The sequence below is a fragment of the Lygodium microphyllum genome, chromosome 7 (assembly GCF_053477565.2).
Source record: "Lygodium microphyllum isolate KBCC chromosome 7, Lygodium_microphyllum_v1.1.10, whole genome shotgun sequence".
Classification (NCBI taxonomy): Eukaryota; Viridiplantae; Streptophyta; class Polypodiopsida; order Schizaeales; family Lygodiaceae; genus Lygodium; species Lygodium microphyllum.
In genome coordinates this window covers 70952272-71024360 of record NC_141141.1, presented here as the reverse complement: position 1 = coordinate 71024360, position 72089 = coordinate 70952272, and the positions used below count along the sequence as shown (strand labels likewise).

Below are 72089 nucleotides of genomic sequence, written 5' to 3'. Positions count from 1 at the left end.
GCAAAGAACCCCTCAATGGCAAGATTGAACTAGGTCCACACAATGAAGCTCTCTCTCCCTCTCTCTAGCTCTCCTGAAACCCTATAATGCAAAATGTGGTCTTCCTTGCTACTCTTGGCCCCTTATCACCTACCCATGCATGTACTCATCTTAGTCTTGCTCCCCTCACCAAGATTTAACCCCGAAATTTTATTTTTTACCCTTCTTTTCCCTGTTTTAACTTGTTATACAACAACAGAAAACCCTACTGTGTGCTCCAATGTTTTGCTCCTATCCTACCTAAATGCAATAAAAAATCACAAGGAAAATACCTACACTACTCCAACATGCTTTTTCAAGTTCAAAAACCAAAAACCTACTTGCTAAGGAGATCGAATACCTCTTCAAACTCCCTTGCTTCCTACCTATCTACCTCAAGCACCGGTTCGGGGAAAACCCTAGTTTGATGCTCGATTCAAAGCGCGCAAGCACTCAAGACTTGAATCCATTGACCTCATGAGCATATAGGCCGTGTAGCATCTGTATACATAGCATTCATATACATCAAGTACATCCAAATTGTAACTTTGGAAAGCTGAGAAATAGCCAAGGTAAGCTTTGAGCAATCAAATGCCAAGCCAAAGCAAGGCTCAGTATCATCCAACTCCAAACAATGTAACAGGCATGTAGTAGTGGCATAGGCCAAGCATATTAAGACCGATCAGACATAAGCAAAGTACATGCCATAATTACATCATAGATGAAGATCCAAATGCTATGTGAAGCAATCTCAAGCTCAACCAGTGGTTCGAGAGCAAATCCAAGCTTTATGTCGATCCCCGAGAGTCACTACATCAATATATACATCAAAGACATAGCCCAAATCCAATAGTCATATCCAAACATAAGCAAAAAAGCTTCAACCCTGAATATTCTAGCAGCAAATAAATGTCCAAAACTGGGCAAACAGTGGATGCATCAAAGCTCAAAACCATGGGCATACTTTCCCATATGTATAGGTATCAACCGAGCATAATCGAGCAGCAAATGACCATGTAGCATAAGCATAAAATGCAATGACAAGAGCTGCCCTATTTTGGGCTCCCTGTGGATTGTGTAAAACAATTAATGGCTGAGAAAATTCAGCCCCAAAAGCATCTCACATCATAGGCATACATTCCCCTAGCATTCGGGACCCATCGGGCAGCCAATGTCAATGCCAAAGTGGTTCAGATATAAAATGCTAATGTAGCACTATTGTGGGCTACATGTAAACTGTGTATAACAGTCCCAAACCTGAAGTAAATCACATCAATGCTCAATGCCAAGGCTCAGGATCAAATGTCATAAACCAAGTGTATAATGCCCAAATTAGGCTGCCAATGACTGGAATGAACCGGAGGAGATCAAACAACTGATCACGTGCTGTAAATGCACCTGGAAAAATGGTGCAAATCTGCCTAGGGTTGCTGCTCATATTTTTTGAGCTGGGCAGAGTGGTAGGAAGCTCAAGTGGGTGCTAAAGAAGGCATACAATAAGCTTGAGGTGCCCCTGTAAAGCCTATGTCGAGATATGGAGCACTATAGCTTTAATGGTGCTACCCCCTTTCTCTTCTCAGACCTATAGACCTGTAACCAGCATGAAACCCTGAAGAAAATGAATGAATACCTTTGTTGGAATGTGCTAAGGGTGCCCAAAGGGGTCGGGTAGGTGCTCGAGAAGCTGGGGAGTGACGGGAGCTCAGGAGAGTCGACTATGGCTACCAGGAAGGAGACCCAATGAGTGTAGGTAATCAATAGGAAGCTGAAGGAGTCACTAACCAAGTCAGAATGCTCAAGTAACCATGCTCTGATACTAGTTGAAAGGTGAGGAGGATCAAAATTTGCTTAGAAGAGCTATGGTAGGAGAGCAAGAGCAAGAAAGAGGGAGAGACAAAATGGGAACTCCAACATTCACATTATGTCACCGGGCCTTCCTTTATTCAAATTGTCACTAAAAGAATAAAGAATAACATGATGGTGATGGGCACCCACCACCTGCAATGTGTAATAGTGGGTACTGTGTCAGTGTAGTAATACATGGGCGGCTAGGCGAAGGTGCATTTACCCCAACAAAGGCCTTGTAAAGCTCTTCACTTCGGATTCCACTTCTGAACATAGTGGACGCTAGTTCGCTAAGTCTCTCTGCGGCGGCTGGGATTCTCTTGAAAAGACTCCACACATGGGTGACGTCGTCTAGGATATCCTCCTTGTCCTTTTGCTTGACATTCATCAATCTATCTATGTGGTTGTCAGAGTATCCCGCCTCAAAGAACCTCTTAATGAAGAGACTTTTGAGGGTGTTAAAGTCATTACATTCAACCCATCCTTTATCACCTAAGCATAGGTTGAAAGCTTGCGAGTATTGGGCAAGATCCATGAGGCCATCAGCCTCGTAGACCTACTCGAACTGCTCTACAAAACTATACGAGGATTGTTGCTTGCTAGTACTTGTCTAGTTGTTTCACAACCATAGGGATCCTCGATTGGCTCTTGGAGCCTTGGTTAACTCCTAATCCTACCAACAATGATGTTGCTAGCACTGCAATGCTTTGCTTTGCCGATGTATTGTCTATCAATCGCTTCATGAGAAGTTCAATCAATGTTAAGTCTGCCTCTAGTGCTCTCTCCCTTTCAGCATTTGGTCATGTTCGGTTTCTATTTGCTAGGGCTAGACTTCTCACATTTCTATGTCCTGCCGCAATCTCCTAGCCTGCCATTGTGTTGGTTGTATGTTGCTATACCTTGCACGACTTTCTGCGCTAGCTTTCATTCCTCTTCAAGGTCTACTATGATGTCTTCTAATAGTCTACCATGGTGGTCTACCCTGGTTTGTGCGCCGTATGCACTTACCATCCGCTAGATTTCAATTGGAAAATCTCATAGATCGAGCTCCTCATTTTCACGGTTTACACCGAGTTCTGCCATGTGTGCAGTTTCCTATTCCACCATGTTGTCGACGAGGTTGATCAAGTCGGGCAGCGTTGCGCTCCCAATGGTGTTGCTCCTTTGATGCATCTAGCCTTTCATGTTGTGTCTATCACTTGGCTCTACCAATCGAGGTTGCTTGATCCCCTCTCTAGGTTTGAGTGTCACCTCTCCTATTAGGTATGAGTGTGTTCCTTTTTATTGACAGCCAACCCTCAACTTTAGTTCACTCAATGCATGTGTGTTGCTCTTTTCCATGCACTATGTGTAATCAAGCTTTCAATTTTTCCAAGTGCACTCCAAGGATAAAAAACAATGTGGGTGCAAACACGGGATAATAAGTGCACTCCAAGGATCGAAAACAATGTGGGTGCAAACACAGGATAATAAGTGCAGCTTTCGCATTTCGGTCTAAGTTCTCAGTCGAATAGGGCTTTACACTCAATCATTTGCTACTCTCTCTAAGCTCTAGGGTCTGTGCTACGTTGTTCAGCTTGATCAGGGTCAAATGGGGGTTTGGGGTCCATCTCACAGCTCTAATAGGGACTAAAAGCTGACGTGACTAAGGTCGTGCCTAGTCGTTCGACACAATTTCACTGGGAATCGGACCCCTGTGGACCGTGTCCAATTCCGCTGGCACGCAAACAATGATAATAAAAATTCAAATCGTAGCAATGATTTTGGCCACGCCCACAAGCAAGGAGCTCTAGAATGCAAGAACGTATACATGAGGAGGGTTCTATGTACCTGATATGCACGGAAAACCCCTATGGTAGTCGAGTGATTTGCCCTAAGCTCCAACTCTCTCTCTCTCTCTCTCTCTCTCTCTCTCTCTCTCTCTCTCTCTCTCTACTGCAAAAACTGAAAATGAGCCTTCCACCCCCTTCCTTGGGTCTTAAGCCCTTGCCCTAATGTCCAAGTGATGTCCTATTAGTGCTTAAGCCTTGTCAATGGAGTGCAAACCTATTTTTTCCTTGATTTTTCCCTATTTTGGCCTGTTTTACAGTAGAAATCGTAAAGCTTTTTGCCTCAATTTCTTGCTCTTATCCTACTCTAAATGCAACAAGAATCAAAACACAAATACATAAATGAATCCTCCTACTTGTCTAGTCATCAAAAACCCAAAATACTTACTTGTTTTGAAGATTAAAAAGCTTAAATATCCTACCTATCTCAAGCATCAGTTCAGGGATACAATGCTACTTTGATGCTCGATTTGAGACGCGCAAGTGCTCAAGCTTGAATCCGTTGGTTCAAGCATTTGAATGCCCGATCTTTGCTTCAAGCATTTCAAATGAGTATAAATGGCTATCTCTCAACTAGCCGACGCACCTTCTTCGATCCTACAGGGGTGTGGTGAGCTTACCTTGATGCCCGAATGAGTAGTCTCCTCCCTCAAGCAAGCTAATAGCTCCACAATTCGAGATGAAAGCTCAAGCAACCTCAAGCCTCCACCTTCAAGCCCCATCCTCCATAGCCACGTGCAAGAGAAGAAGAAGAAGAAGAAGAAGAAGAAGAGAGGAGATGATGGAGAGCTTCTTCTCCACGATCCCTCACCCTCACACACTCACTTCTTCACTCCCTCACACTCCCTCTCTCAAGCACACACAAGCAAGCAAGAAGGAGAGAAGAAGAAGAGATCACTTTTTCCACACACCAAAGAATGAGCTTTTCCTTCACTTTTTGAGTTTATATACAAAACCCTAAATCCCTTAGGTACCCATCCCCTTTTTTACATGACCGGGCAGCTTGCCAAGGTCCTCTTTCTCCATTCCCTTCTAGTAGCCTTATCCCTTCACCCATGTTCGTTTAGACTTTACAACTTGCATAGGAGGGAGCCTAGCACTCTTATAAAATGAATTATATTATGCCCCGCACTTTCCTTGCGAGAGCCCTCGAAAATTCTCCCTCATCCTGGAGAGAGCATCCTTCATCTTTGAGAGGATCTCCTTCATCCTTGAGAGAGCCTTACTAGAATATTTGGTGCTTTTCCATGTTCTTTTTGAGCACCTTGCTGGATTATTCGATGCTCTCCTTTGTCCTTGAGAGCACCTTGCTAGAATCTTTGGTGCTTTCCTTCATCTTTGAGAGCACCTTGCTAGAATCTTTGGTGCTTTCCTTCATCTTTGAGAGCACCTTGCTAGAATATCCAGTGGTCTTCCACGTTTTTTTTGAGCTTGCCTTCTCCTCCACTTTTCTTGCTTGGGTAGATGAGCTTCTTCATTCATTTTTTGACTTGGGCTTCCTTGGTCTTTCCCTGCTTCCTTTTGGATGTGTGATCCTTGTCCATGATATGTCTTGTAACATTGTAACATCAGCCTTAATAACTTTAAGGTCATTATAAGACCAAGAAAAAACCCCAACATGCGCTTGCAATACTTCTTAAAAATTCATGATCATGGGGTTCCCATTGAGCTCCTAAGTTTAAGCATTTTCCTTTTGTCATTTCTATTTTAACCAATGTCACTTCAGGCTCTTCGTTAAGCAAAGATGTTATTCTTTTAGACTTGACCGTAGACACATCTTCTGATATTTCCATCGAAACTTTTTCAAGCAAACTATGCTTGGCACTCAGTTTTCTAACTCTTCTTCCTCCGCATTCACAGAATGTACCAAGGGTAAGGCTCTATAAGGTATACTAGCTAGATTATCATGAGTATCATCAACCATTTCTATCTTGTAAACACTCAATATATCGGGTAATATCTTCATAATATATCTCCCTTGCTTTTTACTCAAACAATACAAGGTAGGCTTCAAATTTCTATTATACTTTACTGTGAATGTAGTTCTTGTATAAATAATTATTTGGTAAATCTACTCCTGATCACTTGGGAATTGAGCATGTAATGCTCGATGATAATGATGCAAAATTCTATTATGCTCTTCCAAACATTCTTGGTCATTTGATTTTCAAGACCATTGATTTCATTTGACCTTAAGGATTAATAAGTGCAAATCCTCATCTTCTTCACCTTGGATCCAACCCCCATAGATAGTGACCCATTTTAGTGCTAAAAAGTTCTTAGGTGCCAAAGGTTCAAAGCATCTAAGCTGTGGTTCTTAACCCCATCCCCACATAGAATAACATCCATTACTCTTTCTTTCAAATGGGGTAACACTACCTCACATGTATTTCACATGTAAGCCTTGATTGATTTCAATTGGCTTCTATGATATCCCACTAACCACTCCTCAGAATAATGATATGTCTTTTGCTTAGTGTTTTACAATGCTTTAAAAAATGATATAACCAAGTAGTGGCAATAGGATTTTTCTCTTGCAATCCAGTTTTGAAAATAACTAGAGATTTTTCTTATTTTGAAAATTCATTCACTTGCTCACATTCACTTGAGCATTTTCTAGAAACAAGTGATATTTTTTTCCATTTGTTGAGCATCACTATTTAATTTAGAGTCTTTCTCTTCTAAATACATCTCTAGAAGTGAAAGTTTTTCTAGATATCATCTCTTCCTAAATTGGAATTCTAACTTCTCTTTTTGTATTTTAGTAATTTTCTTCATCCCTTCATTCACAACAATCACTATTGCCTCATGTTCTATTTCCAAAGCCCTATCATCATGTAATATCAGTTGTTGTAAATGTTTACAACTATCCATGTTTCTTCTCTCTCTTTTCTTATTTTCTAGCTAACAATAGTAAGACCTTTTAGCAACCACTAGAAGTTGTTCTAACCCAAAAGGCAGAATATCTACCTCAATAGGAAATGTTGTAACTAAACTCTTCTGAGGTTCGTCACGATCATTCTCAATAGTATGAATTCCCTCTCTAGTTATTGAGGAGGTTACTAAAATTTCACCTAGGTCTGATATACTTTTCTAATCCTTCTCCTCGTCTTCAAAGTCATCATTGGAAAGGTTTTCTGATCTATTATATGCAAAAATGCATCCCCAAGGTCACCTTCTTTCTCATCTTTACAAAATCCAGAACATGCTTCAAAGAATGAATCATTCAAATCATTACATTCATAAACTACATCATCAAGATGTTTATCTTGCCCAACTAAAATCATTAAGCAACCTAGGGTTGTATCTTCTGATGTGGATAACCAATGGGTAATATCACTATCAGAATCATTATCCGATGAGAAATTTAAAGCATATTCACCAATACCCACCTATTTTGCTTTACGAGGTTGATGTACTATATTCATCTCTACTTTTTCTGTTCTTGCTAGTCGTTGTGTCCTAAATAACCAAGTGTAAGGCCCTTCATTATCGATCCTCTCTAATTTCGAATCATGAAATTCACTATTTGACTTCTCTTCCATTTCACTAACCACTTCATCTCCTTAATCTCTCAAAAATCCATTTGAGATAACTTGTATTTTAGCCCTATCATTTGGAGGACCAATCACAATTGAAATGTTATAATAGTCTTGCGTGCATCTTGCCTGGTATAACCAAGGTCGTGACCAAGCAACACAGAATATGAAGAAATGTTTGCCGAAGGGGCCGATGGACGGACTACTAAATAATTCACATGAAATTCTAGTCCAATTATTACAAATTTCACATTCCGAAGTAACCCCAAAGGAACCACTTTCCTTTGATTAGCCACACGTAGAAGTATATGGGTGGGTTCTAGATGTTTCAACCTTCATTGATAACAATTTACCATCCTCTAGGTCTTTGTTGTCCACTTTGCCCCATTGGATTACAAAAATTACCATTATTTCTCCTAAAATGAGTATTTCTTCCTTGGTTTCCTTGACTATTGTAATTGTTTCATGGCATTGGAGGTTTGCCTTGGGTAGGCAATCCACAAGGCCTAAAAGGTTGATTTGGCAGTCCAATCTCATGAGTAGTATTATTGTGATCCATGTAGTTATAGTTGGTTTGCATTGCACGAGCCTGTTGTTGTTCTTGGCCTATTTTATACCAATAATTTGTGTCCACACGACTTGTTTTAAGACAAAGGTACAAAATGGAGGATGGTCATGCATTAGTCTCAAAGATGTTGAGCATTCAGTTGCACATGACCATACCCATGACACTTATCACACGAGATATTTAATTTAGGTGGGTTTGAAGTTGAACTACTAGAAGGTGGTTGTGCATTAGCAGCTTGTGGTGTTATTAAATAAATTTCTTTTAAGTGTGCTTGGACTGCAACCATTATTTCGTATTTCAATTTGCTCAAGGACTTTGAAATAATGTCCACTACTTTAGCTTTGTTGGGGGTAAAGGCACCTTTGCCTAGCCGCCCATGTATTACTACACTGACAATACCCGCCATTGCACACTGCTGGTGGCGGGCGCCCATCACCGCCACTTTATTCTTTTAGTGACAATTTGAATAAAGGAAGGCCCGGTCACACATTGTGACAGTTGGAGTTCCCATTTGTGTCTCTCTCTCTTCTTGATCTTGCTCTCCACCATAGCTCACTTCCAAGAAAGCTTCAATGCTTCTCACCTTTCAATTGGTATCAAAGCGAGGCTTCCCGACTTCCCGACTTCCACTCAAATACTTACAACATTGGGTCTGCTTCCCGACTTCTCGATTTCTCGATTTTTCGAGCTTGGTTCGTGGCATTCTTAGCTTTCATTCAAATACCTATAGCATTGGGTCACCTTTCTGGCTTCTCGAGCACCTTCCCGGCCTATTGAGGCACCCTCAGGGCATTGCTACAGAGGTATTGAAGTGTTCTTTCAGTGCTTTTATTTAGTTCTCAGGTTGTAGTTAATAAGGGCAGCCATAGCTCAAACCCTTGGAGCTTGTATCTTGCTCCCTCTTGCATTTGGGCACTTGAGGCTTGTTGTGTGCCTCCCTGGGCACCCCTGGAGCCTCTAACCACTACCATTGAGGCCATGTGGATGCACAATAGTAGAAGTAGACATCAGCACATTTGTGCCATTTTTTTGGTTGATCTAAACAGCATACTACAACAGGTCACCTATTCCTCAGTGATGGCTATGGCATGCTTCTTCGAGCTTGGCAATGCACTTGGCAATGATCTCTAACATGCATTGAAGACTCCTTGATCATTAGCATCAGATTTGGGTTTGATTTGTACATTCCCAAGACTGTTTACAGCAGTCCCACAGTCATGTTATGCAGAAGTAACATTGGCATCTAATGCTATGCTTGTTTGGGCACTTCTACTTAATCGGTTTGGTACCTATTAATGCCTGATTGTTTGGGGGATGCAAGGCACATGTTATGCCATCATTTTGGACTAATTTTCTTGCTGAAAATACTCAATTTTGAACAGTAAATCACTGCTATACAAAAGTGGACTGAAGCCTATTACTTCATGTTTGGTTATGCCTATTGGTTTCGGGCTATGTCTTTGGGATATGCAATGAAGTATTGACCTTCGGGGTACGACATCGAGCTTGTCTTTGATTCTAGATCTTCATTTGAGCTTGACCTCAGCTTTGGAATGCATTTTATGCTCTATCTTGGATGTACATGTGGCATGTATATTACCTATGTCTGATTGGTCTTGACATGCTTGGCCTATACCATTACTACATGCTAGTTACATTGTTTGGAGCCGATTGCTACTAGTGCCTTGTCTTGGCTTGCATAGCTTCCTAAAACTTACTAGCGATATTTCTTGGCTTGCCAGAGTTGTATTTGGGATACAGTTGACATCTATGGATGCTCTATTTGGAGGCTACATAGCCTATATGCTCATGATGTCTTATTGATGTCTGGTCTTGGATCTTTCGTCATTGGTGCTCTCATATGTCTTTCTTGAGCTCCTTGGCTTGATCCATATGCCTTTTGTGCCAGTGGGAGCGTCGTTGGATGTTTGACAGAGCACGTGGTTTATGCTATTGAGCTTTGAGTCTTCTGAGACTGGGATCTTCTTCACTTGTATGTTGCATGGTTGATATGCCATGGTCCGCATACATGTACTTGGGCTGATTTGGGCTTCGCACTCCTTGAGCATACACCTCTTTGTGTCAGGTCTTGCCAGTGTTGTGTACACTTTGCCCTATTACACAGGGGGAGTGCTGGCTTACTGACGGATTCATTTGACATGCTTGGGTGTTTGCTCGAAGTCCATATGATTCTCATATGTTGATTTGTGCCTGCTTGATACTGGTTATGCTTTGATAGTCAGTGGTTGACTTGGTGCATTGATTTTGCCTACAGTTTGCTCTCATTGTACCTAGCTGTAATTTATTATAGCAAGAAGTTATGTATGGATTGATGTGGAATTTTCATGCTAAATCATCCTAATTTTATGTACTTTTGATGGTACTTGGTGGGCAACATCATTAGCTATCAGTTCGTGGTCATTTTGCCTTGGTTTTGGTGGTATTTTGGCTGTTTACAACAGAAAATAGCAAGCAGTTTTGAACTGTCTGCACTGTTTTGGACTGCATTATGGGTTCTTCTTCCACTAACAGTGCTATCTTCAATATCATAAGCTTGATGGTACGAATTATGCTTATTAGAAGAGCCAAGTTTGGCAAATATTGGTGCTGAAATCGCAGATAAATCCACTAAGGATGCATGACGAATAGCCTGAAACTATGACTGATGACGAATGGGATGAGCTTGATGAGTTATGCAAGTCCACCCTCATCTTGTGTCTCATTGAACAGGTGCATTACAATGTGGTTGAGAAAGCATAGAGTGCTTGGCAACTTTGGGATAAAATTAAGAACCTCTATGATAAGAAAAATCTAGCAAGTCAGATGTATTGGGCTGAAGCAGCTTATGGACCTGCGCATGAAGGAGAATATGACAATGTCTGCTCATTTGAGCCAGTTCCATGCTATTCTCAAGAACTTAACTTCGCAGGGTATTACCTTTAATGATGAGGTTACTCCATTGTTTTTGCTTGGGACTCTACAAAATCCAATGTGAAAATCGAGGAGATAAATGTCACACAGACTTATGACTTCAATGGGGAGTACATACTTGTAGCTAGTTCTAACCCCTGAAGACTAATCTAAATTTGGGTTTCTTTTCTTTTGGGGGGGTTTTACTTGGATGCAAGCATGGTTGTGGATGGATGTGCTTTACCCTCGTCTTGATGTGGATAGTTTTGATCCTATTCGTGTCGAGCCTTATAGTATTCCATGTTTTCAGATGCATGACATTTCTTATATGCATCGAGTGGAGAGGCTTGTTGTGGTTCTTCTTTTGCGATTATTTTTTGTTTGCAGTATCATCCAACATTTTGTTGTAGACCTTGTTAGTGGCATCTGTATATTTAATGCAGCTCCTATGTTAGCAGTGTTGCACTTACTTTTTTCAATGTTATGGTACCACTTTCATGTTGGATGCTATTGGCTATACTTATTAGGGCCACATTATGATAGCGTATTCTCACATGAGCATGGTGTTGCCCAATAGAGTACTGCATAATGAGCAGCAATAGTTTTTCTAATATCATTTTTTGTGATGCACATGATAGTGGGTCTATGACCTTTGATGTATTTTCGTTAGTGGCTATTCACGAGCATCCTATATCTGATAGGTTAATTGATAGGTTTGACTTATATAGTGTAGATGATTTTGGGCTATGCTTATTGTTTGTGTTAGATGACTTTAGAGAGCATGATGATTGTTGTTTTCTTAGTTTCTTTCATGTTCCTTGTAATTTTATTGAAAAAAAACACAACCCAAAATAATAAATAAAAAAAAACACATCCATCAAGATTTATTTATGTCCTTTTATTTTTTAGTTTCTCACGTGCTGTAGCTCAAGTAGCTTAGTTTCACATAGTTAGGTAATTAGTTGCACACACAGTTAGGGTATTCCTTTTAGTGCTATGAGTTCGTGATACTTTAGCTTAGCTAGGTGTATGGTTATATTTAGGAGAATAGTTATAAAGTGGGGATATACCATGCTACAAACAAAAAGTACATGGTGGATGGATTATGATTGATTGATTGATTGCGATTGTGACATGGGCATATGAAAATTATTCTTATTTAGGAAAAGTTTCATTATTTATTTATCTAACCCGTTAATGGTGTAGTGGTTAGTGTATGATTTATGTGCAAATTTGGTTATCATTTTGATTTGAACACTTCCGCATGTTTACATTAACAATTCTTGAAGTTACAATATTCTCATACATATATAGGTTGTTTTGTACCTCATCTATGTATATATCTTCAATTAAAATAAAAAAATGAATAAAATATAAATTGATTAAAATACTTTAGAGTTTAAAAGCTCGAGACATTACCAAAGAAGAAATAATAACACTTTTAAAACTCAAACAAACCATAGAAACATAAACAATTCAATATATATGAAAGTCCACCCACATGGGATGGGATATTAGCACTAGGAAGTGATCTTAAGGGATGGTGTGTGTTTGCATGATTGGTGAATTTCATTGCATGTGGTCAAGGTTTTTTAAAAGGGTTGCAGCGCCCTTCTAGAGGTATTTTGACCTTCAAGAGAATGCAAATATTTTTAAAACCTTGTTATCGAAGGGTAAGTAAAAAAATTTGCCCTTCCTACAGAAGGGCACGATTTTACAAACCTTGATATAGAAGGGTAGTTATGTCATGCATGCTTGGTCATTATTGCAAATTGTGAGAGAGATTTCTCCAAAATGAATCATATCAAGTCCAATGATTGCAATAGATTGTCACTCGAGAGCTTGAATCAACTCATGTTCGTTTCATACAATGGTGCTAAGGACCCTACAGATGTTGATTGGGATGCCATCTATGCAATGTGGGATGGGTTAAAAGCTCATCGCAATGTTAACATTGTAGCAATAGAGTTGATATAAGAAAGTATAAGTAATGGTGTGCTTTGATTGTTTTGCTATTTCATTTGAGGCGATGGATGATTGTAGAGCTATCTTGTTACCTTTCTAGACTATCTTAATTGATTGAGCTTTAGTCTCAACTTGGCATTGCAAATTTATTTTTGGTGATAGCATTATAATTTTTTAAATGCTTAAATAATTACTCATATGTTGTACTAAGTTTTAAATATTCTATCATCATATCATGTCGGTATTAGTTTTTTCTAAATTAATGGACACAAGAAACCAACAAGATGGCTTAAATAAATGTCATAGTTTTTTTTTTCTCAAATACTATTCTATTAGTTAGAAATGCAAATTTTAGAATACATGTCTATCGAACGTCAAAATTTTGAAAAAGCCCTTCCATAAGAAAGGCACTTGTTCACAAGTCCTTCAATGGAAAAAACCTAGGGGACTTGCAAAAATAAACACTGTTGATGATGTGGTGATTGACTAGGAATCCACTAGAGTTTAGTCCTGTAACTTCGTCGCTTCTTAGCGATATAGGGTAGTTAAGTGACAAGGTTTTGTCCACAAAATTTTGACTAGGATTAGAGTGTATGTAAGAGGTTGATCTAGTGGCTATTTTTGCATTTTATTTACCTAGACAAGGTGAGTGATATTATGTGCTAGATTAGATTCTTTGAGTGTAGCTATTGAGGTAAGATGTTTGAAAGTTCGACTTTGCGAGTGAATTCCTAGCTTTCTAGTCATTTCCTCTCAAGAAAGAGTAAAAAAATGACTCAAATGAAAGAAGAAGACAAAACGAAAGAAATAGTTTGGGAGAGTATATCTATTTATTTTTCTTTTAAAAAAACCTCTAAAGACTAAAGGGAAATTAAAAAAAAAAACATTGCCTCTGAGATTGTGGTAGGCCATAAGGATTTCCTTGATGAGTGTCCTATGCCCGATGCCTTGTATCTCTTTGGAGTGGAACCTTTTGGGCAGAATAATAAATATATATACTCTTTTGATTCTAAATGACTTATCAATCAAAGAAAGAAGAAGAAAAAAAGACAACGGATTGGAATTAGGAACCATTGACTAGTTGTTCTGGTAGAACATGGACGGTTAGTAGTTTCACCATAGGAGTCCTATTTAGTAATATAGTATTAGCTTGCTTTGTATGGGTTTTGATAGGCATTATATTAGTTACACTATTTTTGAAGCAATATTTCTAGTAGAAAAGTAGTGTGGTATTTTGTTGCCTTGAGAGATTATTGTTGCTTAAAGGCTCTAGCACGTTTCCTCGTTGGTATGCTCCATGTCTTGGATGTTGCTATGTTATGCACTCTAGTGGGGAGAGGGAGTAGTAAGGGGAATGTTAGCTTGCACAAGTTTTTATCCACCTTCATTTAGACCTTTGTCTTGTTAATCTATAATAAGATACAAGTTAGTCTTTTTATACATTTTTAGTGTCTTCTAGTGTTTTATGCAATATTTGTAGTTGGTGTCTTTGGAGAATATCTCCGTAGTCCATCAAATAGGAAAAAGAAGCATGTTAAGTTGAGCATAGTGTTATAGGATTTGTAGTAGGGAAAAAAGGTCATTGCCAATCTCTATGTGGAAATGATAAGTTGTAAGACAAGTTAAAGGAAGAGGGAAGGATCGAAGCTTTTCTAGGAATGATAAGGTCAAGACATTCAGATGTTTTTTGCACATATGGCTAGGGACATAGCACACTTTGCAAAATGTGGATCTTGTGGAGCAGAAGAAGGACAAAGAAAAGGGAGATCCCTACTTACAACCGAAACATGAGATTTTTCCTCGAGTAGATTTAGTCCATAGGCTGTAAAACCTATAATCCCAACACGATAAACTAGCTGTACCTACGGACAGGACAAACAAGTGCGTCCAGCATATTAAGCAGGCCATTAACCTCCACCTTAGCTTCAACCTCGAAGGCTTTTGCTCGACCCTAAATAAGCCTCTCATGCTAAGAACCTCAGTGGCAAGGTCACTTACAGTTTTATACATTTTAGTTGCCAAGGTCCGGTAAGCAGTACGTAAGCAGGAGCATTTACATACACGCGCACAAAATCGCCGCGTAGTGTCATAAGCTCGCAAGAAAATAGTCTTCTGAGAAAACGTTAGGTCAATCCCCATGACGGGTTTGGCGGTGAAAATGGGGCGGTTATTGAACAGAGATCCACTTTAGTTGTGAAAGGAAAACATTCTCCACTTTTAGAGTCGTAGGCTGTAGCTGAAAGAATGGTCGATGTGATTTGTGAGCATTCTTGAATATCACTCTTCCAAGTTCCAGAAGTGACGTGCTGCTAGTATGGTTTTCATATGTGCTAGTCGGTAGGCATGTAGTAGTAGTGTATAGCGGGAATGTCATAAAGTACATCGAGTATTTTGTACGGCTAGGATTGAATGCTCCGGCACCAGCAAATTATTAGAAGAAAGGAGAGCTTTAGTCGAGCGAAAAACCATCAGAATCAGATAAGTCCTGGGGAAACAGCCGAGCAACACAAAAGTTTTACGATAGGAGTAAGTCGAACTGATCAGCGGGTGGCCCCAAGAGAGGTCGGGATATCGTCACGACTATACCTTCATCTTTATCTTTATGATAATCATGAAGGCAGCAGCGGATGGCTGGCCCACACGAGAAGAAGGAAGCCAGTCTTGCGACACGTGTTCAAGAAAAGCAGCCCAGTCACCGGTGCCCACGCCGAGAGAGGGTCTGGGAAGAGAGAGAAGGGGGGGTGTAGGCTACTGTGCGCGCGTACCTAGCTAGCTAGCGGAAAGAAAAACCCCTGCCGGCTGCCCCTCTCTCTTCTGCAAAGAAGGACTCAGGACAGCCGACTCCCGAGGGCTTTTCCGCGTCTGTGGTTGGTTGCAATTTAAATGTACACAGTGCTTTTGGAAATCAAGAATTTTCAACGCAGAGAATTTCAACAATATCCCTATATTTTGATTTCGATGTACATTACTAAGTGTTTTCGGAAATCAGGAATTTTCAAAGCAGAGAGAATTTCCACTGTAGTCCAGCCCTCTCACTGTTTCCAGTCGAAGGAGGGCAGCCAGCTCGTGTTTCCTGCGATAGGGGAGGACGGACGGACGCAACGAAAAAGGTGGGGAGGTGATGACCGTGAGGATAACTGTTCACACTGCGTTTTACCCATGGAGCGCAAAACGTCAAATGTAAAGTCTGTAGATCTACTCGGAGAGAGAGAGAGAGAGAGAGAGAGAGAGAGAGAGAGAGAGAGAGAGTCCACCTCTCGCGAGTCACAACACCACTCCAAATATGATAATGGGTGCTTTTTGAAAAAAGAGAGAGCATTTTCACCCAAAAAGAAAATTGCCTTGGTTTTTATAGGCACAAAGAAAACTTCGTCGTTGGGGTTGAGGAAACACGCTCTCATACAAAGCACAGCACGAGTGAGACAGGGAGAGAGAGGAGCAGCAAATTCCAGGCTCCAGAGTGAGGACTCGGAGGACCAGCGAGAGGAGGCCCCAAGAGAGGAAGAGAAGGGACCACTGCTGCAATTTGTCCCTTGGAAGAAGAGGTCCCTGGACGCCCCCCCTCCCCCTCCCCCTCCCCCTCCCCCCCTTCCGTCTCTTGTGTCTCTTCGTCGCCTTCCGCGTTTCTCCTTTCCGTGGTCTGAGGTTCCATTCCTGTAAGCCTTTCTCGTAATCCTTGGATTTTGCCTTTTTTCACCTCTCTCGAGTCTGCATCTTGTCTGTCTGGCTCCTCTCTCTCTCTCTCTCTCTCTGCCGACCCCTCATCACAGCAGGACGCCGGCTCAACGGCATTGTATCGTATACTGCATTTGTCACTCTCCCCCCCTCTGCCGTCATCTCAATCAGCGAGCGGCGAGGGCCCTCGACGAAAGCTCTCCTTCAACGCCCGCGGTCTATTCTACCTTCCAGCTTAAATGCTCAGGAATCAACGTGCTCACCATGCTTTTTCCCTAAATCTCCTGCAGGGAGAGAGATTGCAGTAACGCAGAAGGAAGAGTGAGGAAGAAGAAAAGACAGCAGCACAAGGAATCGAAGAAGGAAAGGGGAAGAAGAAGAAAGAGAGAGGAAGAAGGGCGTTCAACGAATTTCCGCTGAAATCTGTTGGCGCCCTGAAACCGATTTTCGTTTTGTTCGTTGGCGTCCCTGCACACGAAGTTTACTAGACATCCATCGGCCTGCCCTCGCACGCGCGGCGGAGTAAAGAAGCGCCTTCAAAGGCTTGGCCAGAACAGCCAAAGGGAGAGGCAGGAGTCGAGCGAGAGAGACGGAAGAAGAAGCAGCGGCGAAAAGGAATAGAGCGACGCTTTCATTTCTTTGCGCGCCGATTCGTCTCATCGAAATACGATGAAGATGAAAATGGCGTTGCAATAATGCAGTGCACAGGGCAAGCCTTGGACAGGTCTAGGGCAGTGGACCGAGAGTGAGAGAGACGAAGAACCGGCGTCCACCATAGCCGTATTATACATCATCACCATCATCTTCGTATCTCTCAGTGTCTGTGCTTTCTTCTCTTCCGTATTTTACTAGCATTCCTGTATTCTTATAGATTTACCTGTATGCCTCTCTCCTCCAACACATCTATCAGCAGCCCGGTCCTCATTCCTCTCGTCTAGCACATTTTTATATGTTATTTTCCTCCAGATTTACCTACATGCCTTTCTCTTTCCGCCTGCCGTCTCTTTTCTTCAACGGCATGCTGCAGGCCGGCAAGCAAGGTCCTTCGCCTCACGGAGGGAAATCCAGCTCGACATCGCCCTGGGAGTGGCTGCAGGAGGTGGATTTGCACGCCTTGGAAGGCCAACTTAATGCGTCGGCCGTCCGAGCAGCGGGGAGGGTGCCTCGCTCTCGTATTCACGTGTGGCTCATTCGCCTCAGCACCAGCGTCCTCCTGTGGACATGCCTCGTACAGCTCATGGCGTTGGCGCAGCTATGGCAGCCGCACCTGCTCAAAGCATGGCCTCCATGCTTCGATCGCCGAGATTTCTCATCCCCTTCCTCCTCTTCCCTCCAAACTCCGGCCATGGCCATTGATGCCTCCCCGTCGTCATCTTCTTCGTCCCTGTCGGGTTCTTCCTTTGCATCATCGTCGTCCCTCGTCATGCCGAGGGACTCTGCTGCCTCTATCCTCTCTGCTGATCACAGATTTGTTTATTCCCCTAGTAAGTGGACAAATTCCTCGTTATTGTTGCCGACCCGCATTGGCTTTTTTTCACACGCATGCTGACGTCAATGGCTTCCGCTATGCTGCTGTTAACGTTATTCTCGCCTGCAGGAAGCTTCAGGAACAATGGCTACTTGTTAGTCTCGTGTAACGGGGGGCTCAACCAGATGCGTGCTGCGGTAAGCCAAAACGTGCATCTATTTTTCTTCAAACCTGTACATTTGTTGTTGATCTTTTATTTGTGAGCATGTAGCTTGTCTGGATTTTTCCGTAGATTTGCGACATGGTCGCGATCGCCCAGCTTCTCAATTTGACGCTGGTGGTGCCAGAGCTCGACAAAACATCATTCTGGGCGGATCCCAGGTCGGTTAAACAGCATGCTGTAGTTAGGACAAATCTCCGTTTCTGATAGCAACTTTTTACATAATTCTACAGAACGTCTTTTCCACTCACACTAGGAGTTGAGGTGATTGTTGCACGATCAAGTGATCTTGCAGATCTTGTCTGAAACCATGCCACCAAATTTTACTTTGTAAAAGGGCTTTTCCACAGCGAGTGTGGGAGTCCAAAAGTGGCAATTCTAATCCTTTTGTGAAACTGATAACTAATAGGAAATTTAAGCAACAAGGATAGTTTCGCCTACACTACCCTACAAGGATGAAAGTTTCACCCACATTACCTACAGCAGAAGGTCATGGACTCTGTTTAGCTCTTCCTTCCACTACTAGCACACACTTATTACCGATCCCATTGGTCATCCCAATATCCCTTTGACATTGCGGGAAGGTGCTTCCATGTTAAGCAGGTGGGGAATGTGCAGCTTCCCATGGATGGAAAGAACTCGGTGCGAAATGCCAAGAAGGGGTGATAAAGCAACTATCGAATCTACGCCTAGTCTTTAAAACCAGCCAAAGATGAAAAAGAGTTAGTTAATGAGGTGTGCAGAGCTACTTCATGCTGTGTGTTTCAAACATTCGTGCCGTTTTCATGTCCTTTTTCAAACTCAACTACGGGGAACCCATCTAATCGTTTAGCCTTCTCTCATAGCTGTATCTACCTAGGCCGCTAGAAGTGGGAAAAGCCATACTACTTCCTCCACCGTGATCAAATTGCAAAACGTACTAGGTGATTTATAGATTGTTTTTATGTGCAAAGACGAGTCTTTCCTCGCCTTATTAACACAACGCTGGACAAATCAAGGTTAAAAATTTATCTTAATGTTGGGCGATTGACTCTTAGTTGTTTGTAGTGTTTGAATTCCCATGTAAGATATACATGTGAAAATAAGGAGAGATAGAGCTTGAAGGAGAATCCTCTCATGGACAACTTGTCCTACTCATGGACAACTTCAGTGACCATCCACTTTTTGACACGTGTGCATGCACTATTATGAATGTCCGTACATATATAATAGCAAGTTTTCTCGTCAAAAGGTCATCCAACTATGGTGGGGTGGGTGATAACAAAATTTAGAGCCTTGTCTAAAAATAGTTGGTTTGTGAGCAATTCTATTATTCAAAAGTCACATCCTCTTTACTAGGGACACTTTACATCAATTGAGTCCTAACTAGGCAGGCTAAGTGCGGTTTATAATTATGCACTTTTTAGTTCCATGAATGTGAACCCAAGAGTTTATAGACATTGAACATAGGTAGAAACAAAAGGAAGAAAAGCGATAACGTTGATTTTTGTTGCTAGAAGTCCAACAAAAAATAAGGGGAGTGAAGCACCAACATTTCTTTTTCTTGCTAGAAGTTCATGCTACATTGCATGATTCTCATAAATAGACTATCTAGTATCTACATTTAATCCTTTGTCTTCATCATGGTGGGATATTTTGGCATTATATATATATATATATATATATATATATATATATATATATATATATATATATATATAGTGGACTTTTAGAGAAGGAAATTACTACTCATTTAGACTTCTCAATGTAAGTATCTTTGTTGATGGAGGATCCATCCAAATCCAATGAAGAGAGTGGAATACATGAATCCTTTGTTGAGGAGCCTCAAACATTAGGCAATGCATTTGATGATGCACTTAGCCTTTGCACTTTGATTTAAGAATGCTTGAGCTATTTAAACATAGTTGACCTTTATGATTGCATGGGCCTTCCAATTTCCACCATCCATAGTCTTCTAAAAAACAAATTATAGTCGATTGTGATGTCCAACACACATCATTATGGCAATTAGAAGAGAAGTTACACAAAGATAGTGGATAATTGCCATATACAAAAGAAATTATAGAACAAGTTAGACAAGCTTGAGCAAAATCTTACCTTCATTTGTAAATGTTTGCACATAACAAACATCCTTTACAAGTAAATGTGAAGCACACATGCCTAAGTCAATGAATAACTCATCTTGAAAAAGATTATGGCTCAACGTGCATAGGATGACCTACACATACTTCGATGATGGGTAACTTAATACTTGAAGCCCTTGCTATCGTATATATCAAGGAAAAAGAAACTAGCAAAAGGCAATACTCACATGGACTTGTGCACAGTTGTCCAAGGTATCTTCAATATAGGCTCTAATGTCATTGGCTACAGTTGAATGCAAGTAGATGATGAATGGCTACAAAAACAAGTCACTTTCATCACTTGCTACAAGTGTTTAGATCGGTATCAATAATAGTAGATGGTTTACATGAGGCAAGAAGACAAGCTTAGGGAACAAAATAAAGTAGCACTATTAGTAAGTAGAGTGGAAGTAGAAGTGCTAGTATATTCAAAGCATATCGAAAATACAAAGGGTGTATGACATGCATCAGAGCATTGCCTTGTTGCATTTTTCCTTGAATGAAGTTTTTTCTTAGAGGTTGTATGTTGTGAAGCTTCAACAACACTTTTTGTAAAGGATAAATGAAAAGTTATATTTTTGACAGTGGGGCTAGAACCAATTGAAATGATTGATAAGTAGAGGCTCAAATCAACTAAGACCATCTAGTCTTTTCCAAACATTAGTGATAAAGAGAAGTGATAATAAACGCTTCTTCAAATGCTTGACAATTGATGGACCATCTAATTATTATTATATTAATATATTGCAATTGCATATATTAGTGAGATGTTATGAAAAAGGCAAAAGGTTTAAAAGATTGTTTATGCCATCATCTTCTTCTTAACATGGTCCAATTCCATAAATTGAAGTTTTAGAAAAACCATTTGTCATTAAATGTGTAGCTTCAACCTTCAATTTGTTGACACATATTGACCATACAATAGTGTTTAAGATTGTAATTTTATTGAGAAGTGAAAACATGCAATGGGACAAGACAACATGCATGCCTAGATATGGAATAAAATCTCAAGCTAGTAAAGCAAGCTGTGTAAGATATGAAAGAGGTATATTGGTCAAGCAAACACCTTGGAGACCTCCCAATGATATTACAATAGGTGGACAACCTTGGAGACCCCGAGTAAAATCACAATAGGTGGGCAACACAATTATGAAGAAGATCTAGGGAAAAGCAGAAAAGGGTTTATATATATACATGCATACATGTATGTGTGCTCGTATGTATTTATGCACTTTGTAGTCATCATCATTTCAAAGTCTCATAATATAATGTTCAAGGTTGCTACCATTATTATCCTTTTGATGATATTCTAGAATTAATATTGATACAGAGTTATTACAATTCACTAGCTAATCCATGGCTTCACGAAAGAGCATTTAACTACAAAGATTGAGAGACCATAAGATTAAGAACATTGTTCAAAATGAAATTAGTGACATTTGTGTTTATAGTTTTTATACAAAAAAATCAAGCTCTATTAGGATGAGCAGATATTGAGTGTACTCTCTCTCTCTTTCTCTCTCAACAAATTAGACAGAGGAGATATGATATATCTAATCATATAGTGTGGTGAGCTCCATAGCCAATGAGATGAAACAATTGCTTTTCTTTCTCTCTTTTTCTCACACACACACACATACAAAAACTCAATTGACAAATTAGATTGGGAGAACATATGTTGCATTTGCCAAAACAAAAGCCAACCTTTCCTTCTTTTGTTCCTCTTGACCTAGCACCATTCCAGTTGTGTAGAAAATTTTTTAAGAGCTATAATAAATCATATCATTTTAAGACCTACAATCAATGTCTTTGGTGTTTTGTATACTTAAGAAGCACAAAGGACAGAAGTGCCTCAGTTGCATGCAAAATATTTTTGGCATTTAAATCATTGGCAATTTTTCCCCTAATGGAAAACCAAAAGTTAAATATTGTGGACAAAGTTCTCTAGAAGCGCAATATAGCCCCCCTAAAGGCCACATGTTTTGAACTAATAGAAAATGGCAGCTTGCATGTTTTAATAATAGTGGGTGGTTCTATTTCATGATATAGGTCCATGTAGATGATTTGGTTTTGATGCCAAGGAATGAGCGGAATGTTGGAGCGCTAATTCAACCATCTCAATTTTTTGGAATGGCTACAGGGCTACAAATTAACTCACATATCAACGTCCGTGCACCTAGTGAAGCATCAATGGCACTCTATGTTGTGGTCAACTTAGGACTCAAGCCCCTAACAAATAGTCAACATATACCTTGAAGCAAATGTCAACATCAGTCACGAACATTGATTGTTAAGACTCAGATGGGACTATTAGAAGCTTTACGCGTCACCTTGACATGTTCGTCTGAAGACACTTAGGAAATGTTATTGCAATGAAGCCATCCTGTTATAAAGCTACAAACGAACAATAGCGAGGAGTTGCATAAGTAAGCTCTATGCAAATCGAAGGTAGGAGCTGTGCAAAGCATGCCTGCTTGCCAAGAAAGGGCTTGTACGTGAGCCAAGAAAGGCATCTGCACTATGCTCGATGGCCATGGGTTTTCGCATTTGATGCAGATGGGGACATCAAATCTATTTGGATCTTTATACGTCCTTCTAAGAATCTCTATTGCTTCTGTTTGGGAAAACTGACCAGGCATAGTTGTGTTTTACTCAATCTTGACCTTGTTTAAAATCTAAATCAGCCTTGTCTGGGCCACATTGCAAGTTTGTGATTGTAGAGCAACAATTTCCCCGTTTACGCTAATCTGTAGGAAGCGGGATGAGGGCGACTGCATGCCTGTCATGAGTGTGCAACAGGGAAGATGTAGCGGCCATCATTCACCGCAAAACCACGAGTCGTGGATAAAAGGACCGATGAGGACCATTCCTTTTGGAGGAGCAAGTTATATGCTGTTCGGAACTGATGATTTCAGAGTTAAGTAGAAAGTCCTTTGGGTTTAGATTGTGCAGATTTGAAGAAAATCATTACATTGCAGCAACACAGGAATCCTGAATTGGGCTTCGTGTAGGCAGGATCAGCAATAAGGAGGAGTACATCCCGTTTCTAGGAACTGGAAAGAATTTTGGGAGGATTGAGGTATCATTCACGAGCTGACACCACCATACATACACTCTACGATTGAAGGGAGAGGCAGAAAGGAAGAACCCATCCATTGCGCAAATGGTTTGTTGCATGATGCTGAGCAGTTGAATGCTTGATGCCCCATTGGGACACGCTGCATGTGGTGCGAAATGTCTTTGACCAAAGCGAATCAAAGACCTCAGGCTCAATACCAGAAGAGCATCGATAGCCAAGACCTCTTCAGTCAAGCATTTGCAAATTTGCAGCTTTTTGAATGCAAAGTCTTTCCCGCATAGCCAAGCAGCTACACCACAAGCTGCAATCTTTTTCTTTTGAAGGAAGGATGGTTCGTTGTGCTAAAAATTGAGTAGGCTACTGGTTTTGGAGAAGGGGACCAAACAAGTCTTCATTTCACAGTGTGTAAGGCTCCGTGAAGGAGTCTTTCCATGCAAAGACAGCACTGCACCTGAAAATATAGAAACAAGATTAGAGGGTTAGATCACGCCACCAGTACAATGGTCGGGGCACAGATGTTGATTGGTCTTGTTCCTTGTATTGCTACACAATGACACATATCCATGCACCAATTTCCAGCACATTGAGCACATTAACACTGCATTAATATCATCTTGGCCTTAGTAGGTTGCACATACTACTCATGGGTTCCAATGCAGACTTAGATAATAGAGCACTGCTGAACTGCCGAAATTGTCTAGTTCCTTGTTTCCAATTCTGGGGAAGCCAAGTTTTGGTCCGTATGGAGAGTGTTTCCTTGCTCCAAGAGCAGTAGTTGTGCTGCTAATTTAATTTCATGATTGCTGCTTTCTAGAGATTGGAAGTCCCACCAGCTATTTGTTCCTTTTGGCCAACGCTCGAGTCTCACAACACTTGACCCAATTGACAATGCTGACACACTGAAGTGCTTAAATCATATGAGGAACTGCAAAGAGTATTTCGATCTGCTTCTTAAACACTTTCCTTCTAAAGAATAGTCAAACTTCGTATCGAACTGCATTGTGACAGTAGTTTTGCCAATTTTCAAAGCGTTCAATTTCTCTCTTTTTGTGTAATTCCTAAGCTAAATCTGGCTTTCTTTTGTCAGTCATCGTTGTCTGTCTTTCATTTCAGTGATTTTGGAGACATTTTTGATGTGGACCACTTTATCTCTTCATTACGCGATGAATTGAAAATCGTCAGGCATGTCCCTTCCAAATATCATGAAAAGGTTATGAATGGCGAAGTGATGTCAATGCCGCCAGTCAGCTGGTCCAATGAATCATACTACTTGAATCAGGTGAGCTGGCCGTTTTTTTGCTCTGTATCAGGCTAGCTGGTCTGTGCTGTGCTTTCCTCTATTTCTATTGAACTTTGTTTTGATCGTTTTGCAGATACTCCCCCTTGTCAAAAAGCACAAAATAATTCGCTTTAGCAAGACTGATACTCGCTTGGCGAACAGTGGTTTACCAATAGCAATGCAGAAGCTACGGTGCCATGTAAATTATAGAGCACTTAGGTTCACTCCAGTGATTGAAGAATTGGGTAAAAAATTAGTGAGGTTCTTGAAGTCGAAAGGGCCGTTTCTGGTGCTTCACTTGAGATATGAAATGGACATGCTGGCTTTTTCTGGGTGCACCCATGGTTGCACTGATGATGAAGCAGATGAGCTGACCAAAATGAGGTACTAATGTGTGGTTAATCCCTATAATCCCTATATGTTACTTTCCCAATTAGTATCTTAAAACTAATTGTTTAGAGTGTTTGATCTTTGAAATGAGTGGCATGTTTATGTTAGATATGCATATCCATGGTGGAAAGAGAAAGTTATTGATTCAGAGCAGAAAAGACTGGATGGTCTTTGTCCTCTCACTCCAGAGGAAACGGCCCTCTTTCTACAAGCATCTGGATTTGATAAAGACACACAAATATACATTGCAGCAGGCGAGATTTATGGTAGTGAGAGAAGGATGGCTCCGTTATATGCAGCTTTTCCTAGTGTTGTGAGTTCTCCCTGTCTCTCTCTGTGTATGTTTTAACTGCTGAGTGCACATAGCTTAATAGATAGTTGACTGGTGGGCATAGGAGAAGCACATTGTATCTGCAGTGAAGTCTGCTATTTTTGAATATGAGGCAGCTTCCGGTTGGATAAAAGCATTGAAGTACTTCTTGCATCTGGTGAGTTCCCTATGCGTAGAATGTTGATCCTCTAGAGTCGTATGCTGGCTATTGCAGAAGGTTTAGTGTCCTTAATGCCACTAGCTACAGCCTGTGACGACCTTGTTAGTTTATAGTATAGACTTTATCTTGATCTTACCATATGAGGAACATTGTAGCGTAGCCTTTTAAGCAATAGTCATTGAGATGATAAATATTGTTATGTAAATTTCTTAAACTCTGCGATCAAGATCAAGAGTGATTCTGTAGCAAGTCATTGCGACTCTGTAGTAAGTAATTGTTTGGAAGACCTGTTTTTAAGGTAGGAGTTTCTACTCAGGTTTATATTGAAATTACTCTAATGGAGCTGTTGAATTGCTCACAGGTTCGTAAGGAAATGCTTTTAAGTCCAGATGAACTGAGGCCTTTCCAAAATCATTCATCTCAAATGGCTGCTCTTGATTATCTAGTAGCTATAGAAAGCGATGTATTTGTTCCGACCTATGATGGAAACATGGCCAAGGTGGTGGAGGGTCATCGAAGGCAAGCAGTACATCCAGCTATTTACATATTTTCAGTTCTCTTTCTTAAGTTTGTATACTCGTGTTTTTCTCACTCTAAATGGAAGTTACCAGTTTGAAATACTAGCTTATTTAGAGCTAAATCATACTATTTGTTGCAGATTTTTGGGATACAGAAAGACGATTGCTTTGAATCGGAAAAAGCTTGTCGAACTGTTTGACCAATACCATAACAATACCTTGAGCTGGGATGAATTCTCTACAGCCGTGAGGCAAGTACATGACGACCACATGGGTGCTCCCGGGAGGAGGAAGGTGATCCCAGACAGGCCAAAAGAAGAGGACTATTTTTATGCCAACCCTGAAGAATGCCTGGCATAGCTATGTGTTCATGAAGCATCTGCATGGGAGAGAGTGCTCAAGGACTGCCATCCTTTCTTAAGAACAGCCTGAGGGGGCTCAAGGCAGGTGGAGTCCGTTCTTTGATGAAAGCTATATATACTATGCACGGCTATCATTGGTGAGTAGTTGTGGTTGGTATATACTCGTTCTTGTCAAAATGGGAAACTTGATGGCACTTTAAGTAAGCCATCCTCTGGTGAGATTCTTCTCGTTTACGGAAGCCTTGTCCAAATTATGACTGATGGTCATCATGACCATCGGTTCTTCTCAGTTTTGTACATGGAACTGTTGCCTTGTTACACAGCTGTTGGCCATTCTCTATTCATAGTCATACAAATCCCTCTGCCGAACGGCCATGATATGGGGCTCAACATCTGTGTAGCTATGCAGCAATACCTGGCCTCGATTTGTAGATTCATTTGCTCAAATACACAATAATAAGGGGGGCCGTTGTGATTTTATTGGTTGCCATCTTACAAAAAGAACTGTGCAAATCGTTTTTGAGAGAGCAACAGCATCAGGGTCATCATTTACACTTACACTAGCTGATGGAAGATAAAAATTCCAAGCTGGATCTACTCCAGATAAAAATGTGCGCGTCTTGGTGGTCATGTTAAAGACTACTGTACTAGAAAAAAAGGACCTTCACTGAGCTCGAAGTATCTGTTGTGGTTTTGGTGCAGGGGGGCAATTCGGTATCTCCTTAGAGCATGCTGGAGAGATCTATCTGAGCTTTCTTCCAACTCTCCGTTTCAAATATCATTGCATCCTGCCCAAGAAGACCAATCCCTAACCCCAATCCTTGATTAATCTTGCGTTTTGCATGCAAGGATATGTCATTAATCGTAATGGGTCAATCTTTTAACACCCGATGGGGGGTGGACTTTGAATCAAGTTCTTTGAAGGTTGGATAAGCCAAGTGCACTCTTGGCTCTCATTATCTCCTAATCTTGTAGCCTAGCTTGTGCTTTCTTGACCCAATGCTTAGCTTCAGCAATCACTTCTTGTTGGTGGCCTGTGTTAGGATTCTCATCTATATGCTGATGGTAGTGGCCTTTTTTGATGTTGGGTATAATAGTTGCACTCTTTGCGTTAGAAGTGTTTGTATGCTTTGGGACATTTGTTAACTAGATGTGAAGACTGATGGAAGAAATATTGAGATGGGTGATTCTTTAGGAGCTTCAAGATCAGGTGTGGGTGATGTATTGTAGCAAGTGGCTTAACATTTGACTATGTTGTACCAAACACAACAACATTATCAGCAATAACATCAGTGGTAACAACAACAAAGAAGAGAGGATTCTGAGAAACTTGAGGCTGTAGCTGTGAATGCTTTGCTGGCAGTTGAACAAGAGATGAAGCAATTTAATGGGCAAAATGTATTGACTTAAGTACGGGTATATGCATCTAAAATGGATTAATGCATGGAGCCAATATTTAGCTCGTCTTGCCATGTAGACATTGAAAGAGCAATCTATAGATTTGTATAGAAAGGATTTGATTTGGATTGTCTTTCCAAAAGCTCGCAGAGAAGAGTTTTTCCTCGAGGACATTAGTTTGTAAAACTCGACTTTCATGGATTGGGCAAATAGACCCAGTAAAGGGCTTGTAGCTACAACCTTGCTATGTGAATTTGAAAGCCAATATGCACAATTGGATGTTGATGACCAATAGTCATTATAGTTAGAAAATTTAATTCTTCTTGAAAGTTGTAGATTTAGTCTTGCAAGAGAAAGTGATTTACCATTTAGAAGATGAGACATTGGAGACATGATTGAAAACTAATTGGGTATATGTAATGGAAGCTATAAATGTGGTTGGAAAGAGAGAGAATGAAATTGTGGTTAAATTCAGCACAACAATGCCTATTATCTCTACGAAAGCAGTGAAAATTGTAGCAAAGCTAATTATTTTTGTGGTTGATTCACCAATTATATTGATTGATCCATCTGTAAAAGATCTATTGCACAACGTAACAAAGGGATTGTGTGATTTGGATCTTAGTCCAAGGGTTACAAAATTGGATGAAAAAGTGAAGGAAAGGGGACATGCAACAGCCCAAAGGCCTATTTGAGAAGGATTGAAGTGCATGTGTAAATGGTGTTATAGTCTTCATCATGAAAAGCATGATTATGTGGCTTATCCTAATGCAGAGACAAAAATTTTGGTTTTTTGAATAGACAAATATTCATGTAATAGATGGGATTGCCTCTTGAACCAAAATTTGGTAAAGGGGGTATGTAGAAGGGGCTTGAGGAGTTGGCAATAAGAAATGTACTTGTAACCATAGAGGTGACATATGGTTTGCAAACTGAAGAATCTCTTGATTCTTTAGGATGCCATGAAATTTGAAGTTTGGTCTGGTGCTTGAATTTTGCGAAGAAGGGAAAGACATCTAAGGTTGAGTTGTGATGTGCTAGTAAGAATATATAGAGTATGATAGGATGGGATGCTCTAGTGGATTCATCAACATCCTATGTATAATTGGCAAAACTGCAAAATATGGATGTGATTGTGTAGAGGAAAAGAGAACATGTGATGAGGTTTTAGGTACTTCGAATCATATGACATGGAGTAAACAGAGTAGCAAAAGGCTATTGAAAAAGCCACTCTTGAACACATAATGGAAAATGTAGTGTAGGATGAAAAGCTAGATGGAAAGAAGAAAGACAAGGAACCTGGGTATAATAGTCGAACGTTGAGTCTGCTATAGACATTAAAAAGCTACTTGAGGAAATACAATTTGATTCCTAGAAGTCATTACTTGTGCACACATTGGGAAAAAGCTGCAACTGAAATAGTTGTGAATATAGGTAAATAGAAAACTTTACATATTGCATTATTAGATTATGGTTCTAAAATCAATGCTATGACATTCAATTTGTATGAGTGGCAGTTGCCCAGTGGATGTAGACTATGGTGGGAGAATGGGGGCTGCAAATAACTCACATGTTAACTTTATGTTGCATGTCTCAATATACGAGTGACTATAGGAGATGCATATCATGACTGACATTTCTTCACATAGGATACTTGTAATTATCCAATTATCTTGGAACAACCATACATTGGCAACAAGGATGGAGACAAAAGTGATTGATGATGGGTCTTCATATGTTCGTGTTAGAAGTAAAGATGGTAAAAGAGTAATACTTTTTGATTGTGTGTGTTAATTATCCACGTATTAGAGAGACTCTTAGGGATTATCTAGTGCTCTCAAATACTAATGAATTTAAGGGTTTTTAGATGGTAGTACTATGAAAGGGGCTATGGTAATATAATTTGGAGGATGTTTGTGTCTCTTTATAAAGGGAAAAATATTTTTATTACTAGTTTTCATGTATGGATGGCAAATGGTTTGAGAAGATTCAAGAGAGTTGAAGCTATTTGAAAGTTGAAAGGATATATGTGCATAAAGCTGAAAAAGAGCTTAAGAAATATGAAATTATGGATGTAGATGACTGCATTTCAGGGATGTTTGATGGGTTGATTTTTGTTGATACCATCATAAAAAAATTATTGAATAGGAATCTAAAGGGTTGCAAAATTGGGCTAAAGCACTTATAGAGATGTAATATACAACTATTGACAAAAAGGTTAAGCCAATTGCTTTTGCCTTTACCCCCTGACAATAACGGCATGCATGAGATAGTCTCCAAGTATCCAAGTTTAAGGGATTCAAAAGGAGTTGGGCATAAATTCACTGCTCATACACTGAAGGAGTTGAAAGTTGGGAGTGATGGGCTTCTTCTACCTATAGAGAAATAATGTTTCATGAAAATGTTGGCAAAGCATGGAAAGGATTTTGCATTTCAACCTGCTCAAATAGGTTGTGTTGATTCGATTGTTGTGGCTTCCATGGTCATTTTTAGAATCTCGCATGTCATTATGGGAGTTTTGAGGTCTCAAAAATGCCCTATAAGAGATCCTAGAGAAAGAAAATAATTTAAGAAATAAAATCATTTTATAGAATTTTTAAAAGGTTTATATTTTGATAAGTTAAAATATCAAAATTCGTTAATAAGTCATTGTCGTAATATTCTCGTGGTCACATCAAATCTAGAAATCTAGGTCGCCATAAAGTTGGCAAAGGTTGTCATAATGAAGATCTTACCTCTCCTCATTAAAGTGAAAACTAATATTCAATTTGAATTTTGGTGGATACTCAATTGTCTCTCTCCATCGTTTCTCTCTTATTTTTTTCTCCTCCTTAGTAGTCTCTTCTTTGTTTTTGTTCTTGCTTCTAATCATATCCTTAGCTATGGATCAATCACCCAACGATCTCTGTAACTCAGCTATGGATCAATCATCCAATGATCTCAGTAGCTCTCATAAAAGACCTCTCTATCATCTTTATATTGAGTTGGATAGTGAGTACGAACCAATAAGAAAGAGAACAAAATCTATCACGGTTACCGAGTCTATGAAACATATACTGAGGTTTGAAGGAAAGAAGAATATTGATCTTTGGTTAGATGGAAAGCTATATCCCAAAGATCCTAGCAGAAATAGCACTCCTCCTTTCTATAATAGCTCATCAATAATGAGGTTTATTCGTGATGGCTACAATGGATTTTTAGGTTATACACTTAGTTGCAGATAAGGATATCCTTGGACTAGAGAATTATCTTTTGATGAAACACAATATAGAGTTGTTGCAGAAGCTAGAGGATCGTCAACAAAAAATTCATTCATTGGAAAAGTGTATCAACGAAAGCAAACTTTATTAGGCCTTCGAAATCAACAAAGAGCTCTTAAAAATATTGAGAATCTTAAACGAGGAGGAGGAGGAGGATGTGGTAAAAGAATCCAAGCAGCAAGGTATATTTTTTTCACTTTGAAATCTTAAATATGGCTTTATTTAAATTACTTGTATGTGATGTTAATTTTGCTTAGATATTTTCTACAACCAAATGCAAGTGAAAGAGATCCTTTAAAAGCAGCTCAATTTTATTATCATATTCTTTCTTCAGTAGTTTCAAATGATATTTTGGAGAATAAGAAATTTAAAAAGGCAAAGAAACAATGCTTGGAGTCATTTGTAAAGGATCATTCTTTGGATTCTGAGTTAGTACAGAAGACACTGGATAGTATTGGTATCAGTCGAGATGCTTATATGCAACTTTTCCAGCTTTTACAATCAAATATGAAGCAAGGACAGGTATACAATTGCATACTTCCGAAGTCATTTGTGGTTAGGACTATCAGACAGAGAGTTAATAATAAAGTGATGAGGATTCTAGGTGAGCCTTTTCATATCAAGGCTACCTTCAAGGACAAGAAAAAGGAGGTTATATTTAATGAATTTAACAATATTTTCCTTGACTTGCCCACCCTACAATGCTTAATGATAAAATTTTATGACTTGCCAGTCGCAGAGGCACGAGGAGTGGCTAGATTTATGATTAAACTTGATGAAAGTGAGATTTTAAAATGTAAAAAATTGGAGAGAATCTCTATCACCTTGATGAATAGACCACTTTCGTCAGGTCATTGCAATCACTCAACATCATTTAGTGTTCAATCTGAATATAACATCTGGTGGCTAGGAGCATTTGAGGTAGATACTGAGAATTTTGATATATTATATTGGGTTTTTCATCAAACATCAATACCTAATGTTATTCAAAGGCAACAAGCAGGAGAAGAGCTATTTGTTGAAGGATTTGGGAACTACAGGATTGAGTGGCACATAGCTGGTGACCTAAAGACACTCAAATGTATGTATAATGTATCAAAGGGAGCCAACTCAAGATCTCCTTGCTTATACTGCATGTCACCAGATGCAGAGTTAAACTCAAGCAATTGGAATAGAGCTCCCTCTAGGCACAATAACGATCCACAATTTAAACCAGTCTTGGACATTCCTTTAGCGAATGCCCGTATTTGTACACTTCATGCACTTTGCAAGATAATTGAAAAGCTTGCTCATCTCTATATAGGATTTGCATGGAGGCTGAAGCCATTATCAACTAGAACAGATGCTACAACAAAGGTTGAAAAGGTTCTCTTTGCAATTGGTTTGCATAGTGGCAATGTTGTTATTGAACCAAATCTTCAGAAGTCTAAGGATGGTAATTGTGTTCCAAAAAAACCATCTATTGGTGGAGTGAAGGCTAGGAGGTTTCTAGGCTTTCGTGGGAGACTTGGCAAGATAAACTCGAGAAATAGTGGCTCAACTATTAAATTTAATCAGTGGAAATCCCTACATAATGCAGTTAAGGATCACACTGATAATGAACAAGCTCGGAATAGAAAAGCTAAAGTTTGGGAAACACTAGACAAAGTGTTTTTTTATTGTGATAAGACTGAATGGAATGATGATGATCTCAAAGACTTTAAAAACCAATTGAAACTTTTCAAAAAGGCGATGACAGAAGCTTGGGGTGATCAATCCTTTACTCACTATATGGTAAGAAGTTTGTATATGTCTATTTTTTCATTGTCGAACTCATATAATGTTTTTTAATAACTTTCTTTATTTGTTGACTATGTAGCATATTTTATACAACCATGCTCCATACTTTATTAAACAATATGGATGTCTATCTATTTGGTCAACCCAAGGTATGAAAAAATCACATTATTAAGCAAGAACAAAATATTTCAGACACACAAGACATGGAGGTGGAAGACACAAAGCCAACAGTTTATTAGAGGTCTTTCAATGGTTCTATCGACAAATCTGGCATAAATTCAAGCTTAAAGATACAACCACATTAAGCAATACATCATCTTTAGCAAGGACTATACAAATTGTTACCCAAAGAAAAAAAGATAGATATTTAAATTCTTGCGCAAAGTAAATATTTACAGAATGGTTACAAACCAAATAAAGAGTTGGGAAAAGATGGGTTTCAAGAAACCCTTGATCTTTGGCATCTTTTAGTTTGATTGTGTTGCAAAAGAGTTCTTAGTTTCAAGCACCTCGAGAGGGCCTCCATAGGAGTCCTTAGTTTCAGGCACCTCAACAGGACCTTCAGAGGAGTCCTTGGTTTTAGGTAGCTCGACAGGGCATCTAGAGGAATCTTTTGTTTCATCCCACTCAATAAGACCTCTGTATTTCAAAAACTCCTGTTTTCGATAGCTTGGAAGAAGCTTCAAATTCCTACTATCTCCTACATAAGAGAGCAAATAGGAGCCAAGAACTCCAAAATATCCAGCTCTAGATCCACTGTATCCAGGCATGAAGCCAAAAACTCTTATGGCTTCTTCCTTCTCTACTAAAATGATCTTGTCCAAACCTCTGCTGAAAACTTGAGATCCAATTACCTTTGAGATAGCTCTCAAAGCCATCATTGGTAGACTTGGAAAGCTTGACAATCTACTATGATATATTACAATTGTTTGATTGTTTAAGTTTTCAATATAATGGCCAAGGCTTTGATTTTTTCCAAGCTTCATTGGCCTAAAGCCCTTGGCCCTTCCAAGAAAGTTGTCTAAATTTTCAATCTCAATCTACACAACAAACCACAACAGTATAAGATATAAGATATTTATCTATAATGCATAATAAAGTCTAACATAAGCTCAATGGGCAACTTTGAATTATATTTCATACCTTAGGGCGTTCGTATTCTTCGAGAAGACTATCATCATAAAGATTTATTGAACTCTTGGGTTTCTCATCTGATGGAGACTTCAAATTCTCTTCATACCCTATATTATCAATACGAAGTCTCTTCTGGACCTGCAAGAATTCTTCTTCTGTAGGTAGCCCCCCCTTTTCGTATTCTACGATCTGATTAATACATGTATGTAAGGCTATAGAGCTGTCTTGGAAATTCTCTCCCTCAACATCAAGACTTGCTAGTGGTTCTTGTTCATAACCTATAAAATTCATGTCATTTTGGCCCCAACCTGCAATCTAAGCAATAATCTTCTCTAAGATCAAAAAGATGTTGAATATCATTTAGCAACACATATCTCTTCTTGTTGATAAGATAAGTGAAAAATGTTGGAACACATGCAAGAGGACCTTCTTCATCAACCTGTGCACTTGGCTCGATCTCCTTTACTTCCACCATTGTGATATTGTCCCTCTTAAACAAACTTACATCAAAACCTTGGACAAGTTGATTCTCAATATCTTCTTGGAACATCTCCTCCTTCTCTTCGACCTCCTTATCCATACTTGCAATATCCTCTAGCTTTCTCTGTTGGGCTACATTTGGAGAAGAATTTTCCATGTACTGAAGATACACAATAAATCCAACATCCTTGTGGATCAGAAGGCATTGGTGTTGATACCTGTGGAAAGGGTAACATGTTTCTCTCTTCCTGAATTCCTCATCAATGAGGTTGAACTTGCCTAGCAAAGTTGATCTGGCTGTACTGGTGGCTCCCATGGCATCACTATAATGAACAAATCCATTGATTTCTAAACCTTGCACATGTCTATCATAAAAATATATGTACTTAAGTTTATCTTCAAGATCCTCCAATAACTCTTTCAAATCAAAGGGAACATTGAAAATTTCCCTGATATAGCTAAACTTGGAAGAATTTCCAGTTGTGTGTAAGAAATCAAAGAGCCTATCATCAGAAGTCTCCATTAGCTCCTCCTCATCCATTCCTTCCAAAGATAGCTTTCTCTTTGTCATCTTAACCAACAAAAGATTTATCCCTACAAACAAAGCAGAATGGCAACAATGTCCAATCAAACGCGATAGAACCATGGAAAGAGGCCCCAAAATCGCGTTTCACAAGACAAAAGATCGAAAAAGGAGAAAATTTTTTATGTGACTGATGAAACGCGAAAAAAGGTGTCCAGAGGCCAAAGCTGGTGAAAAACTCGCGTTTCACCGAACACTACTTGAAAACAAGCGTTATTTCAACATTTGACTGGTGGTGAAACACGACAGTTAGCAAGACATCACTACATTATTTCGCATTTCATCGGTCAATAGATGCAGAACAAGAAGAGAAACATGAACTATAAATTAATTCTATTAAAATATAGAAATTTATGATAAAATCATTTCTATAACACACCGCATGAAATATCTCAGAAGACATGTGCACTTCCTTTTTTCAAGAATAATAGTCTCAGAATACCTCGCACGTGTTCCACTTAACACACCGCCAAGTAATGCATATACCATTAATTTTTAGAAAAGTCCCCCAATAAAGGGAAACAACGGCCAAATTTGTTTCACATTTTTGTGGTCATGGAGCACATTTTCGTGGTCTTGCAACAGGGTCTTCGAGCTGTGGTTATGAAGAACGTATTCGCGTTTCACCAGAGTTATTCACAAAATTGGTTTTAAACGGACTTTTTTCAGCAAAGCGAGACAAGGTATGGTTTTTTGTACTTTTCCTTTGACTCGTGTTTGAAAAGTTCATGTCTATGATATAATCTAGTGGTACTATAAAGAATTATTTTTTCCTAATGTTTTATAACATTGCTTCTATGGCTTTAATGGTGTAGAGATTGTAGGTAATTGTTATGGCATTCCTTATGTTAATGTTTTGTTTTCCTTAGTTTTGTTGATTGTTTTGCTATTTATGTGTTGTCTGGTGAAACACGAAAATAACATGCTGCAAGGAGGTCTCTCTTCTGAAATTCGTGTTTCACTGGACAAGAAGTAACATGTCTTTTTTTGGCAGATGGCTAGGACTAAAGTAACAGTAAGGAAGGAGAAGATTGATCCTAGGGGTTTAGCATCAAAGATTCATCAATCTTCAAAGCCTTAGAAGCTCTCTAGAAAGTCAAAGCCAAAGAGAAAGTTTTCTCAAAATGTCAGGTGCCTAAGGGAGATTAGGAAGGCAATAAAGGCTCTTAACAATGCAATTCCAAAGCTGTCTTTTCAAAGGCTTGTCAGGGAGATTTGTGACAAAAATAGTTTGGATAGTTTCAGATGGACAAGAACAGTCCTTAATTGTATACATGAAGCCATAGAGGATTTTTTAGTTGAGTTTTTTCAAGATGCCTATATTTGTGCTACTCATGCTCATAGGCTCACACTCATGGACAAGGACATGGTAATTCTTAGGAGGCTAAGATATAGATTTTCAAAGGTCATTGAGCCAGTTTCCCTCATTGATGAGAAGACATTTAATATCCTTAATGTGCCCCCAGCTAGGAGAAAGAAAGATGATTCTGGTCCCAAGGTTAAGGATGTCACCCATGAGAGCGATACAAGGCAACATGAAAAAGAGAAGAAAGCTAAAGAGGAACATGTAGATAAATGGAGAGAGTATAGGAGGCAAAGGGCTGAAGAAAGGGAAGTAGAGCAACTAAAGCCCTTTGAAAATGAGCTGGCCACCCTTCTTGAAGTAGCTAATCCAAAATGATTCAATGTGTTTTGTTTCTTACCTGGTGACTTAGGCAAAAGAGTTAAGATTATCTCCTTTAATACTGCCTGTGTTTAGATTCTTAAGGATAAAATAAGAGAAATAAATGACAGTATTATTCTTGCTAGCCTAAGGTATATCCACCCATAATTACTTTTACTTTTTGATATTTTTTTAACAATAAGATTTTTCTTGTTTATACTTACTATTTCTATGCCTTTTCAAGGTGTGTAATGCATGAGTTTCCTTTGAATATGCAATAAAAAATTGAGGTTCTTGATCTGTCTATCTCGTACTTTATGAGGAACGAGCTTGATACAAGTTTTGTTGAGCAGTGGTTCAATCTGATTGACTTCAATACTTTGGAGCTCCTTATAATTCCATATAATGAAAAGTAAGTGATTCAATATTCTATTAGAGTTCTTGAGATTTTATCCTACTAATTTGTTGAGATATGATTGCTTTCAGTTCTCATTGGACTTGATTGCAATAGACTGTGTGGATAAGCAATGTTTTATAATCAACTCTATGAAAGGAAGCCATGGAAATGCTAAATTGTAAGTTATATTATCCAAGGGCTCCTTGATATTTCAATTCTTTTTTTTGTAAGTACTCTAAATTTCAATATATTTTATATATAGAGGTGCAAAAAGATTAATTGAAGAGCTAGAGAAAATGCCCTCTATGTCGTCTGATTTGCTTGCAACAATGCAATATAGACAAGTTGCGGTAAGTTATTGATTAAAATAATTGAAACATAAGTTTATTCTATGAACTACCATCCGTAAATTTCATAGTTTTACTTTGTGTTGGTGGTTGCAGTGTCCTCATCAGGATGATAGCCATTCTTGTGACTGGAGGGTGATTGCAAATGCTAGAAGAATGGTTAACTTTGTTTATCTTAATGATGATAAACATGTAAAGGTAATATGAAAGATGCTAAACTTTAAGATAGATATTCATTGCAGATATTCCATTGATGATAAAAATATAGTCTATTGTAAGAATAATAATGAACTAAAACTCTTTTTCCTATAAATGTGTGACAGTTTTTGAAGGATTGCTATGTATCTGAGCATGTTTGGTACATCAGAGCAAAGCTCTTGAAGTATATAATGGTCAATTGTATACGACCAACAACAGAGATTGGTGGGGATTTACACAATGAAGGAGATGCGGTGCCTATAACCACGGAAGGTGAAGCCATAGCTTCAACACCTTTACCCACACCTTCTATACCCAAGGCATCAAAGAAAGGCAAAAGGACTCCTAGAAAGGATAGTTCTCGAAAAAAGAAATAGCTTTGCCATATCGCCTTGTAAGCCTTCATATATAGAAATTTGCCCTTCAGCCCTTGTATATCTCATAGAGATGGCAGATAGACATTTGCTACAAAATTTGTACATATATTTTATATTGACAGTAAAGATATCTTTTCTTGAATGTCCTTGCAGTGTATATTCTTTTCTCTCCTTTTCGATATCTGCAAAAAATAAATTACAAATGTTTATTAGTTAGGAGGTGAGATCTTGATATACATCTAAGTAGATATAATATGATGTGAAAACTTACTCGTTTCTTGTTAAGTTGGAATACAAAGGAGCATGGTAGTTCAATGTCTTCATTTTCTAAATCCATCCTCACTTGATGTAGCGTACATGATTTTTTGATATTTAAAATTGCAATAATATCCTCGTTGAACCAAATATCAAGATCCACTATAGGATCTTTGCTGAAATCATCAAGACTCTGGTCTAAAGCAACTAGACTACTACCAACAAAATGCCATCGACTATAGTAAAAGCTAAGGATAAAGTTTTGAGTAGCAATTATATATTTACAAGCTATAGAGTCTTGATCTATCTTACATATAAATTTTCCTTCTGTCCTTGTATCCAATCCTTCATCAACAAATTGTATGACACGATCATATGTTAGTCTCTTCATTGAAAGCATGGTTTTTGTTATTCTTATCTCCATATTAGAGAAGAAATCAATAAATATATTAATAGGCATAAACAATTAATTTTTCTTAGTCTACTTGAGATATTAGATTTTAATGCTTTTTGGATCTTAGAAAATATCTTACATCTATAGCCCTCACTAGTAGCTGGACTTGGCAAAGGCCACTCAAAGCTTGAAAAATCTGGCAAAGGAAGGAGGTTTATGGATCCCCATTGGCAATGCCGCATAGGAATAACATAAGAATGGTCATAAAAGAATATTCCATTCTCTGCAAGCTCTATCTTCTTTCTGCCTCTATACATTTCTTCTCCAATTGAACCATGTATAACATCAATAACATCAACAATAGACTCCACTGGTTGCCATTCCTCAAGATTAGAGGGATAGACATCTACAAGACAAACAAATATTATAATGGAAAAACCTAAACCATGTTTAAGAAAGGAAAAAATTTAAGAATCAAATTCTTACAATTTGGTCTATGCATTGTAAGCTTTGAAGATCCAGGTTCCAAACACAGCTCTCTATGCATGACCACATGTTGCACTAGTATCTCTTTGATACTATTCTTATTTGCTTCAAGCTTAAAATCTCGGATTCTACCCTTCCAAGCAGAGATAAACGAGCTCTCATGTCTTTGCCTTTCTCCACGTTTTGCTTGTTGCATGGTGATCCAACTACCTTTGCTAATGATAGTAGGAATCCATCTTCCATCAGTTTGGAATGAGTTAAACACTGATATGGATGTGATTTGGGAGCTTGGACGTCTTGTTGAAGGTCGATTTCTGTATCCATGGTAGGAGAGAGAGAGAGAGAGAGAGAGAGAGAGAGAGAGAGAGAGAGAGAGAGAGAGAGAGAGAGAGAGAGAGAGAGAGAGAGAGGACTAGGCTACCACAACGGAGGGAAAAACAATAGAGGAATAAAAGAAAGGAGGGAAAAAACTGAGTGCCATGCTTTTCACTAATTTGAATTTAGATTACATAAGTCATTATCATTAATCTAGATATATCATTAAATAAAAGTAGCCGAGACTCTATGCCATTAATGCAAAAGATGTCATAATCACGAATATAAGAGACTAAAAATAGATAATAAAAATACAAATTCGTAATATTATTATATTTATATAATTTTGTAAAATAATTTTTTATTTTTTTTAAAAATAGTTCCGTTACAGAGGCTTTGCTCCTATTGGTCTAGAGTACTCTCTCTCCACATCCTAAAAGGCATTTTCGAGACCTCAAAACTCCCCTAATGACTATGGAATTTAAGGCTAGTTACTCTACCTCAGGTTTACTTGCCTAAGGTGATGGAGTTGTTAAATGAGAAGATTAGGGTTAAAATTTTTGAGACATCCTCAGCTCCATATTCAAATTGTTGGTTTAGTATACCAAATAAAAATGGGGCATTGTGGTTTATTCAAGAAATATATCCGGTCAACAAAGTCACGATAATGAATGTTGGTGCAGGGCCTTATAAACAGAAAGCCCTCACTAGCAAAGATTGATGGAATTGGTAGGTTGCATGAGACTTATTTTTGTGTGTTAGAAGTCAGAAGGTTTTTGGGTGTATGTATTTTCTATCTCATATGGATTCCTCACTTTGCACATGTGACTGATGATTTCTATCGACTATTGAGGAAGGGGCAAAGGTTCTATTGGGAAAAAAAGCATACTAAAGCAATGATGAAATTGCAAATGTTGTTAAAGATAGCTTCTTTGTTGAGAAAGGCAGATTACTAAAATGGAATGCCTATTATTCTTACAGTGATATGAGCTTGATTGAAATTAGGTAGGCAATTGGACAGAATGATAATGAGGAAAATAGACATGCCATCTAATTTGGTGCAAAGGTGCTTAATGAGAGGCAAATATGATATTTGCAAATTAAGTGGGAGCTTTGGGGTGTTGTGACAACCCTTAAATGTAATAAGGAATATTTTGTCGATGCTCATATGATTATTGAGATAGATTGCTTGAACTGTTGGGGATAATTGCCAGTTACATTACACCAAACATTGCTATGTTGTGGTGGATAGCATATATTAAGTCATTAAATCTTGAATTGTAGCATATTACGGAAAGGGATAACTCAGTTGGATGGCATGCTATCAAGGGCATGATTTGATGATGAAGTGGATGATGAATTAGCTGCTAAAAATTCTTATGTTACTATAGGGGCTAATTGGACAGCTGTTGTAAATGCAACTACAGGTGCCATAAACGATGGTATAGTTGTCATAAATGCAAGAAGTACAATAGGTAGATTGAGCATGTGTGTTACTATAATAGTAAATTTAGCTTATTGTCTACTAGTCAAACGAAGTCTTCAATTGAGAAGTTGGTGGAATCCACTATCGAAACAAAGGCTTCCATTGATAAGTTAGTAGAATCTAATGAACAAATAATGACTCAATTCTCTCAATGGATGCAAATGCAAATGGGAACCAAATAAACTAAGGAGAAAGCTCATTCAAACAGTGAATCCTTAGTCCCATTTCAGCCACCTAACCCAAATGGTCAAGGTCATGGTATCATTAGATGAAGGGGTATTCCAAATAGCCAATATGAAGTAAGTAAGACTTTACAAAGGCATGACGACTATTTGGGTAGTTTGAATGGTACTAATTTCCAAGCTTTTGGGCTAAATACCCAACTTCATGGAGGTCAAGGGGAAGGTTTCTTACTAGTTCTCAGCCACCTATTGGGAGAGTTCCATCTTATTTATAGGGTTTCATGCCTAATATTCATGATCAGACTATTTTGGAACAGCAATCCTTTCATGAAAGAGAGCTAAAAGATAAGATCATTTTGGCAAGGTACAATGGTCAATCATCTTCACCATCAATCTAGAGGAATGGATTTCCAAATCGGAATCTTACTTTGATATATTCCCTAGAAATATGATATGAAGATTCATTTTGTATCCTTGCATTTGGAGGATTTACGCATACTAAGTGGAGATACATTAAGAAGGAGAACATACTTGTAGAGAATTGGGATCCATTCAAGACACTTATGGTTGAGAACTTAGTCTCTCCTCTTGAAAAAGAGAAATTGACATGGAGATGCAAAGAGACCTAAGTGTATGAGAGTGTACCAACTAAATCCTTAATCTTACCATGTATGCATAGAGCATTAGTGAATAAAGCTAAACTCCACAAGTACATGCATGGTTTAGAGCCATCTTTATCAGCTAATGTTATGGTGCAAAACCCTACCACTCTTTTCACGGCTATTGAGCTTGCGGAGCGCTATGTAAGAAAATATAGAAGGGAGTCTCCATTCCAGCCTAGTTATGGACATCCAAGGACTGTTTTAAAATGCGAACAAGTTGGCAATGTTTATGGTTGCAATCATGTGCCAAGTAGGAGCTTAAGAGTGCCGACTTGTCCATCATTCAATGCTTCAAGACCTCAAAGCAATTTCACGATAGCAAATAGTCCAAGAGTAGATTTCAAACAAGGGGGCATCAAGCCTAAATCTATTATAGCCAATATGAATCCAAAGTCTATTCCTATGGACCTCTACAAAGAAAGAAAGGAAAAAGGCTTAAGCTTCAAATGTTGGGAAAAGTATACAGTTGATCATGCCGTGTGTATACAAAAATGCAAAAGCCAAGGTTCATAGTATGTTAGTCTTTGAGGATTCTGAAGATGACATTGATGAGGCTAATGCCTTTGTACCTATTGCTGAAAATGATGATCTTTAGAAAGAAGTTGGGCAAGAATATTTTTATGATCATGCCAACTCTTTTCCTTTTGATCCAGGTAGGAGTGTTCCTTTCGATCCATGAGGGATTTATGATGAGCCACTTGCTACCACTAGTTGTTCCATTTATGATGTTCCTTTTGATCTAGGTAAGAGTGTTCCTTTTGACCCATGAGGGATTTATGATGAGCCACTTGCTGCCACTAGTTGTTCGATTTCCATGGATACTTTGGATGACAGGTTCTAAGAGACCTAATACACTTCGTATAAAAGGTAATATTCATGGAAAGGATGTGTTCATCCTGATAGATAGTGGCAGTACACACAGTTTTGTGAATAAGTCCATTAAGGACAAGCTGAATTGTTTTTCCCCTGACTTACAATTCATGTGGCCAATGGTGAAGAAAAAATCAGCACTCAAATATATGCCTACAAGTTTATTTACAATTGCTTGAAAATTATGAAGCAAAAGTAAACTTGATAACCCTAGAAATGGGACCTAAAGATATTGTACTCGGTTGTGATTGGTTGATGAGATTGGGAAAAATTACTATCAATTTCTCATAGCTGTATATGGAGTTTATCTTTGATTGACAGCTCATCCATTTATAGGGAATTCCTAGTAAATCAAATTTTTACCTTATCACCATTCAACAACTTAAAAAGGAGTACAAGAGGTGCTCACAGATATTTGTTTTACACCTAAATAAAGAGGTTGAAGATCAGGCCGCAAATTCAGCAAGTCACTTAGCTTTGAAAGCTTTTCTTTTGAGGAGTACAGGGATTTGTTTGAAGTGCCTACTTCAGTGTCTCCCAAAAGAGTAGTAGATCATCCCATTGATTTGGAGCCCAACTCAAAGCCAATTAATAAGTCACCTTAAAGATTATCCAAGTGTGAGCGTGAATAAGTAGCCAAGCAAATCAAGGAGCTTCTTGAAATGGGAGTCATTGAACCTAGTTCTTTACCCTATGTATCTCTAGTCTTGTTAGTTAAAAAGAAAGATGGATCTTTTATGATGTGTACTGATAACAGGGATCTTAATAAGGCTATAGTGAAGAAGAGGTACCCAATACCCAACATTGATGATTTGCTTAATGAGCTTAAGGGGGCTCTTCTTTGATGACATTTTTATTTATGGTAAGACCCTTAAGGACCATTTATCACACATGAGTAAGGTTTTTGATATATTGAGACATCACAGACTCTTTGCTAAGGAGGAGAAATGCTCTTTCATGCAGATTGAAGTGGAATACTTGGGACATATTGTCAGTGAAAAAGGGATCTACATTGACCTCAAGAAGGTGCACCATGTTAAAGATAGGCCAACACCTACTATCACTACTTTACTTAGAGGATTTCTGATGCCATGAGGCATATTTCATGATGGATTCTGTGAGGTTTTTTAGTGGATTCTATAAAACTATTTATTTGTCAGGGCTCGAGGTGGATTCCTTGTGCAAGAAGTTGATGGGGACGCATGTCTTTTTGAGGTGTCAGATTAATTTAATGTGCATGTGGGTGATTCCATAACGTAGGTGATTCCATAAAATACATATTAAATTAATGGATATTTATGAGTTTAGAGTGTGCACTTGAATTAAATTAAGGTTAGGACAGAGTTTCAACCTATTTAATTATTTTGTAGCTGAAAATTATTAGGTATTCAATTTTTAAAGATATTTTCTAACAATTGTAAATGCTTCAGTTTATGTGTAGAGCAAGCGGTAGTGGCGTTGGGTAGCATTGGGGAATGGCATGAATCCAAATGCCTTGAAGAATTACTATTTTTAATGGGTGCACGCCTTATCACTAAAGGTGTGGCACCAATATTTATTTAAGCGCGCTTATTTATTAAAGTACTTGATAAAATATTTATTATTTTGTGTGCCCATGTGCTCGGTTAAATATTTCATTATTTGATATTTGTATTTGGGCATAGCTTGACTTTTGGACGCCCAAACGCTTTACTTTATATTTGGGCAAACACAAACACAAATGCAAAAGCATGCTATTTGTAAAGTGGACTATTTTTGAGCTTGAAGATAAATAAATCTATAAATACATGTCTTGTGAAATGCTCACAAAAGGCATGGGGGGAGATTGTACCCAATTTGTCTCTTTTGTCTCATGTTGTACAAATTTCCTTTTGCTTTGTACTTGAAATTATGAAGGTTTGTAGAGTTCTTTGTTCTTGGGGACCTTTGGGCATTCAGTATATACACGTCCAGCATTCGATCTGTGCACCGGTGGTATCAGAGCGAGAGTGAGATCCAGAGCTTCCAATCGCCTGTCATCTCACGCAAAGGTAAAGCTCTTGGAACAAACAAGCTCTATAGGTCGTCTTGTGACGAATTGACAACATATGTGTATTTCTAGCGGTGAAGAACCACCATCCGTGTGCTCAGATCACAAAGGACCTCTCGCAACAAGCAGAGGACCACTCATGAAGTCTCTTTTACAAGTCATTTTTCACAGAGGAGACATAGAACTAGAAAAAAAACAATTTATGTTAATGGTAATGCTAAGATTTATTTTTTTGAAGCTTAGAGAGCTTAAGCTCTAACTCATCACACCAGTAATTTGGCACGTACTCGCTAACGGTGACTCCATCAAACACATACCATCGACTTGCGTGGATTCAATCGAATTACTTAAGCTTTTTAAAGCTTAAGCTATTAGTTATTTAAGCCTAACTTAAGCTTTCACTTAAGCTTAAAGCTTAATTACCAATGCTTGACATAGAAGGTGTTCACATTGCAGTACTCTCGAACTTGTTCTAAAGCTTCAGTAATTCCATGTTTTTCACTTATTACAACTTGGATGAACCAGTTTATTACAAGTAGGCTGTCACGTGTAATGTATGCTGAAGACTATTTTACTTGGAAGAAGACCGTTTTCAATTGCCGTACTCGAGAAAAGCAAGATCCTAAAAGCAAAAGCATATTGTGAGCTCGCCAAAGAACTTCTTAGAGCAATATCTTCAATGATCTCCTCACACCCGGATTACAAGAAGAATCAGTTTGTTTATAAGAGACTATTCACACACTGTAGAATAAACAAAGCAAGTTTGTGGTGGTCTTATTCACACGTGACTAGAGGATGAGCGATAGATCCTCAATCAAATCCAAGATGTCGGATCATAACATGGATGATTTTATGGGCGAAGGCGATTTGCCAGAGCCGACTATGGAACAGAAAGTGGATCTAATCATGATGCAACTTCAAGAAGAGCGACGGCGAGAATGTCAAAACTTGCAAGCACAATTGGCTGCACTTCAACAATCCGCTGTCGAGCAAGACGGAGCACAGCCTGAAGATTCATTCGACGTACTATTGATGTGACACTCGATGCACAGGCTCTTCGGAAAGAAACCAAGATAAGTAAAATAAATTGTAAATTTTGCACTTTTAATGGACAACATGATGGTAAAATTGTTCTTGCTTTCATTAGTCAATTTGACGATTATTTTCACGAAGAGCAATATACTAAAAAAGATAAACTTAAATTCATCACTAACCATTTAGAAGACACAGCATCATTATGGTGGACCGTTGTCCGCAAGAGTGTTAATTGTCACTCTACTTGGGAAGCCTTTTAAAAGAATTTTTTGTAGAATTTCCTTCCACCTCAATTCCATGAGAAAGCCATCAAATAGTGGGATCTCCTACAACAAAGAGATTGAAAATCCATCCCGCAATACACCGAGCATTTTTGGAGTGCCTTACTTCAACTTCGAATGCTTGAAGATGTATCTGAGGCGAGCCACAAGCACAAGTATATGTCCGGTTTGCTTGGTCACTTTTATGCAGAAGTGAATATGTTCAAGCTAGAGACTTTGGAGGATGCGATTTCTTTAACGCATGATGTGGAGGATAAAATTCGTGGACGAGAAAAGCGACTGCAATAATTTTTGATTAATGGTAACTTTGGTACAGAGCAATTCAATTCTAATTTTTAAAAATTCAATAAAAATCACTTTGTTCCTTCTTCTTTCCGTAAACCCTGGACTCAACCTCTTGTCTTACCCATCAATTGCTAATTCAAACGCTAAGCCTTTCCTCTAGCCAAATCCAATATACCCAAACTTCCAGCCCTTACCAACAATGTTTCCAAAGCAAAGCTTATGGTTTGCTACAAGTATCATCAGCTTGGACACTTAGCAGGGTACTGTCCAGTAGTCCAAGAAGCAAGCTGTACAAATCAATTACTTGGAAGCAACTGATGATGATTAGGACCACGAAGATATGCCAGACTTAATTGAAGATGACGATGATATCGACGATGCTTTAGATACTTTACTAGGTATGCCAAATCCTCATTCGTTATTAACAATGAAATGTTTTGTGCATGGTTAAAAAAATATTGTTTTGCATGATGATGGAATCACACATGATTTTATTTTCACAAAGTTAGTAAAAGAATTGAATTTATCTATTGTTCCAACTCATTATTGGATACAGGTTACATTCTTATTCCACTAGATACAATGGTACACAAGAAGTGCATGATTTAGAGATTAAAATTGGTGATTATGTTGAGCGCATAAATTTCTTGGTTGTGCCTTTATAAGCTAGTGATATTATTTTAAGAATGCCTTGGCATCACAAATGTAACCCTGACATAGATTATTCCACACATTCCATAAAAATTTATTTTAATGGAAACCAAATCAAATTATGTGGATTGCATACCTTTGATAATTTTCCACTGCTTAGTCACACAGCTTAGTTACAAAAAGGCTAAATGTGCATTGAGAAAAGGTAGTAAATCATATTTAGTATGGGTGAATGAAATTGAAGCTAAGAAAAATAAGGTGCATCCTAGGCATGCACAATTTCTTTCACAGTTTAAAGATTGTTTTGCTGCTAGTTTACCACCTGGTTTACCGCTTACACATCATGAAGACTATAAAATAGATTTAATCCTAGGTTCTCAATCACCATGTAAAGTACCTTATAGACACAATCAAGCTGAACAAAAAGAAATTCAAACACAAGTTGAGGAACTGTTGAACCGAGGACTCATTAGGTCGAGTAGTTCTGCTTTTGGTACACCTGTCCTATTAGTTAAGAAGAAAAATAATACCTATAGAATGTGCATTGAATATCGTGCCCTAAACAAAATCATTGTTAAGAACAAATATTTGATCCCTAGGGTAGACAACCTCATGGATAAACTATAAGGGGCCACTGTTTTTAGCAAGATAGATCTCAAGTCTGGATATGATCAAGTACACATGGATACACCTGACATTTTTGAGACTGCATTTAGAACTCACTTTGGTCATTATGATTTTCTTGTTATGCCTTTCAATTTGAACAATGCACTAGCTACATTCAGTCGTATAATGAATTGTATATTTTTGAAGTATTAGAATTGTGTGATTGTTTTCTTTGATGATATTTTGGTTTTCACTAAGGATGAGAACGAGCATTGTGAACATCTATCTTTAGTTTTTAAATTCTTAAAAGAGAATCAATTGTATGCTAACCCTGACAAGAGTGAAATTTTCAAAACCTAGATTGAATACTTAAATCACATTATTTCTTTTGATGGTATTTGCGTTGATCCTAAAAAAATAGAGGGAATTTTGAATAGGCTAATCCCTAAAAATATGCATGAGTTACGTTCTTTCTTAGGCCTTGCCAGCTTTTATAGAAAATGTGTGAGAAATTTTTCATTGCTTGCATTGCCTTTGACAAAATTGTTAAAGAAAGGTATTGTGTATCATTGGTTTGACAACCAAGAAAAGTCTTTTGATTTATTGAAACATGCTTTAACACATGTACCTGTCTTGCAATTACCTGATTTTAGTCGACCATTCTTCCTAGTAGTCATTGATGCTAGCGGATCAGGAATATGAGATTTCCTCATGCAAGATTCACATCCCATAGCCTATTCTTCTTGCAAAATTAAACCTTCTAAGTTGAAGTATTCCACCTATGATAAATAATTTTTAATTGTAATTTAAGCCTTATGTCAATGGAAACACTATTTGACGAGATTTGAATTTATGATTAAAACCGACCAGCAAAGTATCAAACATCTCCTTAGTCAGCCACAAATTTTTGACCGCCATATTAAATGGGCCGCTTTCATTCAAAGTTTTCATCCACTTATCCAATATCATCCAGGAAGAGAAAATGTTGTTGTCGATGCATTGAGTACCCCAGTTTACAAGTTAATTGGAATAACTTAGTTACTAATAACTGGATTCCAATTGATTCTTTGTCTTATTTTGATGGATTTATGTTTTATGAGGAAAGATTGTGTGTCACTGTTCAATTTAGATCATTTGTGTTGTACGAAATTCATTGTCCTCCATATCAAGGTCATAGAGGTATTATGTCCACTTTAAGAACATTGGTTGAAGTTTTTTTACTGATCGCTAATGGAATCTGATGTTTGTAACTTTGTTTTTGAGTGTTTAATTTTCCAAAGAGTCAAGCGACACCATGGTAAGCAATATGGTTTGTTAATGCCTTTACCAATTCCTAACCATCCATGGGAGTATATTTCAATGGATTTTATAATTGGTTTGCCTAATACACAAGCTAATCATGATATGATTTGAACTATAGTAGATCAATTTAGTAAACAAGCATATTTTCTACCATGCAAGAAAACATTAACTGCATCTCAAGTTGCACAATTGTTTTTGAAGGCCGTTTTCACTAAAAGGTGAGAAGGATCGAATCTTGCACTCGCGAGCTATAGCGGGAAAGCAAGAGAAAGAAAGAGAGAGACAAGAAACGGGAACTCATATAATCACAATGTGTGACCGGGCCTTCCTTTATTCAAATTGTCATTAAAAGAATAAAGAATAAAGTGATAGCAATGGGCGCCCGCCACCTGTAGTGTGCAGTGGCGGTGACTCTCAGTGTAGTAATACAGGGGCGGCTAGGTGGAGGCGCATTTATCCCCAACAACCTCCCACTCCTAGTGAGAAGTGAAAAGAAAAAGACAATACAACATATACACCTGTACAACAGGATGAGAAAAGACGTCATCTCATCCCACGCCCATCAACCTTCTGAGGAAGGCAAAGCGCTTTATAGAGAGGCTTTTTGTGACCAGATCTCTAGGATTTTGGTCAGGCGAGATCTTGACAAGATCAACAGACTTGTCCTCAACGACCCCACGTATGAAATGATACCTCACCTCAATGTGTTTCATCTTCGCATGGAAGACCGGATTCTTGGCCAACTGAATAGCACTCATAGAATTCAAATGCAGTGTAGGGATAGCATCATACCAAGGTGAGCAACCAAATGACCCAACCAAATGGCCTCCTTGCAAGCCTCAGTGGCTGCAACATACTTGGCCTCTGTAGTAGAGAGGGCCGTGCATTTCTGCACCCTGACATCCAAGAAATAGCACCTGCAGCATAGGTGAATACATAGCCGGAAGTGGACTCCCTACTATCTGCATGTCCTACATAATCAGAGTCAGTGTACCCCACCACTCTTGTATCCTGGCTGTCATAGCATATACACATATCTGCAGTGCCCTTCAAGTACCTCATGATACCCTTCACGGCATCCCAATGCTTCTTGCCAGGTGTAGCCATATAGCATGCCACAACACCAACTACAAAGGCAATATCTTGACGAGTGGCGATTATGGCATACATAAGACTGCCTAATGCGGATGCATAGGGAATATCGGCCATCTCGACCCTTTGCTCATTTATTTGCGAACAATCAGCATGTGATACCTTCACATAAGAAGGCAATGGACAACTAATAGACTTTACGTCCTGCATGCGGAAGCACTCAAGGACTTTATAAATGTACTCCCTTTGTGATAAGTGGAGGTGTCCCTGATGCCTGTCGTGTCTGATGCGCATACCAAGTATGTGAGCGGCCTGTCCCAGATCTTTCATCTCAAAGCTCTTCTTGAGCTGAGCCTTAAGATCATCTAGCTCATCATGAGCTTTCCCTACTATCAGCATACCATCCATATAGAGTACCAAAATCAATAAAGAACCATCACGGGCTTTCTTCGTGTAAAGACATGGATCCATAGTACTTCTGCTGTAGCCCTGTGAAGACTGCATAAAGGCATCAAACTTATGATACCACTCCCTAGGTGTCTGCTTCAATAAAGACTTTTCTTCAATTTGCACACTAGGTGCTCCCTGCCGCCAGGTTCTGCAAAGCCCTTAGGCTGCTCCATATAAATCTAATCATGCAAGTCCCCATATAAGAAAGCCATCTTGACATCCATCTAGCATAAATCCAAGTCAAGCTGAGCAACCAAAGCCAAGACTAAGTGCAGGGTGGTCATCTTAACCATAGGAGAGAAGACCTCATCAAAGCCCACACCATGCTCCTGCTTAAAACCCTTTGCTACTAGTCTAGCCTTGTATGCTGGCTTGGGGTATCCAGGGGTACTTTTCAGCTTGTACACCCACTTGCATGGCAAAGCCTTCTTGCTCTCAAGCAATGAAACAAAATCCCAAGTGTCATTCTTATGCAAGGAGTCTATCTTAGACTGCATAGCCCTCTCCCAGGAGTGACTGTCACCCCTGTACATAGCCTCATCATAGGTGAAAGGCTCTCCTGCATCTGTAACCAAGACATAATGCATCGAGGGCTGAAATCTATCAGGTGGACGTCTGTCTCTAGTAGACTGTCTCACGGCAAGCTCTACTACCTACTCAGCTGCCTATCCAACACCCTGACCATGAGCATCTATTGCAGCTGTAGGCTGTCCAATTGGCTGTGCGGGCGCTCTCGGCTCTTCTTGAAATATGACCCTGCGGATCTCAACAACTCTCTCAGGCTGTCGATGCATCTTGTCTTCATGGATGACTACATCATGACTGTGGATGACTTTTCGTGCTTGCGGATCCTAGAGACGATAACCCATCTCGCCTACATCCCCATAACCAAGGAAAATGCATTTGACACTCTTAGGATCCAACTTACTTCTCTTATCCCTGGGCACATCGCAAAATGCCTCACATCCAAAGACACGGAGATGCGCATAAGAGGGAGGTTTTCCTATCCATACCTCCTCTGCAACCTGGAAATCCAAACCACTAGAAGGTGATCGGTTTATGACATGTACAACTATACTAATTGCCTCAGTCCAGAAGCTTTGTGGTAGGCCTGCATGGCTAAGCATACTGCGTACACGCTCCTGGATGGTTCGTTTCATCCGCTCAGCCAAACCATTCTTGGAGGGGGTGTAGGGAGCGGTCAACTGATGCTTAATACATCTCTCATCACATAACTGCTCAAAAGCATGCGAGACATACTCACCCCCATTATTTGTCCTTAGGCAGTTTAGCTGATACCCAGACTGGTTCTCAACCAATGCAAGCCATCTCTGAAACATAGCCAAGACATTGGATTTTAGCTTAATGGGATAAGCCCAAAGTTTCCTTGAAAGATAATCTATGAAAGTAACAAAATACTTTGCACCACCCATAGGGTGACAAGGCATGGGTCCACAGACATCCGAATGTACCAATGCCAAGGGCTCACTCATGCGTGGCCTATCTGCCATAAAGACAATGCTCACATGAATCAAAACATGCATAATCAAGGGGCAGTAAGTATTGCAAACCAGAAAGCATTTTCAATCCCTTCAAAGACATATGGCCCAAACGGGCATGCCAAAGAGATACATGTGGGATAGAACCCACAGACAAAACATGATCAAGGGAAGAAGCGGTTACAATCAAGGGATAGATGTTGCCAGCCTTGGCACCTCTTGCAATCACAAGTCTACCACGAGTGATCTTCCATGCAGAGTCTCCAAAAGATACATGATAACCTGCGTCATCAAGCTGTCCAAGTGACATGAGACTGCATGTCAAAACAGGTACATGACATACATCCTACATAACAAAACTACTGCCAAAAGAAAACTGCAGCCTAACATCACCAATGCCCACAATATCAAGAGAGATGTCATCACCCAAGCGCACAGAACCGAAAACAGTACGGTATGAATGAAACCACTCTCGGCAAGGTGTCACATGAAAGGATGCACCTGAGTTCAAGAGCCAACACTGTGCATACATAGAGTGTATCTCTGTCATCTGTGAAGCACTAGAAGAAGCTGCAAGGATATAATCATCATCAACATTCTTAGGCTGCATAACATTGAGCTCCTCAATTTTAATAGTTGACTTTGCAGGCACTATGGTGCGATTAGAAGACTTATCTTGCACTTTGTCTTTCCCCTTATATTTGCGCCTTTGATTGCGCAGTTCATGACATTGTGGCCTAATATGGCCCTTTTTCCCACAATGGTGACAAGTAACATTTGCATTCCTGCCACGGGATTTGCTACGTGATTTTCCACGAGACTTGGACCGAGATTTTTTAGAATCTCGTCCACGGCCATTGCCATTGCCATGCTTTCCATACCCATCATTCCTACCTCTAACTGTCATAGCATGCGATACACGAGAGGCATCCAAATTCTTACGATTAACCTATTCTTGCAGAAGAGCACTCTCAACATCAGATAATTTCAAGATAGCAGTAGACGCACATAATGCAGTGCGGAATACATCCCATGACTCATTAAGAGTACCAAGCAAGAAAAGAGGAGTGACATCCTCTGCAAAAGTGATGTCCTGCGAAGTCAAGTTCTTGAGTATAGCATGGAACTAGCTCAAGTGAGCAGACATAGTCACATTCTCCTTCATGCACAGATCCATAAGCTGCTTCAGCCAATACATCTGCCTCGATGGACTTTTCTTGTCATAGAGATTATTGATTTTATCCCACAACTACCATGCACTTTGTTCTTCCTCAAATACATTGTAATGAATTTGTTCTGTGAGAGATAATACAATAGTGGATGTGAATAACTCATCAAGCTCAAGCCATTCCTCATTTGGCATAGTTGTAGGCGGATGCCCGCTCAACCTCAATGGTTTGATCTGCGATTTCTGCACCAACACCTGTCAAATCTGGCTCTTCCAATAAGAGTAATTCGTACCATCAAGCTTAGTGATGTTAAAAATAGCACGATCAGTGGACGAACTCGCCATAATGCAGGGTAAAAGACTATAGACAGTTCAAAACTGCTTGCTGTTTACTGTAGAGAATGACTAAAAAATGACCAAAATCGAGAGAAAATGGCGAGAAAAGTGTAATCAAAGCTATTGCCCACCAAGTACTAGTGAAATACATCATTTTAGATTATTTCAGCATGAAAAATCCATGTCAATCTGGAGTTATATGCTTGTTGTAATAAATGACAGTAGTGTATCGTGAGAGTCAATTTTTTGGCCAAATCACTGCACCAAGTCAATAAGTGACAACCAAGATATGACCAGCCATAAACGGGTATAAATCAACACCAAACAGTCATCAAGACCCTGAGCAAACACCCAAACATGTCACCAAAGCATCCGTCAATGAGAGTAGGCATACCCCCTGGACAATAGACAAAGTATACATAACATTGGCAAGACATGACACCAGGTGTATGCTCACAAGAGTGCAAAGCCCAAGCTTAGGTCAAAAGCAACTCTAAGATATCAGTGCATGAACCATGCAACATGTAAGTGTAAGAGATCCCAAAGTCTCAAGTATCTACGAAATGCTCAAATAGCATAAACCTCCTGCTCAATGTCGGTCAAGCATACAAGATGCTTCCACTAGCTCAAAAGGCAGATAAATGAGCTCAACAGCTCAAGCAAACCAAGTCAAAGTACCAAAGACAAGTAACCAAGACAATGCCTCAATAGCATCCCAAGAGCATGACATCTACAAAGCAACTGTAGGTAGCATCCATGAGTAAGATATACATCCCAATAAATATCTCTGACAACCAAAATGACATCCAATACAGAATTCCAAAATAGCAAATGAGAATCCAAGCCAAGTCTTCAGAGAGCACTAAAGCTCAACAAGTACATGGTACACTGTGCCAAGACAAATGCATCAAGCCGTAGGCGTCGAGTAAGCATGTATCCAAAGAGCATATAATTGTCAAAGCAGTGACCATTGTCAAGCATAGACCGATGCCAATAAGTACAGGCTAAAATAAGCTCAAGATTTCAGAAGCATCCAGATCCAATGAAAATCTCGAAGTCGTCCCTTGATGATCAATACATCACAGCATAACCCAAGACATACACCCGGAACCAATAGACATATGTCAAAGCATGAAAGATAGCTTCAGCCCAAGAGTATTCAGCATGCATTTATTGTTATAAAGTGAGTATTTCCAGCCCTACAATTAGGCCAAAATCATAGCATGACATGTAGCTTCAATCCCCCAATCAATCGGGATGTAATAAGCATCAAACCGATTATGTAGTCATGCCCAAACAAGCATAGGCATAAACTGTGAATGTGGAATAGTATCAAATGTCTGTGGATTGTTTATAACAGTCCTGAAACACTGTTTTCAGCCAACCAATGCCTAATCTCAGAGGATCATTGCTGAGCATCAATACATGTGCAAGAAGCCCGGAATGTAGCTCGAACAAGTATTGAATGCCAGGCTGGAGCTGGAGTTGAAGTGGCTGTCCAAAAAACATGCGCAAATCTACATGGGATTGTTGCTAGTCCTGCTGGTCCAGGTGGCAGATCTGGAGTGGTTGGAGGGCTCAAACATGAGCCAAAGGGGCCTGGGAACAAGTCTCTAGCAGCCCATAACCGGGAGCAAAGAGATATGAAGGTTGGAAGCTTCAATGGTAGATGCCCTATTTACCTAGACCTGTGGATTGAAATAAAACTGTAAAATAATGAAGCAGTACCTCAATGTCAATTCCCTGATGGTGCCTCAATAGGTTGGAAAGAAGCTCGGGAAGCCGGGGAGTGACGAGAGCTCAAGAGAATGAGCTATGGTTGCCGGGAAGGAGACCCAATGCAAGTGGGGAGTCAATGGGAAGCTAAGAATACCACGAGCCAAGCTCAAGAGTTGGGAAGCCGTGCTCTGATACCAGTTGAAAGGTGAGAAGGATCGAAGCTTGCACTCGAGAGCTATGGCGGGAGAGCAACATCAAGAAAGAGAGAGACAAGAAATGGGAACTCCAATAGTCACAATGTGTGACCGTGCCTTCCTTTATTCAAACTGTCACTAAAAGAATAAAGAATAAAGTGACGGTGACGGGTGCCTGCCACTTGCAGTGTGCAGTGGCGGTGACTATCAGTGTAGTAATACACGGGCGGCTAGGTGGAGGGGTCTTTACCCCCAACATTTACTAATCATGGTTTGCCAAAAGTTATTATTTTTGATCGTGATTCTAGATTTTGTAATAAATTTCGGACTACTTTGTTTGCTAATTTGGGTACTAAGATTGATTTCTTATATGCATTTCATGCTGAAACCAATGGGCAAACATAAGCTACTAATAGTACAATTCTAAATCTTTTGCATACATACACTATTTCAAAACCACAAACATGGGACACATACTTGCATCTACTTCAATTTGCATACAATAATACACCACACATAGCTACTCATAAAGCACCTTTTGAAATCATTTATGGACATAGATTGCCTACATGTGTCACATCATTGTCAAATAAAGTTAAATTTGCTGATGATATTGCCAATACACATGCTACTATTTTTGCTCAAGTTAAAGATATGATTGCGAAATCCCAACAATTATACACTAAACAAGCTAATTAAAAAAAAAAAACCACGAGTTTCAATGTTGATGATTATGTTTAGTTACGCATTGAAAAGAGAAGATTGAAAAGTGTTTTATGGACCTTTCAGAATAATTCACAAGATAAATGACAATGCATTTAAATTAGAACTACCCAAACATTGGAAGATCCATAATACTTTTCATATCAGTTTGTTACGACATTTTAGAGGTCAATTATGTATCCACCCTGTCTATGAAAGCCCTTCTTTGTTAGAAGAAGAAACTAAAATCCTTGAACTTGAAACTATTCTAGACACTCACTTTATGACCACTAGAACTAGTTGTAGATATTCTAGGTATTGGGTTAAATTTAAAAATCATCCTGTTAAAGAGGCCCAATGGATGTACGCTCGCGACCTTGTTGAGAAATGTGCAATCACATCCACCATAGCCTCTTTGTATGGGACAAAAAAAGTAAAGAAACATACAACAAATAAAGCCTTAGACTAGGTCATGTATGCACGGTTTATTTAAAACCACGGTTGTTGAATACCATGGTCCCTTTCCACTTTTCTCCACCTACCAATACCACCTATTGTAAGCCTATAAAAGACACTCATCCCCACACTCATTTTATCAGTCATTATCAACAGTTGTGCTTGTATTATGCTTGGATAATATCAGCTGTTCTTCTTTGTCAATGCTTATGCATCATTATGATTGTCTATGTACTCTTCAATGATCCTCCATAGCATGCATTCTCAATATTCTAACAAACCTAAGTGCTTACCCCTCACTCAGCTGGCTCCACATTGAGCTAATAGCAATTGAGGACAATTGCTATCCCACCTCGGGGGTATGATACCATGAGGCATATTTCACTGTGGATTCTGTGAGGTTTTTCAGTGGATTCCATGAAACTATTTATTTTTCGGGGCTCATACACAAGGTGTATTCCTTGTGTCAGAAGTTGACGGGGACGCCTATTATTTTCAGGCGTCAGATTAATTCAATGTGTACATGGGTGATTTCACAACGGGTGATTTCATAAAATACATATTAAATTAATGAAAGTTTACGAGTTTAGAGTGCACACTTGAATTAAATTAAGGTTAGGATAGAGTTTCAATCTATTTAATTATTTTGTAGTTGAAAACTACTAGGTATTCACTTTTGTTGGGGATTTTCTAACAATTGTAAATGTTTCAGTTTATGTGTAGAGTAGGCGGCAGCGGTGTTGGCTAACACTAGGCGAGATGGCGTGAATCCAAATGCCTAGAATAATTACTATTTTTGATGGGTGTATGATTTATCACTAAAGACGTGGTGCCAATATTTATTCAAGCACTTGACAAAACATTAATTATTTTGTATGTGCATGCGCATTTGGTTAAATATCTCATTAATTTATATTTTTATTTGGGCACATCGTGACTTTTGGATGCCCAAACACTTTACTTTATATTTGGACAAACACAAACGCGAATGCAAAGTCATGCTATGTGTAAAGTGGGCTATTTTTGAGCTTGAAGATAAATAAATCTATAAATACATGCCTTGTGAAGCACTCACAAAAGGCATGGGGGGAGATTGTATTCAATTTGTCTCTTTTGTCTCATATTGTGCAAATTTCCTTTTGCTTTGTACTTGAAATTATGAAGGTTTGTAGAGTTCTTTGTTCTTGGGGACCTTTCGACATTTAGTACGTACGCGTCTAGTATTCGATATGCACACCAATTTCTTGGTCTAACTTCATTTTATCATCGATTCATCAAACATTATACGGCTATTGTAGTACCTTTGACTGATAGGTTGAAGAAATAAGCTTTCTTTTAGTTGGGATGCTCTTACTGATAGTAGCTTCAACCAGTTAAAGGAACTCCTTACTCCTACTCGTATTTTAGTATGCTCGGATTTTTCGAAGGAGTTCACTATATAGTATGATGCCAGTGTGGCCGAGGCATAGAAGTTATTTTGTTACAGGAGCATGGAGTGATTGTCTTTGAAAGTCTCAAGCTTATAGATAAGGAAATGGCTATGAATGTTTATAAGCAAGAGATGTTGGCTATCTTGCATGCAATAAAGAAATGGCACCATTATTTGTATGGTAGTCAATTTCAGAGTTCAAAGTGATCACAGGGTCCTTAAGTATTTTCTCACTCAGTCCAATCTTACTCATAAGTAGCGTAGGTGGGTAGCTACACTACAAAATTATGATTTTGACATCACCCATATGAGGGGCAAAGACAATGTAGTGGCTGATTCTCTTTCTCATATGTGGGCCTACAAAGTTTCAACAATGATTGAGCTACATAGTGAATGGATTGAAGAATTACAGGAAGCTTATCTTTTAGATGAAGAGCTCAGCCATATTTTTCAGAAATTAGATCAAGGTCTCATGGAAGATAACTCGCATTATCAGCTTCAAAATGGCCTAATGTAATTAAATGGCAAGATTGTCATTCCCTCTATTTTTTCTTTTACACGGAAAATTATGGAGGAGTTGCATTCTTCGCGTTTAGCTAGACACCTTGGAGTTTTCAAAATCTATGATATGATCAATAAAAGCTTTTATTGGAAAGGACTGTGGAAAGATGTCAAAGATTTTGTCATGAAGTGCATGCCTTGTCAGTAGAATAAGGGTATCACCCATAAGCCAGGTGGTTTGTTCTAGCCATTACCTATTCCTATAGGCAAATGGATGCACATTACCATGGATTTTATTATTGGTTTACCTACTACCAAAAAGGGATGGAATAGTATATATGTGGTGGTGGATAGACTCACCAAGGCAGCCCATTTCATTCCAACCAAGACCCAGTTTACTGTTTCTCAAGTGGCCAGTCTGTTTATGGAGCCCATGAGTAACTTTTGGCAGGTGGTATTGACATCCATGTGCACTGAATTGACTTGCTCTACGGCCTGTCATCCACAAACTAATGGACATAGAGAGGATAAACAAGTGGTTGAAGATTTACTTTCACCATTTCTGTTATGATGTCCAAAATTCATGGGATTCTTGGTTACACTTGACTGAGTTTGCCTATAATAACTCCACTCATGCTAGTATTGGAGTTTCACCCTTTGAGGCTATGTATGGTTATAAGGTGCCCTTACCCACAGTCGTCTTCAATGAAAGAATCAATCCTCATGGGAAAGAAGAATTGGAAAGAATGCAGACCCTTCTTCGACAGTGTAAGATAAATCTTAGGAAAGCCCAAGACCAAATGAAGATGTATGTAGATGAGAAGAGGCGACCATTAGAGTTCCAAGAAGGAGAATTGGTTTTGTTGAAGATGTCCAAGTCTCGATATTCTACTCTGAAATATGGATCCAGTAATAAGCTTGCTCACAGATTTTATGGCCCCTACCAGATCCTGAAGTGCATTGGAGACTTGGCATATAGATTGGAGCTACCCTATTCCACTAAGATTCATAATGTATTCCATGTTAGTCATCTCAAGGCTTTCTATGGTGATCCTATTGATACAGTTGATGAGCTACCACCTATTGATGAAGAAGGTATTGTTCAGTACATATCCTAGAGGCTGTCATAGGTTAGCATGAGAAGAAGCTTTGATCTCACTTCATCGTTGAATATTTGATCAAATGGGGAGGTTTACTACACTTGAGGAAGCTTCTTGGAGGCCCGATTCTATATAAATGAGTTTCCTTACCTACATGACACATTGGTGATGATTGAAGCTTACTAACTATGGAGCCAGTTATGGTACAGATAGGGACCTGATAGTAAACTATTTTAGAACAATTTTTATTCTATCTAATTTTTAGCATTATGCCACCTACATAAGGTCAAAGTTTTCTTCAAGAGCTATGTTTTGACATGTGGCACGCTTCTTTTGGATACTTCTACCAGAAGTTATGGTAGATTTGGTTTAGTAGGGTCTCTTTATACAACAAGCTGTCTACTTCATTTTGAGTTCATCAATTGAAGACTTTAAGGCTCCAAGTGCTTTGAAAGCACTCTTGATCATGTATATAGCTACGGCTTACTTCCATTCCTTCATTTCAGTCCGCATCTCTTTAATCTTTCGTTCTTTTTCCCATTGTAAAGCTGAAAATAGAGTAGTACTCTGTTCTATCCATCCTTTTTCAATCTTCGTAAGTTTGTTTTTGAGGGAAAAAACCTTTGGGATGGGATGTATTGCAATAAGTTGGGAAGTATAGTGGTTTAGTGTGACAATAATAGTACCTTGCTCACAACTTCAATGGCTTCTTACTTCTTTCTATCTTTCTCTCTCGTTGTCACTCTCTTTCTCTCTTATTGCACTTCTTCTCTCTCTTCTGCAGTCTTCTCTCTCCAGTTCACTTCTTGACATTATCAAGATGCAACTACCTTGCCTACAAAAAGGCAGAGCTCGTGTCCAACTCATTATGTCCTCAGTAAAGCTTCTTTTTCTCTCCTCATGCCTAGCATTCAATTCATCCCAAAATGTTGGATATTTGGAATGCATACACGATACTTCATGATCCTAACATGCATGCTGATGTCTAGGAAAATAGGCATCATATACATTTGCATTTTGTCCATATACATAAGCTTGATTCTACTCAAAATTTCCTAATGACTATCCATGGGTATGATATGATCCATTTTCATGTATTTGACATGAGATTCTCTATATGGCTGCTATTTATGTGCCTTATATCTTTCACTACAATCCTCCATATGTTTGTTGTCCATATTCACTAGCATAATGTTGGACATGTCCATAACCATTATCTGTGCATGTTGTACAATGAAAATGCACGGGTGGATAGAGTTATCTTTGTACCGTTTCTTTAAAATTAAATAAGTTTTTGTTCTTTTTATACTTGATGTGTATTCTTTACTTCTTGCTTAGATTCTATCCATGTTACCGTGTAATTTCTACATGGGTTTCAAAGTCACTTTGAAACAAAGATGGAATTGGGTCATGAATGAAAAAAAAAAAAAAGGATAGATGGAATGATTTGCAACAAGGCTTTGACTCCATAATAGTTATCATGAATAATATTATCCTCCCCTCTTGTATCTATTTTAAAGCTTGCTAGCAAAACCACCCAAGTCCTACATCAAATAGCTAGAGGCCCTATGTTGAAACTATCTTCGGGAAGGAGGCTCTAATAAGTATAAAACTCCCAAGACATGTATCCTCTCTAAAAAACAAGGAGGATTAGCGCTTCTGGAGATACATAGAATGGCAAATAAATTGGCAATCATATGGATTATAAGGTGCATGGAATAACCAAAAGAGGATTGGCTATCCTCTTCCTTCATATTATAAGGTGCATGGAATAACCAAAAGAGGATTGACTAATTTTACAACCAAGGGGGAAATTGACTCAATTTGGATTAGTTTCATCATGATGCTAATGCAAGAAGAGCTCCTTCAAGCTATAATCAAACTTTAAAAAAATGGTCTAAGAGGGTGGGGAGACTCATGGGATTTCCAAGAAAAGAAATGGATAGGTGAGAGGAATTTACATGAAAGATTTAGGCTCAATCAAGAAGATTTAAGATACAAAACTTAAGAAAGGATTTGTGGTTGATTTCTAACCCCTTATGTTTACAATATACTATGCAAGGCAAAACTTTTGATTTTTGTTGGCAAATGTGCAAAAACTTATTAAAAATCCCAAAATTTCATTTTTCTAATGTCATATTGGTTAATGGACTGATCAAAAGATGGCTCCTTAATTGGAATAAACATCAATGGAAATACCTATTTCAAAAGATTTGGCCTTCAATCTTTCAACCTAGAATGTCTTGCCTAACATGGCTAATTTCACATAAATGGGTATGGATGCATGATAAGGTGAATAAATTGGGGATTGGCACTCGTCTTTTTGCCCCCATTATGGTCATGAGAGCAAAAAAATTCCATTCCTCTTCCTCATCTATAAAGCCAATAGGAAGTACCTTCAATGGCTTCAAGTAGCTATAATCAATAATCATCCCTCCAAATAAGCTGGAAGAAATTATGTTGGGTGGAGTATACAATCTTTCCCCCTACTCTAGCTTGAAAGAAATTATGTAATTTTCTTTGGCGGGTTTGTAAGGAATATCATTAATCTAAAATTGGATTTTTCCCACATGTGATCAAGATCAGAGAGCACATTGTGAAGGAGCACATGAAATTGGGAGCTAGATCAATTGAAAGAGCTATTAAGCTTAGAAGCAAAAGGAAAAACGGTCAAGGAAAAGCAAGTAGAAGTGAAAACTTAAAAATTCACAAAAAATAAGTCATGGGTACCCTATATTAAGAAAAAATTGAATGTTTTGTCTATCTTTCAATAGCATAAAGTCCCTTCTCTACAACATCAAGAACTCATTTTATGAGGGCATGGAATAAACCCATATTCAATAGGAACTTCATGAAATGATCATGAAGAAGGAGGATGCATGAAAGCCCACCCCACTTAGAAAGTTTTATGCCCACAGAAATGGTCTCCAAATGAAGAGGAGGGAAGCAACTTGGAATGAAATCTAGTCGCCAAAAACATACTTCAATTCCCTTGATGATCGTAGACCAATAGGGAGAGGTGGAAAACAATCTAGAATGAAATCTGGCTGCCTATACTACCTAACTCCTCTACTTATGTTCAACTCCTGGAGTGAATATTTACTTAGAACTGTAATCAAGAATCATGTTTTGACTCAACACATATGGTATTTCCCTACTTTTATTCCTAGAGACCTATATCTAGCTTGTTTACCTTCTATTGAAAGGTGAGAAGGATCGAAGCTTGCACTCGAGAGCTATGGTGGGAGAGCAAGAGCAAGAAAGAGAGAGACAAGAAATGGGAACTCCAATAGTCACAATGTGTGACCGAACCTTCCTTTATTCAAGCTTTCACTAAAAGAATAAAGAATAAAGTGACGGTGACATGCACCCACCACCTGTAGTGTGCAGTGGCGATGACTGTCAGTGTAGTAATACATGGGTGGCTAGGCAGAGGCACCATTACCCCCAACAACCTCCCACTTAAAGGCAAATCTGCCCTAGTGAGGAGTGAAAAGAAAAATAAATAAAAAAGATAGTACAACATGTACACATGTACAACAGGATGAGGAAAGATGTCATCTCATCCCACGCCCATCAACCTCCTAAGGAAGGCAAAGCGCTATGTAGAGAGGCTTTTCTGAGTAGATCTGCATGATTCTGGTCAGTTGAGATCTTGACAAGATCAACAGACTTGTCCTCAACGACCCCACGTATGAAGTGATACCTCACCTCAATGTGTTTCGTCTTTGCATAGAAGACCGGATTCTTGGCCAACTGAATAGCATTCATACAATCCGAATGCAGTGTAGGGATAGCATCAATACCAAGGTTAGCAAACAAACAACCCAACCAAATGGCCTCCTTGCAAGCCTCAGTGGCTGCAACATACTCGGCCTCTGTAGTAGAAAGGGCTGTGCATTTCTGCACCCTGGACATCAAAGAAACAACACCTCCAGTATAGGTGAATACATAGCCGGAAGTGGACTTCCTACTATCTGCATGTCCTGTATAATCAGAGTCAGTGTACCCCACGACTCCTGTATCCTGGATGCCATAGCATATGCACATATCTGCAGTGCCCTTCAGGTACCTCATGATACCCTTCACGGCATCCCAATGCTTCTTGTCAGGTGCAGCCATATAGCGTGCCACAACACCAACTGCAAAGGCAATATCTACGAGTGGCGATCATGGTATACATAAGACTGCCCAATGCGGATGCATAGGGAATCTTGGCCATCTCGGCCCTCTGCTCATCTGTTTGAGGACAATCAGCTTGTGATACCTTCACATAAGAAGGCAATGGACAACCAATAGGCTTTACGTTCTGCATGTGGAAGTGCTCAAGGACTTTATAAATATACTCCCTCTGTGACAACTAGAGGAGTCCGTGATGCCTGTCGCGTCTAATGCATATACCAAGTATGTGAGCGGCCTGTCCCAGATCTTTCATCTCAAAGCTCTTCTTGAGCTGAGCCTTAAGAGCATCTAGCTCATCATGAGCTTTCCCTGCTATTAGCATATCATCCACATAGAGTACTAAAATCAATAAAGAACCATCATGGGCTTTCTTTTGTAAAGACACGGATCCATAGAACTCCTGCTATAGCCCTGTGACTGCATAAAAGCATCAAACTTACGATACCACTCCCTAGGTACCTGCTTCAAGCCATAAGGACTTTTCTTCAATTTGCACACCAGGTGCTCCCTACCAAGTTTGGCAAAGCCCTTAGGCTGCTCCATATAAATCTCATCATGCAAGTCCCCATGTAAGAAAGCTGTCTTGACATCCATCTGGCATAAATCCAAGTCAAGCCAAGCAACCAAAGCCAAGACTAAGCGCAGGGTGGTCATCTTAACCATAGGAGAGAAGACCTCATCAAAGCCCACACCATACTCCTGCTTAAAACCCTTTGCTACTAGTCTAGCCTTGTATGCTGGCTTGGGGTATCCAGGGGTAATTTTCAGCTTGTACACCCAGTTGCATGGTAAAGCCTTCTTGCCCTCAGGCAACGAAACAGAATCTCAAGTGTCATTCTTATGCAAGGAGTCTATCTCAAACTACATAGCCCTCTCCGTTTGACTGTCACCCCTACGCATAGCCTCATCATAGGTGAAAGGCTCTCCTGCATCTGTAACCAAGACATAATGCATCAAGGGCTGAAATCTATCAAGTGGACATTTGTCTCTAGTAGACCACGTCTCACGGCAGGCTCTATTGCCTACCCAGCTGCCTGTCCAACACCCTGACCATGAGCATCTAATGCAGTTGTCGACTGTCCAACTGGCTGTGCGGAAGCTCTTGACTCTTCCTGAAATATGACCCTGCGGATCTCAACAACTCTCTCAGGCTGCCGATGCATCTTGTCTTCATGGACGACTACATCATGTTTGCGGATGACTTTCCGTGCCTGCGGATCCCAGAGATGGTAACCCATCTCGCCTGCATCCCCATAACCAAGGAAAATGCATTTGACACTCTTAGGATCCAGCTTACTTCTCTTATCCCTGGGCACATGGCAAAATGCCTCACATCCAAAGACACGGAGATGCGCATAAGAGGGAGGTTTTCCTGTCCATACCTCCTCTGCAATTTAGAAATCCAAATCATTAGAAGGTGATCTGTTTATGACATGTACAACTATACTAATTGCCTCAATCCAAAAGCTCTGTGGTAGGCCTGCATGGCCAAGCATATTGCGTACACGCTCCTAGATGGTTCGATTCATCCGCTCAGCCAAGCTATTCTTGGGGGGGATGTAGGGGGTGAGCAACTGATGCTTAATACCCCTCTCATCACATAACTGCTCAAAAGCACGTGAGACATACTCACCCCCATTATCTGTCCTTAGGCATTTTAGTTGATACCCAGACTGGTTCTCAACCAATGCAAGCCATCTCTGAAACACAGCCAAGACATTGGATTTTAGCTTAATGGGATAATCCTAAACTTTCTGTGAAAAATCATCTATGAAAGTAACAAAATACTTTGCACCACCCATAGGGTGACAAGGCATGGGCCCACAGACATTCGAATGTACCAATGCCAAGGGCTCACTCATGCGTGGCCTACCAGACTTCTTATGTGTAGACCTAGTCTATCTGCCATAAAGACAATGCTCACATGAATAAACACATGCATAATCAAGGGGCGGTAGAAAGCATTTTCATTCCCTTCAAAGACATATGGCCCAAACAGTCATGCCAAAGATACACATGTGGGATAGAACCCATATACAAAACATGATCAAGGGAAGAAGCGAATACAATCAAGGGATAGAGGCTGCCAGCCTTGGCACCTCTCGCAATCACAAGTCTGCTGCCATGAGTGATCTTCCATGCAGAGTCTCCAAAAGATACATGATAACTTGCGTCATCAAGCTATCCAGCTGACATGAGACTACGTGTCAAAGCATGTACATGACATACATCCTGCATAACAAAACTACTTCCAGAAGGAAATTACAGTCTAACATCACCAATGCCCACAATATCAAGAGAGCTGTCATCACCCAAGTGTATAGAACCTGAAACAGTATGGTATGAAAGAAACCACTCTCTTGGCAAGGTGTCACATGAAAGGATGCACCTGAGTCAAAGAGCCAACACTGTGCATACATAGAGTGTATCTTTGTCATCTACGAAGCACTAGAAGAAGCTGCAAGGATATAATCATCATCAACATCCTTAGGCTACATAACATTGATCTCTTCAATTTTAACACTGGACTTTACAGGCACTATGCTGTGATCATAGGACTTATCCTGCACTTTGTCTTTCCCCTTATCTTTGCGCCTTTCATTGCGCAATTCATGACATTGTGGCCTAATATGGCCCTTTTTCCCACAATGGTGACAATTAACATCTGCATTCCTGCCACGGGATTTGCTACGTGACTTTCGACAAGACTTCGATCGAGATTTTTGAGAATCCCGTCCACGGCCACTGCCACTGCCATGCTTTCCATACCCATCATTCCTGCCTCTAACTGTCATAGCATGCGACACATGAGAGGCATCCAAATTCTTACGATTAACCTCTGCAGAAGAGCACTCTCAACATCAGATAATTTCAAGGTAGCAGTAGAAACATATAATGCAGTGCGGAATACATCCCGTGACTCATTAAGAGTACCAAGCAAGAAAAGAGGAGTGACATCCTCTGCAAAAGTGATGTCCTGTGAAGTCAAGTTAACCAATACGTCTGACTCACTGGACTTTTCTTGTCATAGAGATTCTTGATTTTATCCCACAATTGCCATGCACTCTGTTCTTCCTCAAATACATTGTAATGAACCTGTTCTGTGAGAGATAATACAATAGTGGACTTGCATAACTCATCAAGCTCAAGCCATTCCTCATCTGGCGTAGTTGTAGGCGGATGCCCGCTCAACCTCAATGGTTTGATCTGCGATTTTTGCACCAACACCTGCCAAAGTTGGCTCTTCCAATAAGAGTAATTCATAGCATCAAGCTTAGTGATGTTGAAAATAGCATGATTAGTGGACGAACTTGCCATAATGCAGGCCGGAAGACTATAGACACTTCAAAACTACTTGCTGTTTAATGCAGAAAATGACGAAAAAAACACCAAAATCGAGAGAAGATGGCGAGAAAAGTGTAACCAAAGTTGCTGCCCACCAAGTACTAGTGAAAGTACATCATTTCAGAATATTGCAGTAGGAAAAATCCATGTCAGTTCGGAGTTATATGCTTGTTGTAATAAATAACAACAGGGTAATGTGAGAGTTAATTTCTGACCAAATCATTGCACTAAGTCAATAAATGACAACCAAGACATGACCAGCCATAAACATGCATAATTCAGCACACCAAACAATCATCAAGACCCTGAGAAAACACCCAAACATGTCACCAAAGCATCCATCAGTGAGTAGGCATACCCCCTGGACAATAGGGCAAAGTATACATAACACTGGCAAGATTTGACACTAGTAGGTGTATGCTCACAAGAGTGCAAAGCCCAAGCTTAGGTCAAAAGCAACTCCAAGATATCAGTGCATGAACCATGCATCATTTAAGTGTTAGACATCCCAAAGTCTTAAGTATCTGCAAAATGCTCAAAGTAGCATAAACCTCCTGCTCAATGTCGATCAAGCATACAAGATGCTCCCACTGGCTCAAAAGGCGGATAAACGAGCTCAACAACTCAAGTAAACCAAGTCAAAGTACCAAAGACAGGTAACCAAGACAATTCCTCAATAGCATCCAAGGTCGTAATGAAAAAAGTCAAGTTGTAACGGAAAAATCCAAGTGAATGTCCAACTGCTCAAGGGAATACTCAAATGAATGTCAAGATGAGCTCAAACAACTGCTATCCACAGCCAAAGCATAAAGCATTCACCAAGATATCTTAACCCGTACTAGGTAGGCTAAGCATAAACCATGTCATAGATGAAATGCAACTACAAAGAAGTGATAGTCAAACCCAAATCGAGCTCTAATCTCGGCTCAAAAGCATTCCGAAGCATAAACAAGACATGTGGCATAGTCCAAATACATCATGACATCATACCGAGTAGCCAGGAGCACCCCGTAACCAATAGGCATAACCCAATTGCAATATAAATAGCTTCAGCCCTAAAGTTTCCAGCAACATATAACCTCTCTAAACTGAGAAAATCAGTGCTCAATCCAAGCTCAAATCCATAGGAAAACCATAGGCATACATTCCCGTATGTATAGGCACCAACCAGGCATAATCGGGCATCAAATGCCAAGACCTATAAGCATAAAATTGAAGTAACAAGTGACTGCCTTGTTTTGGACAGATCTGGGATTGTTCAAAACAGTCAATGGCTGAGCTAAATTAGCTCCAAATGCATCGCATATAAGAGGCATAACATCCACAAGTGATCCGGTATCAATAGACATCAGTAGAAGCATCACATAAGCCATAGGCATACAAATACATGCTGTCTTAGACCTAAAATCTATTGCAAAATATTTTGTCATCAAAATTTGGCAAATCTGACATCACCATCGCGTCCCGAGCATGCCAAACCCCAACTCAAACTCTTACCTTGCTTGAATCGGGTTTTGAGTGCTCGAGATATGACGAAAAAAGTGATTTTTGGGCCAAATTTTGAAATAGGTGCAAAAAAAAGTGAGCTAGGTGGGGGGTTTGTTGTCCTACGTGTCAACAATGGGGCCTAAAGGGGCACAAATGGGGGCCAAAGGAGGCCTACACCAAGCCTCAGCAAGCCTTGATAGGCTGGAAGCAAGATCCAGGTGAAGGAAGCTCCAAGAGGTGTGAGCTATGGCTGCCCACAACCTGTGAAAACCCTGTTTACCTAGACATGTGGACTGAAGTAAAATTCTGAAATAATGAAGCAATACCTCAATGTCAATGCCCTGATGGTGCCTCAATAGACCAAAAAGAAGCAAGGGAAGCCGAGGTGTGACGGGAGCTCAAGAGAATGAGCTATGGTTGCCAGGAAGGAGACCCAATGCGAGTGGGGAGTCAATGGGAAGCTGAGAATGCCACGAGCCAAGCTCAAGAGTCGAGAAGCCATGCTGTGATACCGGTTGAAAGGTGAGAAGAATCGAAGCTTGGACTTGAGAGCTATGGCGGGAGAGCAAGAGCAAGAAAGAGAGAGACAAGAAATGGGAACTCCAACAGTCACAATGTATGACTGAGCCTTCCTTTATTCAAACTGCCACTAAAAGAATAAAGAATAAAGTGACGGTGATGGGCTCTCGCCACCTGCAGTGTGCAATGGTGGTGACTATCAGTGTAGTAATACATGGGCAGCTAGGCGGAGGCGCCTTTAGCCCCAACATCTATGGCCGGGGTGGGATAGACATAAGCTACATCAGTGCCCCATATTTTGCAAGTGGCACTTTTTATCTTTAATCTAATTTATTGCATTAAAAAAAATAGAGAAAGGATTAGTTGAGAAGGTAGTTACAACACTGTAGAGGAGTCTCAAAAAAATGGGTGAGCCTAATCATGTAATTTAAGACTTAAAGGGAATCAATAGAAAATAATACGGTTCAAGATAGAGCTTAACCATGACATGCGGATCTATTCTTGCTCTAATATCAAAAAATAGAGGAGGTAGTCAACCTTTGTACAAGAAGTGAGTGTTTTGGATAAGGGGAGATGATTAGGTGCAAGTATTTAATGATTGTGTGATAAAGGGGGCTAGGGTAGTTGGTAAATGACATCAAGGATCAGAAGAGAAAAAGATTGATGATTTGGAAGAGATAAGTAGTTTTATGACTAGAGCCATCTATGTTAGGGAGTTCAAGATAGTTGTCTCTACTCTTCAATCTTTTTTTCAAAAGCTTTACCAACTAGGTTGAGATGGAGCAATAGGCTCAACTTTGTCAATTAAGGTAGAACTCATCTAATAGGTGACCTATACTACCTCATTATTTTCAAGGATTGGATGGCTCTATGTGGGTTTGGTTTTGGCCATTAGACACTAATTGATTTGGTCCTATATTTAGTGCACCACTTCTTATGATTCAAACAAAATTGGCAATAGGCTAGTCAATTTAGTTTATATGAAGATTTATCCATAATTTTCATGTTGTTGCATATTGGATGATGGGTGAGGGAAAGAAGGAGAACGATATGTAACTTGGCTAGGATCTCAACATTAATGATGATGAGAATGCCAATATTTGAGCTTGGAACTTGAAAGTCTTTGCAAGCAAGGTTGAGGTTTTCTTCCTTTGTATCAAGGATAGGCATGTTAAGGGGAGGGACATATTGGGAATATATGGTGAACAAACGGTACTTTAATTCTTTGCATAACTTCTATGAAGTTCCTTGGTGTTGTTGTTGTTGTTGTTGTTGTTGTCATAATCATTGTTATTTTTGTTCTTTTTTTGACATCTCTATGTATGCTGAAGGTATACTCGATTCATCCAAGTTAAAAAAGTTGTCAAAGAAAGTAAGTGCATTGTTATGGAAATGAAGTGAAGTACTTGGGCCACAACATGTATTTGGCTCCACTTATCAATTGATTGAAGCATGAAGCCTTCTTTTGGGATGCTACAATCACAAAAAGCTTTAATGAGCTAAAATCTTTACTTATTTTAGCACCTATTCTTGTGTCTTTGTATTTTTCAAATGAGTTTTACAATTTGTATGGATGCTAATGGACGTGGCATTGGGGCTATTTTGTACCAAGATCATAGTACGAGAGTAGGAATTTTGATGATAAGAAAAGAGAGCTTCATGTCTATGAATAAGAGCTGATTTTTATACTCCACCCCATTAAGAAATAGTATTGTTATCTTTATGGTAGCGATTTCAATGTCAAGAGCAATTAGAAAGTTTTTAAGTATTTCCTTTCACAAGGCAACCCATATCTGAAGCAAATATTATGGTTAGCCACTCTTCAAAGTTATGAATTTGAGATCTCTTACTCGCTAGAAAAGTCAATGTAATTCTATTGTGCTTTCCCACATGTGGATGTGCTCTAAATCTACTATATATACCGTTCACTAAGATTGAGTACATGACATCTAAGAGGAGTACTTGATGGATGAACATACATCCATGATTATGCAAAAATTCTATCAAGGTGACATATATGAATTTCCCAACTTCAAGAGGCATAGTGGTCTCCTTTAGTTCAAGGGGGTAGAGTTTATTTGATACCTCAAACCACTTTCAAGGAAAAAATTCTTCAAGTATTTCATTTCTCACATTTGGCAGGATATCTTGGAATATTCAAGACCTTTGATAAGATACACGAGGTTTTATTGGAAGGGACTTTTAAATAATGTTAAAGAATATGTTTCCCAATGTCTATCATGTCAACAAACAAAGGATTCCTCTCTTTTTCCAATGGTTTATTGCAAACTTTGCAAATTCCTCATGGTAAATGAACTGGTATTGGTATGAATTTTATTATGGGTCTTCTTATCACCAAGCATGGATGGAATAGTATCTTTATTATTGTTCATAAAATGACCAAATCAACCCATTTCATTCCCACCAAATTCTAATATTTAGCCAAGCAAGTAGCTGATCAATTCATGGGAGGAGTATTTAAACTTCATGGCATACCTAGAAAGATTGTGTCTAATAGAGATACCAAGTTTATGGGTAATTTTATTCACTTTCATAGGTACTAATTGGACTTCGAGCATCATCTGATCCTCAGATGGACTGATAGATTCCAAGGGTATTATTGGAAGTGTATTTAAGCTTTTTTACTATGATACTTAATCTTCTTAGGACCAATGGCTTTATCTTGAAGAGTTATACTAATACTCATCATATGAGTATTGGTATGTCACCTTTGTTGGGATAAAAGGCCTCTGGGCCTGCCCGCGTACACCGTGACCACCCATTCTTCATTCATATATAATATGATAGTGCAATAAGGCTATCAGTTCAGTTGGACAGCACCTACATTGTGTGTGCTCTTCTCTCCCGCATCTTCCTCTTTTTCTTCTCCACTGCCATTGCATCCCCTTCAATTGGTATCAAATCAATTCTTGGTTCACTGTCATTTTTTTTGCAGCTGGCATTTCACTTGACAAGGTTTATGCCTCGTGCTACCCATTATGGACTGATGTTCGATGTGGATGCTTTTGGGTTTCGGCCTGCAGTATGGCAGATGTTTGAGCTTGAATCAACTTGCATTTGAGAATTTTGTGGAGTAGTTTGCATTTGGTTGGCTTATCACTTATGTAGCTTGGATGCTATTTGGGCCTTAGTTGGATGCAGATACGTGTTTTGA

At 39.2% G+C, this 72089-nt stretch overlaps 1 protein-coding gene and 1 long non-coding RNA gene across 2 annotated transcripts; both read left to right on the top strand.

Moving 5' to 3' along the window:
* The first annotated feature begins 16051 nt into the window (after positions 1-16051).
* On the top strand, positions 16052-26757 carry LOC148033574 (rhamnogalacturonan I rhamnosyltransferase 1-like). The gene is made up of 8 exons (XM_087681514.1): positions 16052-17833; positions 17947-18014; positions 18110-18198; positions 24353-24518; positions 24613-24902; positions 25017-25221; positions 25761-25918; positions 26058-26757. The coding sequence occupies exons 1-8, from the start codon at positions 17299-17301 to the stop codon at positions 26275-26277; spliced, it is 1731 nt and encodes a 576-aa protein (XP_087537640.1). The 5' UTR covers positions 16052-17298; the 3' UTR covers positions 26278-26757.
* Positions 26758-36875: 10118 nt separating this feature from the next.
* Positions 36876-37527, top strand: LOC148033573 (uncharacterized). The gene is made up of 4 exons (XR_015691264.1): positions 36876-36988; positions 37063-37151; positions 37236-37323; positions 37417-37527. It is a non-coding gene; the product is annotated as an uncharacterized LOC148033573 (long non-coding RNA).
* The last annotated feature ends 34562 nt before the right edge of the window (positions 37528-72089 follow it).

Bases quoted from the DNA above. Each gene is read 5' to 3' on its own strand.
- LOC148033574 (XM_087681514.1), top strand. From the start codon at position 17,299: ATGTTATTTTCCTCCAGATTTACCTACATGCCTTTCTCTTTCCGCCTG. The intron at 24,519-24,612 runs GTGAGCTGGCCG...ATCGTTTTGCAG, and splicing joins AATCATACTACTTGAATCAG to ATACTCCCCCTTGTCAAAAA. The intron at 25,222-25,760 runs GTGAGTTCTCCC...AATTGCTCACAG, and splicing joins ATGCAGCTTTTCCTAGTGTT to GTTCGTAAGGAAATGCTTTT.